General features: G+C 43.7%; 1 protein-coding gene across 2 annotated transcripts; it reads right to left on the bottom strand.

Moving 5' to 3' along the window:
- Window positions 1-16,944: 16,944 nt before the first annotated feature.
- On the bottom strand, window positions 16,945-64,860 carry epha4l (eph receptor A4, like). Of its 2 annotated transcripts, none has more exons than XM_069534343.1 (17): window positions 64,649-64,860; window positions 63,062-63,129; window positions 60,067-60,730; window positions 43,002-43,157; window positions 37,065-37,400; window positions 31,033-31,157; window positions 30,786-30,945; window positions 29,769-29,880; window positions 27,452-27,510; window positions 26,852-26,965; window positions 26,043-26,228; window positions 21,993-22,054; window positions 20,959-21,168; window positions 20,698-20,847; window positions 20,069-20,265; window positions 17,897-18,055; window positions 16,945-17,282 (listed from the first exon to the last, which is right to left on the bottom strand). In XM_069534343.1, exons 1-17 carry the CDS (start codon window positions 64,743-64,745, stop codon window positions 17,168-17,170), a joined length of 2,970 nt encoding a protein of 989 aa, XP_069390444.1. In that variant the 5' UTR covers window positions 64,746-64,860; the 3' UTR covers window positions 16,945-17,167. The 2 variants fall into 2 exon arrangements, with proteins under 2 accessions (XP_069390444.1, XP_069390445.1); XM_069534344.1 differs by having other exon boundaries at window positions 27,452-27,507; window positions 64,649-64,855.
- Between the last annotated feature and the right edge of the window lie 7,229 nt (window positions 64,861-72,089).

Genomic DNA, 72,089 nt, shown 5'->3' with positions numbered 1-72,089 from the left:
ACACTCTGAAAGGAACAAAGTGTTTCTCTGTCAATTTCCAAAATAAGAAAAAACCCTGTGTGTGGGTGTCAGCCCCAAACCTACTCACCCTTTAAAAACAGGTCACAACTCAGCTGTGGTTCGGGACACAGTGTGTTTTCAGCAGCAGGACGGTGAATCAGGGACCGATTCAAAATAATCTACAGTTGTTGTATAGATCATAGTGAAAGAACACACATGCAGTCACACTGACACTATCAGCTCATGTCCACAAAGATAAAGCTTCAGATCAGTGTGTTTAGCCTCTCATGGCATTTGTAATCAAGGAGATTATTATTATTACCAGTCTTATCTTTAAGGTTGTGTAGAACTCTGATATGGCTGTGGAACATTTCTTATATATACAAAGGTTTAAAATAAATAGAGGTTTATGTTGAGGTGAAATAGATAGATAGATAGATAGATAGATAGACATACTCTATTCAGTAATCATTAAAAAATGATTGATGAATTATTGGTTAAAGTCCCATAAAAGAAACGTTTAAATGAGGAAAGAAAAAAAGAGCACAGACACAAGTAGGGCAGCAGAAGTTTTAGATTTTATAAAAAACTTCCCGACCTCCAAGGTCTCTTTTCCTGCTGTTAAATTAAAGAAAGATGAGGCGTGTTAATATAGATATGTATAAAAAATACAAATAAATCAAAGCAATAATGAATAAAATCAATAACGAGAGATGTATATTTAGGATGAGTGTTATTTAAATCGATTAAGGACATCTGACATAAAGGGTGGGGGTCGGTCTCTGGACAACTGTTCATCCAAAATATTTCATAGTCGACGCTGCTGTCCCTCGGGTCGCCAGCAACACACAGACCAAGTCAACTGTGTGAATGTCTTCAGACAAACAGAAAGTCAGAAAGACGGAGAGAGAGATTTCTAGATTTACTCGTGGGATGCACTAGTTCAGTTGCTGAATAATAATTTGGGAATGTTCTGTGGTTTGGATTTAAATGGATATTGTTGGATTTCTTCACTGTGTTTGCAGCAAAGACTCATAATCCCACTGAAATTACAGACACATTTCTCTACATATTCTTTACATCATGCAGGCAACAGGAAATGTTCACTTAGCAAGTCTACTGTGTATTTCACTGGATCATTAGTGAATTTCATTCTGAAAGTTAATCCTGCTCATTTTTCTCCTCAATGCGTTTTCCTCCTGGAGCGTTCTCAGGTCAGTCGTTCTTCCTTCGAGATCGGTCATTGGAAACCTCTTTTCCAATCTGCTGCCATTAACCTCCTGTCCCAGTTTTTGAGACTGAAAAGAGCGTTTACATGTATCATTTGTTTCTAGCACACAAAGCGACTTCACGAGGGTTCGCTGACACACCTGTTATGGAGGTCAGAAAGGTTGTGACCTTCCTGTGAACAGGGCCGAGGAGATCTGTGAGTTTACTGCCTCAAACCAAAGCTCTTTCCGTGGCTTGGCTCGTGTTTAGTTCCATTAACTCAGTGAGTCACATTGTAGTTTGTCACAGTTTTATTTTCCGTGTTGTGCCGGTGGTTTGGCTTCTTTATTTTGCTTACTTTTGTTTAAGGCGGCCTTTTTATGCCTCTGCTTTTGTATTTCTGTTCTGTTTCACACACACACAGACACACATGCTTTCTAAAGGCGACTTTCAGCTTTCTCACACGGGCAAGTTGTCCTAATCCACCTGGCTTTGGCTCTCGACTTCCCAAATGCCGACATGAGAGCTGGTCATAACTCATCACACACACACACACACACATATTCAGAGTCACACAGCAGCCGCCGCTCTAGAGGCTTTTTCTTCGGAGAGCCATCGGCGCCGCATTACATTAAAGGTCACTTACTGAGTTTCCATTTTAGCTTTGCTTTCCGCCGGTAGCCTGCTGTGAGCCAAATAAATTGGAGGATTGTCTGTCAGGCCGCCTGTTTGATTTCCTTGGATAGCTGGGAGTGTTTGGCTCCGAGGTAACACCGTCGCCTCCCGTCCTATTATAAGTTTTTAATTCCTGGCATAGGGAACGTGACATCAGCAACGGCAGCTTCACTCATAAGTGTGACAGAGTCGATGAGCATGTGAGGAGTGAAATATAATCATGGTGATGTGGTCTTTTCCTTGTGTTTCTGGTTTCACTGTTATTTTAATACTCTCCAATGAGACAGTATTTGGTTTAAACGCTAATGGATATTATGAATATCATGAATGTGTTGAAAAGATTTGTAAGATTGTAAGATAATTCAAACCTTTGCTAAATAATCCCAACTGAAGGTCTACAAGCTCAGTAGCTATTGTGATTTATTTTGTAGAAATGTGATCTTATGGTTTGACGTCAACACATTTTCAGCTTTTCACATTTTAGTGAAGTCCGAGGTGAAGGTAATGGAAAAAAACAACTTGTTTCTTTAATTTATAAAAGTAATTTACTCACAAAAAGAACAACATGAGCAGCTGCAGACGAATTACACTTCATGCACTTAAAAATAAACTTAGAAAGTGAACAGTTTTTGTTTTGTTGCCCAGCATGCGTTGGCTCCAGCTTCTTTACCTGAAGGATTTGATGGTCCCAGACGTTTGTCAGAACAGGCCATTGAAGGATTTCACCTTTAGGTATTTTGAGACTGTTTCATTGAGAAAAACTGAATGTTCTATTCACATTATAAGAACAAATATTATTAGTTTACAGTTTCATTGTATGAATCCAGTTGTTCTTACGCTGCAGAGCTGTTCTGCCCCCAAACTGAATCTGCTGAGAGAAAAGCCAGGGGTCTATTTTTAAGTGAACTGAATTCAACCCAGCGAGTACACTTCTTCCATTTCTCCCTCTGCTCTCTGTTGTCCCCAGTGGACACGTTAATCTCCTCTGTTTCAGGGACTGAGTTACCCCTGCAGACACTTTATTTAGACTAGAGGAAGAGAGAGAATAAGCAGAGGCTGGAGAGAGGAGAGGATCGTGGGAGGAAAAAAGAATACATTTTAGCGTACAAGTCATCACACTGATGAATCAATGGATGTTTATGAAAACTGTTTACACATGAGCTTGTCACAACATGGACAACAAGCGTGTTTTGGTTGAGTGTATCCAACTTGGATCCTGAACGTGTTTCGTCAGCTTGAGGGTTACGGGCTGTTCTTGACCCACAGAGGAAACACGTACTGCGGAGCCTTAGTCACAAGGTTTTCATCTGACAACAGAAATACACAATGAGATCAGCTTTCCTCACCGTGCTGTAGTGGATCCATTCATCCAGCTATAATTGCTATGTAGCAATTACCCAGTTACAAAATAAACTCAATACTTTATCCAGTTTAATCTTTTACATGCTAACTTAGTTAGCACAGAAAATAGTGTAAAAGCCTTGTGTGGATAAAATGAAACAACTAGTTATGATTGCTTTCAGTCAACTGTTAATTAAGAGAAGAAAACTAATGGATAGTATGTTGTTATACTAGATGACATGTGTTGCATTTGTCCATGTAAACTTTTTTGACAATCACTTACTGCATTTGCTGAATTTTGATGTTATCTTACTAAAGCTTAGAATCAACCTGCAAAGACTGGACAGACTGCATGTGCAAATTGATTCGGTCAACCCTGTAACCCAGACCCAGACTTCATTTAAGAGTAAGAAAGGAGCATGAACTGCCTCATAAATACATAAGACTATGGTGGGGCAGTAATGACTGGAGCTAGATCAACACCAACTGATGGACAACATGGACGACAATCAGCAGCACTCGTCGCGTGTATAAACTTTGGTGAGATCCTGGATAGAGAGGTTTCTAACACACTATAAAACGGTCTGACCGGGACTGCTGCGCTGGGGTAAGGCACAGTGCACAGCGTTGACCTCTCTCCCTCAAGGATTTTAGTCAAATCCAAACCTCCTCTTCACATTTCTTCACAGATCCGCAGCTGATTCTCTTGTGCTCTTAGTAATGACACCACACTCCCATGAAGCCGAGCTGGGCAGATTGACGAGGAGCGGTTTTCAGTTATTGGACCTCCGCAATTCATTAAGAAAGGTTTCTTGACCCAGTTCAACTGCCAATTAATAAGATTCAGGGCTTTGGTTTCCATGGTGATCATCTAGCTATAAGCTCCACTGACCTGCAGTAATGATGGCAAAGATACGGCAATAATAGTTATTAATAGGTACGTAGCCTCAGGAATAACAAGGACTGAATACAAAGCTGAGCGAGAAATAAAGGTTACCCTCATCATAACTGAATTTGAAATCTTCAGGGAGTGATAGTGTTCCTCGTTTCTGATATCAATGTTCCTCAGGATTCTTTAGTTTGTATTTTTTATTATTTCCAGGTAAAACTCTTTTCTTCATAACTTGTAACCCACCCTACATTTGCTACTGACCTGTTAGACCTGCTTAATGGACTGTGCAACTGGTGTCACAGGTTCAGAAAAGTGCTAGCAGGCTAACTGGTGAACCAAAGCATGAAGCTCTTCATTCAATTAGCCTGCACCGTAACCTTATTACGACCGTTCCTTGTCTCCATCAGTACTCGCTGTGTGGTCTCGTTGAACTTAAGTCAACCAGTCAAATTTGTAGGCACACGCACGTATTCCCTCACCACAGAGCTCGTGTAATGTATATGTGCTTTTGGGACATGAGGGCAAAAATGAAACTGAGAAAGCAACGCTGTGCTAAGCTTTACACAAACACAAGTTCACAAGCTATACACACACACACACACACACACACAATATGTTCACCTAAACTACTCAAAAAGCTTGCTATGCTAAACTTTTATACCTGCAAGCAAATTTTCTCACAAACATACACAAACACACTTTACCTCATTGCCGCACACTATTTTTACTGGGTCTCCTGGGCTGATTATACATGCACACACACACACACACACACACACACACACACACACACACACACACTCACGCTGCAGCAGACATGGACAGTCAGCCTTAGTTGTTTTTAGACTCAGGAGTCTAGTTAGCAAAGGCCAGTATCAATCATTTAGCCGGTGGAGAGCAGCTGAGTCGATGGGGTCGTGTATGGGTGAAGAACCTGGCCCAGCCCCAGAATCCCTCACTCCGAGGGGGTTGGAGGAGCTGGGACGGTGGGGGGGCCGGACTTCAGAGTTTGAATGATGCCTCAAATAGGATGTAAGGAGGCAAGCTGAGCGAAGCTAAATGAAAAAACTGGCAAATAAATACGCAGGCAAATACCAGCCGGCTATTCGTCCTGCTTATTACACAGCTTTATTGAGTACTCTATTTCCAGTGTCCAAAGAGAGCACACTGAGCTTTGTTATTTCTGAAAAACACATTCCTGCTTCACAGCGGACTATATCACACTGTGTGATCTCTAGGCCAGTAGTTTTTTTTTGCTGATTTCTAATTAGCAGGAAAGAAGAAGAACACGAAGAACAGGAAATGCCATTTTATTAAGTCATTAATTTTCAAAACTTTCCGATGCTAATTTATAATTATTTCGGAGGTGATAAGGAGCTGGAGTCAATCCCAGCATTAATCAGGCAGCAGCAGTGGAAACACCCTTGATAGGTCAAACTGTTCCTCTGGGCTATTCAGCGTCTGCAGATAATCTGGCCTGCATTATTTTTTGGATTTGGGAAACCCAGAGAGAATCCAAACTACAGCGAAATGGAGACGTTCCCACACGTTGGAGTCAGAGTTCTATTTAAAGATCCGCTTTATTGGTAATGATTCAACCAAGACATCTCCATCAGACAAAATGATTAATGCCAAGCTGTGCCTTATACTCAGATCTAAATATGGAATCAGTGTCTGCAGGTTTTAACAGGTACTGAAGAGTTTCCTGACGTTTATGCCCCGCGCACACTAATGATGATATTTTGTAAAACAAACTTTTCCTAAGCACTTTGGCCTCACCCCCACACAGTCACTAAAACAGAGATTTTCACAAACACCTTCTTAAAGTGCAGATTTTCTACACATGTACATGTGTGTAACTGTAAGTATGTAAAAGTATTTGTTGTGTAGAACACACATCAAGAGTCACAGCAGCGTCACACCACTCTTTTCACACAGTAGCACTTCTTGTGGCACGTGAACTGCGTCCGTAAATTCCGTGTTGTATATTAACGAAATGCTGCATCATCATGTTTAGATGTGACTCCATGGAAACGGTTATCAGGCTGCTGAGGCTGAACTCATACAGAATCATCGAGACGCACAAACGCAGACAAAGACGAGTGTTTTATGGTGTTTTACGACGCACAGGGAGGCAGAGAGCAGAGATTGCTGTGGTGCTATCTCTTCATCAATTTTATTATGACCCTGGCATCAGTCATAAGAATGGACATCTCTCAGTTCTGTGATTCTTGTGATGTTTTTATGATAATTGGAGTTAATGTCTGATGAGATTTACAGTTACTTAGCGTCTCGGGGGAGAAATGCTTCTCACTGGTTTGTTACGTTATTAAATGTATGACAGTTTTATGTCATTTCTACTGTCAGTGTGGGGACAGGGAACTTCATCTGGACTTTTATTTATATTCATTTATTGAAGCTTTTATATTTAAAAGGTATTATTATGTATATATTCAATGAACAGTTAATTCTCTTTGGATATTCAAGGACAATCCTGTAGCTTTCTTTACAGCTTCTAATATTATTAATGATTTTCACCATTAATTTGTAGAAATTATTAAATCTACTATTGATAACAAATTGGTAGTGTTAATATAATATAACTTTTATTTTATAGTTGGTGGTTTTATTACGCAATGCTTGAATGTTTATGCATCATATTTTATTTGGTTTGGTTAATGCTGTGTTATTATTACTCAGTTTTATTTATTTATTAAAGTTTCCATTCATCCATGTACCATGCGTTATTAGATCAGTTTTTCTTCTTTGGCTTATTTGTGTATTTTTTTTTATCCTGTTTTTTTTTTTGTCCTGCATGATAAATATTTTACAAAGCGTGTTTTGTGTATATTGTTTTATGATACAATAAAACCAAATCAGTAGAAATATCATAGTTAGTATTAGTATTGGCGTTACATTTGCTGGGGCTGTAATACATATTTAATGTGCAATACAAAACCGTATTATCTTTTATCACTCAAACACACATATCCCTTGTTAACAAAGCACTGCCAGGCTCGAAAGAAAGGTGAGCTCATACTGTATTTCTCTCTGCATGATCTTATCGCAGAATGTTGTACCACAGTCGCTCGGCCTGGCTGCTATTTTCATTCCATCCTCCAACCTGCTGAAAACTGAGGATTAAGTCTGCGTGGAGTGTGTGCGCCTGTACGTATATACACGTCCACATGTTTAGCTTTGTGTGGACGTCTGTGCTGGCTTCCATGTGTTGTAGTGCACATGTGAGCGCTGATAGGAATCTTATTGCTGTCAGCGGTCCAAAGGCCAAAGCTGCGCTGAACAGAGAAAATCCCCGAGTCGGACTCTCTCAGCAGCGTTACAGAGCTCGCTGTCTCCTTTAATCTGCACTCCTTTTTCTCACCGAGGGGCTCAGAGTAGCAGATGATGGATGGCTGTGGTGTCACGAGGTGCCTTTTCTTTCTTTCTTTCTTTTTTTTTTCTTTCTTTCCCTTCTATAACTTCTTTTCTCCCACCTTCTTAAGTTAAATTCTGCTTTAAAAAAAATGCAGGCAGATGCAAAGACTTTAAATTGAATCACCTTCCCTCAACTTCTCCTTTCATCTGCAGCCTCTCTTTTCATTTCTCTTTTCCAATTTTCTCCCTCTGTCTTTTTATATATATATATATATATACGTCGCTGTCCATCCCTCTCAGTCTATCAGGCACTTATCAAGAGGTTTGAACAATGCTTTCACTGAGATAACCAGGTTTCTGCTTGAGCTGATAGCCTGCTGGACTTTCATCAGCAAAGAGGTAGGCGGAAGGAGGGGCGGGCATCGGCAGACACAGACGCCCAAAAGTCCACATCGCCCACTTGCATGTGCACGTTCCCTCCTTAACCTTCCATGTTGTGGACACAAGAGTCCCAGTCAAGAGACCTGGTGGCTGGAGAAAGTGGTTTGCTCTAGAGATTAGCATTTCTGTGTGTGTGTGTGTGTGGATTTTTCTGTCTGCGTATGTGTGTTTGTTAAGGTCAAAGGTCAGGATGTCAGGTGGGGCCACCAGTGTAGCCACTGGATCGAGATAAAGAGAAATTGAATGGTCAAGCAGGTGACCTGCCTTCGCCTTCGGTTGGGAACAGTCAACCCGGCGGCGCCCTTTGGCCCGGAGGTGAGATTAGTCTGGTGGGGTTGATAAAGCTCCTCGTTCTCCCAACAGACCAACAATCACGGAGGATTATGCTCCTGGAGAGCGATGGTTTCCCACACAAAGCAGGTGGAGAGAGATGCAAGGCCACTCACTTAAAGGCTCTCCTGTTGTTGCTTTAGCGTCTGTAGCCTTGAGTGAAAACAAACCAGTTTACTTTTGCTGCAGTCGACACTGTCAAACAATGGATTTTGTTTTCCCAGAGAAGCAGCTGCAGGAGCCTCTGACTGGTTTGTGTGATCAACCACTTCATAGTTTGGCTTTGCCACAAATGTGTCTTTCAGATTTTTCCTCCTAACCTTCAGACAGATGTTCAGAGCCGTGACGTATTTGAAAACAGTCTTGTTTTATGAGCTGCTGAATAGTGAATTCATAAACAGAGGAAACCTCTTGGATTCTTTATCCAGATCCCCCTCGCATTCCTTTTATCATCCACCCCCATCCTGCAGCACTAAACTCCCTCTCAAGATATGCAGTCCAAACTCAGAGATGTCTGCAATTATTACAGTAGATAGATGGATAATAATTATAGGTAGATGATGGACAGACAGACCAACTGACTGATTGTGTCTACAGCAACATGAACTGCAAAGTTTATAACCCTTTAGCATTTTATTTTTTATTCTTAATAAAAAGCACAAATCCTTTTGGACAACCCACAGCTCCTCTCTCTCAGTGTCTCTCTCAGTGTCTGCTGTGTTCAGTGAACGGAGAGGTGGAGCAGCAGTTAGTTGTCCACACTGAGGCCGCACACTTATACACTGCCAGCCTGATATCTTCTCAACACAACCTGGAGGAGCTGCGAGTACAAAGTCCATGAGCTGTCTGATCGAGCCGACGTGAAAACAGACAAAAGATAAAAATATCATCCAAGTTTTTAACATGTGATTAGACAAAGTCCGCATATTTTACTAGTTACTAGTTTTTACACAGACATACAGCTTACTTATATAATGTACGTCATAAAATTATACAGGTAACTGTTTCTCTTGCAACACTGTCAGGAGCTGAAGATACATGACCAATACTGAAGGCGTAATGGTATTGCTCATTCAGACAGTGGTTTATGCAGCACACATATTTTGTTTGTGTTGTCATTTTAAGGCACATTTAAAGTTTTTTATGTCAGTCGATCCACATTCAATGCAGAATTATAGTTCCAGTTTCAGTTTTTAATCAAGAAAATAGTTTGGAGTGTTTCCATGTTTAGCAGTCGATTCTGAAAGTGCAGACTATGCGTTTGAGTTGAAATCTGAAAATATACCATTACGGATGCAAACCTGCTTGGATCCTTGCTTCCTTGTGTTTTTTTATGAGGGGGTAAGGCCCCACATTAGCTCTTGAAAGGCCCCCCCATGTGCTTAGGCCTGGCTCTGCTTCTCCTGTAAGTGCTTTTTCATGTTAGCCAGCGACAGAGGTTTCTGGCTCCGGTGTTTGCTGAACCAAAGCAACATTTGACGGTTACACAGACAGCGTTTTACTACTGAGAAATTTCAAACACGGCTAAATTAAGACTTTGCTTCTGTTCTGTTCACACTTAAATGTTTTCAGGCCTTCTGTGGGTATTGCTGCGTATGCATTGCCTGTGAAAAGTCCTCAGAAGTATTACCCAGACCCAGACACAAGGTCAACTCCATGCTGGAAGCCTCTCGATCAATATGCTCAGACATTTGAAAGAACCTACCCAACTATTTTCCCACTGAGCTTTCAGCCCTTGTTATTTTTCTTCCCCGAGCTTTTCTCTTCTTTTCCCTCTTCTCATGTTTCCTGGCTCGTCATAACAGCACCCGCTTTTCCTCTTAAATCCTCCTTCACGACAACAGAAATGCCAAACAGTCACCTGGAGAGTTGAGAAAACTCTTGACTCAGAATCGCTTGAAGCAGCTGGGGATTAACATTGAAGCGTTTGGATTATGGATTATGCTATTGTGTGGACGTAAGGACGCACTTAAGAATGGCAACACAAAGGACAGAGTAATCATAATGTCAGTGTGAAGGATGACCCATTGTGATTGGCTTAGAGGACAGGCCAGGAGGGGCTTTATCTTTTTGAATCAGGAAATTGAATTATGAAACAAAGTGACCTGATGAAAAGGGCTGAAGTGACAGTATGGAGCTGTGGGTTAAGCCAGTTTGAAGGGCTGGCACTTCACCTAAAGGTTTCTTAATTAGATTGACTGACAAGTATGTGTGTGTGCGTGTGTGTGTGAGTCAAAGAGGATCTGAAGTGGTGTGATTAATATCTTTCACTCTGTCTTCATTTTATCCCCCTTGTTTGGGAATAAAAGTGAGCGGGTTCACACAATTGACACTTGATTGAGTCGTCACAGCTTCAAGTTTCAAGTAAACTTTTTTTTATATTTCTTTAAATAATGTAACTCTATTGCCAGGCAAGAGCATCAATACTGAATGACTCTGGATTATATTTAGTGCCAGTGCTTTTCAGTTGTATGCTCTCTACAATAGCTGCACAACTGCAGAATGATTAATGTGGTTATGGAAAATGAACTAGGTTTGAGGTGTGGTGAATACTGATCTCCAGATGAAGTTTATTTTTATTGGCCTTTTGTCCAATCAGAGTCATTAATGTGAGGTATCTGGTGATAACAAGACCCAATGCAGTGTCATTGCTCTGTCAAGCCACAGACTTCTTTTCCGTTCTAGACCTGGCTGTGTGGAATGGAGTTTTGCTTTGCTTTCTCTCTGACACTGTAAAGCGGACCTGCATTCATTGAAGCTGGATTCTGGACTCAGTCTACTAAACCTTGAAGCCACAGCTGCTGCACAAAGAGCTGTTCACCTGTTCAAAGTTCAGTGAAGCTCGACTCAGTACGCAAACCCCCGCTCTGCAGAATCAGTTTGTGTTGCCCTTGACAACGTTGCATCATGAACACACCTGTTGTCATGATTGACGACATCACTACATTGATGAGTCCCTGCTGCAGCTGCTTTAGAGCACTGGTCATCTTTTTATTCGAACTGTATTAATATTGAATGGATTGCGTCTCCAAATTTGTCAGTGCATTTCCCTTGGCCCTTAAAATACACATGTTAAGTGTGAAGACCATTATAACAGCTCTCAAGATATGCAATCCAAACTCAGAGATATCTGCACATATATATCAGTACAGTCGATAGATGGATAATAATTATAGGTAGATGATGGACAGACAGACCAACTGACTGATTGTGTCTACAGCAACAGGAACTGCAAAGTTCAAACTCCGACATTTCCCGGGAGGTTACTCACGGCTAGAATACCAGGCTAACACAAGCCACATTAAAATCTATTCATGGGGAGTTCATTGTAGATCTGAAGTTTGAAGTCAGTGAAAGTTACATTTAACAATCATCCACACACTTGTAGTCACCATGACAGAGATCTCACGGGGCTGGAATACCTGGAGGACCATTTTCTTGAGCCGTCTCCCTGAGTGACTGAGGTAAAAAGATATTCTTCACTGACAGAGGGGTCACTCCACTCACTATGGTTAGACCAGTGTAGCAGACAGAAGCAGTTTTCTTTCCATGAGACCTGCTCTGACAGTCTGGAATTTTTCTGCCCTCTTTTTTTTTTTCACGGCTGTATCCAGCACTTCTCTTTGTCTTTCTTTGAACAAAACACTCTCTTCTTCTCTTCTCTGGTCATTTGTGAAGTGTGGCTCTAAGGATGGCGACGTTGGTGATTCCACTGCTGTTAGATTTGATTGAAACTGTTCTATTCAGACATGGTCAGTGTTGGAGTTAGGATGAACCCTCTGGGTCACGTTGGTGATCCTGAGAGAAATATCTCTACAGTGGATTGCTTTAACAATCTGGCTCCATGGTAAGAGTTAGCTTACATGATCAAAATAGCATGTAAATACATGCAGGATTTATACATCTACCATTTTTCCAATTTATAATTCAAGGTTAAGTTGTCCAAGTTGTCCAAAAAAAAAATCAGTTTGGGGCAAATCTGCGCCTCACTAATCTTCTTCCCTCTTCCTCTCTAAACCTGCCAACAATCTCCAAGGAGGCACACTTTCCCTCCGAGGCCGATAAACATCTCCCACTGCAAACTTCAGAGCTTCTAATGTATGCATGCCTTGTGCTGGTAATTTCTCAGGACATGTGTAAAACGGCAATTGGCCCAACGTTCGCCTGAGCTCCGTTTCTAAAACTGTCCTCTGACTCTCCCAGGCCCTTATCAAAGACTCGGGACAATCAGCGGTTTATCGCTGCTGGAAATGAGTGCAGGAAGCAGATGTTGTTCTGATTAAACACACACACATGATACCCACACACACACACACATGCACTGTGCCAAGTGAGCAACGCTGCTGCCTCAAGGCCCGAGAGGAGCTGAGGGCCAAGTCGTGAAATTCAGAGTCATGATATCTGCCGAACATGTGGTGCGGAGGCAACAAACTGTGTGTGTGTGTGTGTGTGTGTGTGTGTGTGTGTGTGTGTGTGTGTGTGTGTGTGTGTGTGTGTGTGTGTGTGTGTGTGTGTGTGTGTGTGTGTGTGTGTGTGTGTGTGTGTGTGTTGTTAAAGGGAGTGACATTAGAAATAAAAGCAAAAACGAGGCCAGGAAACTGCTTGATGTGATCTACCTTGGCCTCCTTCTTCTGTTATGTAACACCTTCATTATATGCAATCATACAATGCAGTAATCAATGAATAATAGTGAGGTAATCAGCTCTTCTCTATGGACATAATAACTGCTAAAACTAATGATGACCTTTGTATCAGATGTGTGTGTGTGTGTGTGTGTGTGTGTGTGTGTGTGTGTGTGTGAATGACAGGCAGGCACAGTGTCATATGGTTTCTACTTTAATAAGAATGCACTTTGGCACCCCTTTTATTTTCTTCACTTTAGGCTATTATTTTACAAACTAGATATAAAAGGACATAAATAAATGACATAAGTTACATGTACCTAGAGCTCCTTGACAGAAACAAAATAAAACAAACAAGAACAAAGCCAAAAAAAATGATGATCATGTCAAAATAAAAGTACAAAAACGATTGAGAGAATGTTAGATCTACATGGCTGAATCATATGGCGTCGGAAGGCGTACAATGACAAACAATAACTGGCATTTGTTTTGTTTTTTTTCTCATTTGTTTTTTCAGATCTTCCGACATTTAAGTAGAGGAACAAAGTATTTTACAGTACATTCTGGTACATTCCTTCTCCTTCCCAACATGTCTTGCATATTTCCAAACAGGTCCTTTTTACGATAGATAAAACCCAAAAGAAAAAAAAAACATGTTGCCAAAACAGGAAAGAGCAGTTGAGCTTTATTAAGGGCGGAGGTGTTTTCTGAATTAAATGAATTGTCACTTACGAGTTCAGAAACATTCACATAAGTATACTTTGACGAGATAAAGGGAAAAAAATGAATATACCGGTAGTCCATTGGGTTAAACCTGTAGCGTTATGATGTGTGGAAAAATAAAAAAAACAGTTTTCCCTTCTTAAACACTTTTTCCTCACTTCTCTGATCCATTGTTGTGTACAACTGCTCCCACTTCAACAGAGAAGCTCCTACTTGTCCGCTTTGACTTATCTCGGAGTCCAAACTCCAGTCTACGTTTGTTGAGTGTCTGCTCCGAGCCACCTTCACTGCCAAAAGCAGAAATTGGTTGCATTCCAGAAAGCTGTTTAATAAAACGCTGTCGAGTAGAGTTTTGCACGTCGGGAGCAAAAAAAAAGTTTTTTTAGACGCAAAAAAGTTGTTTTATATGAAAACAATACAACTCGTTATCTCTTCCTTCTCCACAGTGGCATGAAAACACAGTTACTGATACTTCAAAGATGTTTTCAATCATGAACACACACACACACACACACACACACACTCACTCATACACACATCCATGCACACACGCCATCACAGCCGCACACTCAAATGAAGCACTTGTTACTTTACATGCAAACTGAACTAAGCAATAAAAAAACAAACAAAATTTCACAAAATAAAATGAGACCTTCAAAATAAAAGCACATTATCCGCTGGAGCAGGGCTTCTCTATTATATTACATTCTTCGTATTGTCTCTTTTTATGCTGTTAAATCATTCATAGTAATTCCAGTACATCGCTGGATGGCCACAAGCAGACGGTGGCTAGTTTGTCAAGTTGACGTGTTGTGACGGAGGACGTCCCTCACGCTCGGGGATGGATTTGTCATCTCTGTGTTGGAGGGGGCTCCGAGGAGAGGAGGAGGGGAGGTTAGCAGGAGGAGGAAGACAAAGAGGAAGAGGAGGAAGAATTCTGGTTGTGGCGAGCGAGGCCGGGATCCTGTTTAAGATGGACGGCAGCAGCTGGGGAGAAAGAAAAGGAGGGGGGAGGGAAAGAGAGGCTGCATCAGTCATGGTGGTTTTGAATATAAACAATTTAAGCTTGGCATCCAGTCCTGAACAACAATATTGTACTCTCCAGCTCTAACTCGATGGAACATTCGACTCATTCGCTAAACAAAATCGAGTGCCAACGCCGGATCGTCCAGAGAGTGCGAGCGGCCGCCCTACAGGGCTACAATATGGATTTTGATGTATTAAGTCATGTGCACCACATGCTGTTGTGTGCACATGATATATGAAACATGCCCTTGACTTACTGGCACACATCAAGAGCACGACAATGCATTTAAACAGCGTGTGTATTAAATGATTTATCCATGTATAGATTCAACAGTAAGTGCAACCGCTCTGTACTTTGTTCTAATGCCAACTGAAATAAATCCTTTGCAAAAAACATTGCTCAAGCGGAAATATTGATAATAAAAACACCTCCCCATGCAAGAGGACGATAAGGATTTCTATTCTATTCTTTTCCATTCTATTCAAATTATAAATATAACATGTATTATAATCCAACCTCAGCATAATGAAACAAAATTCAACAGATTGCTAAAACGATTTGCCAATTAATCAGTTAGTCATTTGACAGAAATTATTTCCATGATAATATGATCTATTGCAGATGTGTCAAACATTTGCTTCTTCCATGTGAGGATTAGATGTGATGCATATATAATTACATATGTAAATACGGTTTATAATTACCTTGGGCTCTGGGAAACTTTTTAGACCAAATGATTACTTGGGAAAATAGTAAATAGGGCAGATTAATCTGAGTTATTGTTAACTGCTCAACAGTCTACTGACTCCGGAAATGACCATAAGATTACATTTGAAAGTCTCTAAACAACGGAAAATTACAACATTTACCAAAAAAAGCATTTTTTGCAGAGGTGCTAAATTAGTTCAGCTCCACAGAATTGAACAAAAAAATCAAGGATTAAAAACCAGAGAGAGAACGATCTATTACCTAATATACTAACATTAATCAAAACCCCTCCGGTTACCATGGCAACATATTGGTGCGTTCACACCATGTGCACTTTCCTGAAAAGTGTTGCCCAGCTCTGGTGGTCTGTGTTTGTCTGACTGGGAGTCGGCAGCTGATTAATTCTTTTCATTAAGATACTAAGAGCAGCAGCATTGCAGACTGATCTCAGACCAGTGGCTATTGATCAGCTCTGGCTGTGTGCGGTGGCTCGATCTGCTTGTTAATTAACACAGTTTCTGGAGGGGCCAGTGATTGGGGGGGGGCGGCGGGGTCTAATGATTCTTATAGTCTCTTGGTGGTGAGACATACATAATAGAAGCATGCTGCACTAATTAAGGGAGCTACACTCCAATAACTTCATTTGTTTTGTTTTAATAGGTCTTCTGTGTGCTGCGTCCACATAAGGCTAAGAAGTACAACAACCGTTGATCCTCACCTTGATGATGGATGGATTAAAGGTGAGTGCCTTTTTCCTGGCGATGATAATGCTGATGACTCTGATCGACTCTGTATCCATATTGCCTCTGTTGTATCCTTTTGTCCGAGTAAATTCCGCCAATAAATCCTTCACTCTCGCGTTCCAATTCACAACGGCAATTCAACTGGTCCAGACGGCCGTCTATCAAAAGTAGCGAGGAAGCGATGGGTCCCGGTGGCAGCGCTGGGGCGGGTGCTCTGATCCAGATGCGGAGAGGGATGGAAGAATCCAAATTGAATGTTTACGTGAGGTGTGGGAGAGCAGTTTTGGGAAGACAGGGGAGTGGGAAGGTTCCTCTGGAAGATCAAACACATTCTCAGCAACGTCCTGAGGGCAACAAAACACGGTGTTCTGGGAGAAAAACAAGACCAGAACAGAGCAAAAAAGCAACGAGAAGCCCTCCCTGCAAAGCCGTCTCCCCTCGGAATCCAACCCTCAACCTCTCAGAGATTTTCTGTTTATATCTGACGGGTTAGGATCCTCCATTTTGTCTGTGAGATACCAAACAGATCCAGCTGAGAGAGAGAACAATGGTGGCTGGGGCAGCCGGCGAGTCCCACAGAATCTATTCATGTACAATAAACACAGTCACAGGAAATCAAAAAAATCTGCTCTGCGGATTATTCCAGAAAGAAAGTTCCAGAAACAACACTCTGCCCGAGACGAGGAAGAAAGGTATGGTTCCCCGTCTTCCTTTCCTTCCAGACCATTAAAGGCACTCCAGATTGGCCTCTCGGAAGCACTTTTCCAGCCGCCATCCCTTCATCTATCCATAAATGCTGCAGACAGAAGTGCCCGTTCTCCAAAAAAACAAAAAAATGGGCATGGTAAAGGTCTGATTAAAAAAAAAAAAGTGCCATTTTCACCACTTTTTTCCATCTTCATCAATGTCTTCTTTTCTTTTAGATCCAATTTAAAGTGCATGGATGAGGTAAACTATTTCTTCATAGTTTATTTGTCTCTTTTTTTATATTTCTTCTTTTTTGTTATTTATTTATATATTTTTTTCATAAGAAACGAAGTCGCTTTGCTTCCTTTTCCCTTTTTTTCTCAGCTTGAATCTGTCAGACAGGAACCATTCTGCCTTGCATCTGTTGCATTTGGGACAGCATTCCCTGGACACTGGTCAGGATCTTATTCTGGTGAGCTGCCAAGGAGATACCAATGCGAGCCATGTCCCTAAAAAAGAAAAAGGTAGAGGGGCCTTTTAGGAGCGCGGACAACAATAACAAACACGTGAAGGCCTGATACACATGATGAATTTTGCGGCCCTCCACAGGAAACAGGTCTGACACTTTAACTGCTGTATAAGGAATTTTAGTTGCCAATGCAGCAATTCTGATCTTAATCATAATAAGTGAAATATAAAAATCTAAAGACTGAGAAACATTTAACACATGTTAACTATATTTTTTTCATAAATTTCTTAAATTCTTATTTAAAGACTAAATTTCTTGTTTTGTAATAATTTTTTTCCAATGTTGTAGTCATTAATCATGTGCTACTACAAATAATTAAAAATTTTATTCAAGGGATTAACCAGAGCTTGTTCTTCCTTTACCAGTAAAGTTTCATACCATAAATTGAAACACACAGCATACGTTCAGCCCGGCAATGACACTTCTATATATATATATGTGTGTCAGTTGAAAATGATAAAATCTTGTTATCCTACTTGATATAAAAAATAATTTTGTCATGTTTTCGTAGCTTGCACCTTCTACTTTTCCCGTCATTTCTCGTTTTCTTCTATTTATTTTTTCCCTCTCTCGTTGCCTCCCCTTCCCACTCACTCTTCTGTCATGTGGACCACAGCCTCTGGAGTGGTGTAGCCGGCAGCAGTGAAGTTGTCGATGTATCGCTCCATGCCGATGGCCTGCAGCCAGTCCTCCACTGTTCCCACGGCCGAGGACGCCTCTGGGCTCCCGGGCTCCAACAGGGTGGTTTTGGGCCTGTTGTGAGTGGAGGAGAGAAAAGAATAGAGGAAAAAATTGTCGATTACTTTCATTGACTCGAGTTTGATGGTTGTCAACTCTCAGTTTGGTTCTGTGTTTGAAGCTCCTAAATCTAAGATGTGTGCAAGTGTCTGTGCAAGCAGACAATAAAAGTTATATTCTGTTTAAGTGCATTTGACTTGAAAGGTAATGATCTGCTTTCTCACACAATCTGGAACACCACTGACTCATGAAAACTACAGAAGCGGCAGCATTATGGGAATTAGTTTCCTCGCATGACACATACGAGTACGGAGAGCGACCCACAAGCTGTAAAATGCACCATGCTACATTTCTCTGTGCCTTTCCCCCTCCTCGATGGGATCCAGCTCTGTTTTGTGTCGCTGTTTTGTGAGTCCTGCCAGAGACGGAGCCAAGTCAAACACGGTTCCTCCTGGGTGTGACCCGCACAGTTAGTCAGACTATATTTTACAGAAACCACAACCTGGTCTCACTTTGGTCTAGTTTTTAGCCCTTGGCTGAGTTCCTCCTCATATTCAGATATTCATCAGCAGATTCACCTCGCTCTTTCTTTTGCACGTCTTCTGTCGAGCGTTGCGGCAGCGCCGTCGACCATGAAACATTTACACAGGGAGTGAGTTTGAGTCGGTGGCGGCCTCGTCCTGCTCTGGTGACTCTCTCACACACTATCTCTCTCTTTAGTGTGCGCTCTTGTTTTTAGAAGAGGATGTTGACTTGAACTGTGAGAACAGGGTGTCAGACTCTTTGAGAAGTCGTCCCTACTCAGTTGGTGAAAAGGCTTGTGCACAGCAAGACCTCTTCACACACACATTCTCCTTCCCTCTTTTGACGTAAAAACAGCATTTACGGGATTTGGTTCCTGTAATTACACTATAAGGGCCCCCCCCCCCCCCTCTCTCACTGAGTCCCATTGGGTGAGTGTGTGAGCGTGTGCGTTCACATTTTCGCTCGCTCACACACTTGTTAAACTCAAACTGACTCCCGCTGGCCTGCTTCTAGTCTGTAAACATACGTAGGTCATTCTTAACACGTTTAGCCACTCGAGAGTAATGATGGTGGAGATGTTGGGTCATGTTTGTTTTTTTACTCTGCGTTACGTCGTAACTCTCCCCCCGCTGTTAGAGCAGCTACATTCCTCAGTGTACAGCACCATTAAAGCCAGTTTGCAGAGAAATCCATTACAGGAGGCTGTTTGTGCTGAAAAGAGCCACACGTCTCTGGTAGATAATGTTTAATGGTGAATGTAAATACCAGCGAGAGAATAGGCAAGTGTGTATGAGTGTGTGCGAGGGTGTGTGTGTGAGAGTGTGTGCGTTTAATCATTTAAAAGTTATTAGGCTGCATTTATCAACGTTGGATTTGTGAGTTTATGCAAATTACAACATGCATAAACACACACTGACATTGATTATATGAATATAATATATTATATGAATATATTTGTTGGTTGTCAGGTGGAAATTCCAAGACTTTTTAATAATTTTGTACACAGCTGAACCATCTGTTGATGGATGCCACCGTGCTACAAAACTTCTTTTAGTCTCATTATTAGTTGTGTTTCAAAAAAGATGCTGAGAATATATGATTTAAAGTTATATAATAGTTTTTGATATATATGTATCACAAATGTGAAAAAAATTTTGAAATGTGTCAAACTTACAAACTTCTCCTTAAGTAACCTTTTATTTTTCTTTATATTTAATATCTGCCATGTACAGGCCTGAGGAGCTAAACAGGAATCTAGTCATTCACTAGAAAAATGGCAGAGATTAGATGTCTTGAAAGTCTCGCAAAATAAATTGTTTTTGAGGAGGAGAAAATAGTTTTTTTTTCCAGCTAATCTTCTGGAAATTATTTTGAGATCCCTCATATTTATCATTGCTTGAGGATAGCTCAACCCCCCTAAGCCCAGAACCACCGGGATAGACAGTGCTTCTACAACCTAGCATAGCCTCTGTTGTGTGACTGTTTGCACGGATCCCCTCTCACCTGACTGCGGTCTCTCCCCCGGTCCTCTTCAGAGTGTTGGGGTTACGGATCAGCTTGTCCAGCATGTTGACGATCTGTCCAAACTTTGGCCGGTCGGCTCTCTCCCTCTGCCAGCAGTCCAACATGAGCTGGTGGAGTGCCACAGGGCAGTCCATGGGCGGGGGCAGCCGATAGCCCTCATCGATAGCCTTGATGACCTGAACAGTAGAGCAGTGCTGTCAGTCACTTTGTTTGTCGGGCGAGAGTCAAACTGTAATTAAACACTGCTGGCAGACTGATCACAGCTATGTTGGTTTTTTTCCCTATAATTTTATACCTTGTTCTTATTTTTTATCATCGTACTTTGGCCTCCAACACGAGACATTTGGTTATGCATAAATTACATTCTTCATCATCATTAGTGGCATTAGCTTCGTGCATTCAAAGTGTAATGAGAAAAAAGAATACACTGCTGGTGTTTTATCACCCCTGCAGGTAATTTGAATATATAACCAAGTTAAAATGATGAAGCATCTTTAAAATGTTTGACAGTAACTGGTTATTATTGTCTGAGCTCTAATATCACACACTAATTCAAGCTGTATAATGCTCATGATGGTCTGCACGCGATTACATTTCTGCAAACTTACGTCTTGGTTACTCATGTCCCAGTATGGTCGCTCGCCGTATGACATCACCTCCCACATGACGATGCCGTAGCTCCACACGTCGCTGGCCGAGGTGAACTTCCTGTAAGCGATAGCCTCTGGGGCCGTCCAACGGATGGGGATCTTCCCTCCCTGTAATTAATAGATGGGCTGATTAATGAAATCTGACAAAGTCGACAAGTAAGGTGACACAAAGACAATCCCCTGACATGTGCTTAGTTGTACACACACACACACACTCACCCTCGTGGTGTATGCAGCCTCAGGGTCGTCCTCCAGCACTCGGGACATGCCAAAATCGGACACCTTGCACACCAGGTTGCTGTTGACCAGGATGTTGCGAGCCGCGAGGTCACGGTGAACGTAGCTCATGTCTGACAGGTACTTCATGCCCGACGCGATGCCACGCAGAATACCGACCAGCTGGATGACTGTGAAGCGGCCGTCGTTCTTCTGTAGAAAGGAAGACAGAGTTTAATCCTGGAATCTTATCTGCATCTTAAACACTTTGAATTGTCTTTAACATTTAAGTGCAGTAACTTCACTGATTCAGTGAAAGTCCCAAACATAATTATTAATTTATTATAATTTGACATTTTTGGTATACGTGAACATAAGTCCATTTTATTACAATACTTTACAACATTTATTAGCTGTTTATACAAATCACCAATAACTCAGAACAACAGAGAAAAATGAAATTTACTGTTATGAAGCTTGTGATAAATTCATTAACAGGTTTATTATTGTGCATTAAGCTAATTTAAACGTACACAACAACTATAGCACATAAACCAATTCACTTGTATTTCTATTGTGCAGAATCACAATGTGCATTATCTCAAGGGACTTCACAGTCAAGGTTGAGACCTAACAATATCATAGAGAAACTGTTTACACAAGTGTTGAATGCATCATAAGAAGGATTTTAGACATTTAAACACTTGTAAATGTTTAAAAGTACGACTGTGAATGATATCAAGACAACACAACTTGTGTCTTCCCTTTTCCTTATTCTTTCTTAGTTGCGTGTTTATTAAGTAAACCATTTAGTATGTATATTTCCTGAACCAAGTATCTAAGCACGGAAATGAAACCTCTGCCAGCCTCCTTGTCAGAAAAACAGCAAGTTGATCAAGATTTGGGCGAATGTTTGCGAACAAACGCTTGTAATTTTGGAGGATGACATTACAGAGATAAGAGGAGATCAGGCAGCTACAGTCGTATCACACGCTCACAAACATGCACACGTACACAGACAGAAACGCATGACTGACCCTCAGGAATGCATCCAGCGATCCGTTTTCCATGTACTCTGTGATTATCATCACTGGCTTACCTAGAGAGAGAGGGGGAGGCAAAGAGTGAGAGAATGAAAGGCAGATGATTATGGAGGTAAACGATGCACATCACAGCCCGACACAGCAGGGGGGTTCTCGAGGGAACATGAGCAATGGTGTGTGTCTGTGTGTGTCTGTACGTGTGTGTGTGTGTGTCTGTATGTGTGTGTGTGTGTGTGTTAGGCCATCCATCTCTGTCCCGTAGTGATTTAATTAGCTCAGAGTTGCCCCTCTTCTTTTCCTTGCACATGCAAAGGCATCTTCACTGAAACAAATTACAAGTACACACACACACAGACACACACATACGCACACCATCTTGAGTTTATGCAAATATGAACTGATGTTGGACGCATTATCCAAAGTCCCATCAGAGGCACCCACCCAGAATCCCTCTGACTCGCTGTTTATGTCAGTCACTGTCCCTTTGCCCTCTTTCTCCTCTGCCAACTTTGGATGCATCTGTCACTCTCCTGCTAGTTCCTCTTTACTGCTCTCTTTTCCCTCCCTGGCTCTTACTCTCTCTCTCTCTCTTTTCTCCCTAATCCCCGCCCCTCCTCTCTGGCCTTTTTCACCCCATCCCTCTGTCTTCCCCTCTCCGTCTCTCTTGAGGGACCGTCTGTGTCTTTATCTGAGCCGGGGCAAGCGACGGGGAGGATGGACATTCCCTGGTGGGTCTCTGTCTGTCTTTGTCTCTCAGGATGAGGATGAGGAGGGGATAGCGGGCATGAGGAGAGGAGGAGAGAGAAAAAAAAAAGAGAAAGGGAAAGGAAGGGCGGGTGAATTGTTTTTGTCCCAAAATGGCAGCAAGCTGGTGCCTAACCAGCCGTGGCAACAGCACATGCTGAAAAGTGCCGCCACCGATTCCTCCCAGGACTGCGAGGTTCTTGGCGTTCCATTTTAAGTGGCACAGTTAAGGTGGACTTAAAAGCTTATTGTGCTGATGAGAAGTGCTGACGTAAGCCTAATGCCTTGAGGGAAAGTCATGTAAAATCTCTTGGGTGCTCCAGCAAAATGCCTAAAGCAGCAGAGAGCCAGCCGGGCGGTTGGCAGCTGTGGTCCTGAAGGTGAAGTTCCTCCACTCCGCAGCAGGCCTCTCGCCGAGCCAAGAGGCCGTCAGTCACCGCGTTACCCACCACATGATTGGCACTCCATTAATTATTGGGCGCCCCGGCGATGCCCCAAAAGGAGGAAGTAGAGTTAAAGTTGGGGGAGAGAGGGGACCCTCTTTGTCGGCCATCTTTGTTCCCTTTGTTAAACGCCTCTGCCCCAGGGCTGCGGGTGATTGACAGCTCCCCAATCAAGTCTGAGGAGCGTCTGACCTGCGACCTTAAACTCTCGCCTTCCCAGCCTTGCCCTCTTCCTCCCATGCCATTTGCATGCTAATTTCTTGTTTACTGAATACACCCTGCCGCCTTTGGCAATGAACTCTGGGCAAGGGCCCCACCAGTGGGACGATTATCACCTGCCAACAAAACAGGGGAAGGGGAGAAACGCAACAGGGGCACAATATTGAGGGAACATTGGGCAAACGCTCTCTTTAGTCCTTGACGTTTGCAGCAAACAAAGATCTGGTTTTTAAAAGCAGATCTTTTCTTGATTAGCACGCTCTTACTTTATGTAAATCAGATGTTTAACATATTATGTCTTCTTTTGAGCTCTAGTAGTGGTTAGGTTTTAATTATGCACCAGCATGACAGACACATTAAGTATATACAGACTTCAAGATGGTGGACTACAGCCAGCAATCCTCAGTGAGAGATTTTTGCACATTTATGTATTTTAGTGCCTATTTGGAGTTCCTCCATAATTAATAAGGCTTAATTGGCTCTGTTGGACATGCCAGCAAACTGAGGCCAGATTGAGAATTCCCTTTAACTTGATTGTAATGGAGAGGGGAGTGCAATTCAAATAATGGACTTTTAATAGATTCCACTGACACACTCAAGTGTGAAGGACTAATTTGCCCAAAACCTTGTGTCAAGCTCTCAAAAGTAAGAGTGGAGGGAGGTGGAGCGGGAGTTATCGGATGCCCTTATTGCTTTGGCTCACCATCCTTTCATGTCAGCTCCCATCATCGTTGTGTTGCTAGTCTGCTTCTCCTTCATCTCCCTCGCTCTGCCTCTTTCTTTTTCCAGTGTCCGGTCCAGCAGTTCTACCACCCTCCGCGTTCTCTCTCTGTCGTTGCCGCTGGTGTTCTCTGTCTCTCCTCTAATCCATCAGCGCCTAACCGCCTCCCTGTCTCTTTCTCGCAGCGTCTCTATTTGCACCTTCCCTGGCTGCAGCCTGTGTCCAATTTCTTTTCCTTCCTGCTGTCCATCTGTCGGCCTTTTCTCTGTCTTTCTCACTCCGTCTCTGCGAGGTCTGAGAGGTCATTCCTCACAGTGAGAGGTGTGATAGGTGATAAGCAATTCTGCCTCTGCTGCTGTTCACTTTCAGCTCCAGCTGGGCTTAGTGTGTGCAGTGTGTGTGCATCTATCTGTGTGCTTGTGTGTGTGTGTGTACAGCGTCTACAAGAGAAGAGTCAGAGAGACAGCGGTATCTACCACAGATAGGGCCAGGCTGTTGTGTCACGACACATTAAAGCACGTCATCCATCTAACCTGAGCCGAAGCTGGCCATCAGCTATGGTGATACTCAGGCACACACGTGAATACAATTACAGACACACAGACGCCAACATGTGCCGTCAAGACTTTCGCGCATGCACACACACGTACACCTCTAGCCTAACGAAAAGCAACAGGGGAAGGTGTAAAAGGTTGGGAGAAACAGAGAGAGACGGGGAGGAGAGCTTTCCAAGGGTAGAGGAAAGATTTGGCCAGTGTGTTGTGGCCGTGCAGCAGCAGATAGAGGAGGGATAGGGTATCACTCCCTAACCCCAAACACATTTACGGCTGACACCATGATTAATGAGCCTGGTGCTGCACTACAGGGCCTGGTCCTGGACCCATTAAACCCCCCCTCCAACTGCCCAACTAACTCTTAATTCCACTTCCCCCCACCCCCACCAATGCTGGACCCCTTCCATCTGGACAAAGCCCACCTGGGGATACCCTGGACGGGACATAGAGACATGTACACAAGTGCACAAATCCAAGAATACATGTGTGAATACAGGTATCCTGGAACAAGTGCAACAAGGCTACATCCATACTACTATGTTTTAGTTTTCAAACTAATTTAATCTCTCTCCCAAAGATATAAGCAGTTGTATCATTTGAAAATGCAGAATTTAACTGCACAAAAGCTGAAAGCAAAGACAAGTGAGTCAGCAACCTCTGTAATGTGTTATCTGTTGAACACTGGTGAGAGAGGACCGGGGAGAGTGTCATGTGATAGGACCCTGATGAATCAGCGAACCCTACGTCGTGACCGAAAAAGACCCAGTCAGCAAGCGCTTGTGAGTTTCTACACAATCTATCCAAACATCTCCATTTCTGCCCGTCCAGACAAAAAAACGCTGCTCTGGAGTTTTGAAACTTAAACTGGGCGAGAAGTGTCTAAACTGAGCTTTAGCAGCTGTAAAACTCCTGGGTAGTGTGGACGGCAGGCACATCCGTAGCAGACTGGATGCATTTTCTAATGAAAACGTTGAAGTGTGGATGTAGCCCAAAAGTGGCCATGTAGCTCTACATACAGAAGGCAAGCATTAAAACACACAACAGACACACAGCTGTGATGGGTAAAGAATTGGTTTGTCCCTACACTCACCCTTTCCCAAAGTCACCCACAACCACAGACGCAGATTTATTGTTACAACAAAGGGAGAAAGGGGACGGCAGAAATGAATGTCCTCTCTGTGTTAGTATATCAGTCTGTGTAAGTGTGTGTGTGTGTGTGTGTGTAAATGTAAATGACTGGGTGAGTTGAGCATTATTGCAATTTGCTCTCCAAGATAAGATTCCAAGATATTAAATTATGCACCCAACCATGTCCCCATTTCTGAATTATTGAAAAAGGAAACAAAACTCATGTTTGACATACATTTGGTGACCACGCCCTCCAGGTGGATGATGTTCGGGTGGTCGAACTGGCCCATGATGCTGGCCTCGGACAGGAAGTCCCTCCTCTGCTTGTCGGTGTAGCCGGCCTTCAGCGTCTTGATGGCCACGCAGATCTCTCTCTTGCCCGGCATCTTGAGGCGGCCGCTGCAGACCTCGCCAAACTCCCCTAAAAACACAACATTCAAGCACTTCTGTAAGAGCAGCGGCTATAAATCACATCCAGAAGGGTGTAGGTGAGGGTTTGTGTGCGCGTGCGTGTATGTGCACAGGTTAGAAGGGTTCCACTTTAAACATTGATCAGGGTCTCTAATCCCTCTCTCCCCCTCCTCTCCTCACCCACTGATGCAGAGAGAGGGGAAATTGATATTGATTCTTTCTCTTTATTATTTTGTCATTGGGTGACTTTTCTCTGGCCACAGGAATAGCACAGACAACATATTTAGCCCCCCCCCCCCCCCCCCCCTCCATGATTTTTTTTTTTTTAAATCGCTGACCTGTCTAGAGACCAAATGTTGCTGTCTGGGGAAAAGCTGTTTATTTTTTTGTTTTCAGAGGGTGACACATGAGAGCACACGCAGCCACACACAAACGTATCACTGTCACAGAAATGCTTTTAGTGGAAGATTTGCATGAAACAAATAACAAATATTTATTTCTTTAGGCGGATGCCTTTATCCAAAGTATAATACTCTGTGCCTTACTGCAGAACACACGCATTCATAACGATTGATGAAAAGTGGTGGAAGTCAAGTGGAGTCGCTGGATTTAAAACAAACTGTGGCTCCTCACCGATGCCGATGACTTTCTCGATCTTAATGCAGGAGGCGTCAATCTCCTTGGCAAACTCACGGACAGCTTGGTTCGGGTCCTCGTAGGTAAAGGGATCGACGTATATCCTCACTCCTGAGGAAAGAAGTTTGCAAGACAGGAAGGAAAGAAGTTTAAAAAAAAGGGAGAGAAGGGGGTGAAAAATGAAGGTTAATTCATTCCAACTAAACCCCATCTGTTCTTTATTTCCAACAGGGTACACTGCCTTCCTCTGTGGAGCCTCCTCCCTCCCTCCTCCTCCCTCCCTCCTCCTTTCTTCTCTCCAAACCTCACTTCACACTGACTCCGTTGCTTTTCATGTCACTGTGGCTGACTTCAATAAAGATGGGGCTCATTAACTAGAAATTTTTGTGGGATGCAAATACCAACACTGATGACTTGATAATGAGGTGTTTGGAGCATGTTGGGATGCGAGTACATTCACTTTAAAATAGTTTGTTTTCCCCCCCTGTTTTATGGGCTTCATTTGTGGTTTAAAGTGCACGCACATAAACGCACCTGACAGCGCTAATGTTTGTAAATTATACAGAGTGTGTGTGCGGTGTGTTAACGTAGAGTTACCTTGATGTAAGTGCTTTTCTTCATCTGAGTCCTGCTTGGCCTTGCTGTACTTACTCCTTCTGGGGGCAAAAACAGCAGGACGGTCAGTCAGGGCAATGAGTCAGAACAAGAACTACAGCAACTGCATCTTCATATGAAAACAAAATATATATATATATATATATATATAATGATGGAACACAAGTCTCATTTCATTACTTTTGGATTAAACTAATAACCAAGTCTCCTAAACCCACTTACACATCATATAAATCCTGTGAAGAGCCAACCCAATCAGTGATTACTGATGAAGCACTGATATTCTTGTTTGATATAATTATCAACCCCAGAGAGCTCATTACAAAGACAGGAAAAGGGAAACTGTAATGAGATTTTTCTTGATATTGTGCAGGTAAAATATTTTAAGAAATTGGGAGAAAACACTTTCTTGAAAGGTTTTACAGGAGATGACAGCTTATAAAGACAGGAGACCGGCATCGAACCAGCGAGCCTAGTTCTGTCCAAGAGTAAAAAATATTAAAATCTAAAATTTACTATTTAAATGTTTGACCCTGCTCTTGTTTGTGTGAAAAGTATTTTAAGTGTATTCCCCAGGAAGTCAAGCAACTCATTTATGTTAAATTTATACTCGCTGTATAATGACGTATCACCAAAGTTCTCATATCTAAGATTGTTGATGTTTTTTTTTAAGTACATTAATTATCTCCAAAAGGTAAAAAAAATTTAAAATATGCTAAAAAATACATGCAGAACAGAGGCAAAAAAAATTTTTTTTCCATGTCTCAAAATTAACTAGGGACATTTATATTATTTAATTTGTTACAAGACTTTGCTGATTAAGGTTTTACATTCAAAATATATGTGCTTTAAACCAATAATATACACTGTATGGCAGGATTCATCAGTATGAGAAAAGGGCAAATGACTTACTTACTAAATACTTAAGTTACTTTGCCGCTCATACTTTATATATTATATATATATATTTTTTAAAGCTTTGTATTTGCTTTTTTATTTGTCTTGACTATTTCTATTTTAAATCAAATATGAAATCAATCAGCACTGTTGGTTTCTGAAGGGCACAGAAAAAACAGAGTCAAGAAGCCGGCGGGTATAAAAGCCATAAATAAATCCAAGAGAAGATGCACTTAAATCCCTCTGAATCCCTCAGGCAGCCTGACACCTGTGCTGATATTGATGTGTCGGGTCAGTGGTGGCAATGACCAGATGTGCGAGACATTGTCTTCCTCTATGCTTGTGTAATGATGGTAAACGAGGACGTGATTACAGTCCCTCCCCACAATCACAGGATGGCTGCAGCCGCACAATGACAGTGGCCGTCACATGCATATAAAAAAGGCAGAGACAACCACCTGCTTGGCTGGGGGAGAGAGGCAATCACATGGAAACGAGAGGACACGTACACACACACACACAAGCAGCAGCCCCATTCACTTCCCATCATCCTCAGCAGCAATACACACATGCAAACAGTGATTTGGTTTCCATATGAAGAAGCACACTCACACGCATAAAGGGATCAACGGATGCTCAAAGACAAAGCACACACACACACAGACACACTCAGGAAGCAACACACAAGCCATTAACACTCCCCTCCCCCCAGTGCCACCATACACGTGAATCTACACTTTCCTTTTAAGGATGCGTGCACACACACACCCAAGGGGGGGAGTGTGGATAACACCCAGAGGTGAGGCAGCCCCATCTGCATGTAATCCCATTTCTGTGACGGTGCTTTGTCCCGCTCGCTGGTTAACACACTGAGATTGGGTCACTTGCAAATCCACCTGATGCCTCTGTGCTGCTCTCTCTGTATTCTATTTCTCGCTTTTCCTCGCCCGCTTATCTCATTGCCCACCCTCCTCTCCCTCGTTCTCTTTTTTTCCCTCGCTCATTCTCTTCACGGCAGCGGGTAAGGCGCAGCGGGAGAAAATAACTAGCGGCCCAGATTACAGCCACTCGCTGAGATAGAGGCAGAAGGATGTGGTGATGTGCGGAGCGGGGATTGATGCAGAGGACAAGGAGCGAGGGGTCACTGATTGCATCTCTTCAGCTGTCTGAGCTGTCAATCACGTCGCCGGTGTGGCGAGTCATCACTCGTCCGACGTGAGCGAGTTGGACTAGCTGTCTGGCTGAGTGTGTGTTGGTGTGTGACTGTGTTTTTGAGTGACGTCCATCTCCTGACAGCTACTTTTCCCGTCGCTAAGCAAGACATCCTTCACCTCCAGCGGGGGAAAGTGGGAGAGACAGGAAGCAGAAGGGACAGAGGGATAGAGGGAGGGATGAAGCTCACCTTCGGCTGATGACGAAAGCACTGATGAGGATGATGAGGAGGACCACGCTGCCCACCACTGACACCAGTAACACTGTGGAGTTGGCCCCATCGCCAATAATGGGAGCTGGGACTGAGGACAAAGGAAATAACAGAGAGGAGAGAAAAGAGAAAGAGAGAACAGTTGGACAAAGTTAAAATCATTGTGCTTCATCGAGCCACAAACAATGTTTGTCCTTGTTTGTTCTTCCTCCATTTAACAATTCCCCCATTGTAAATTCTATAGTGCTGCCAGGTTCCTTGATAAACAGTGACGGCCCTTCAGGATGTGAGCTTGAACGTGTCATTATCATTGCTATTGTCTCTATTTACATTACAAAGGGGACACCAGGGTTTACAGTGCCTCTGTGTGGCCCTCTACAACAATATCTGTCAGTATAGTCAACACTATGTGGAATAACATTTAATTAGGGAAATCAGAGATGTCAATAAAAAGTAAGCAGGTCTTCAATTTTATGTTTTCTTAATAACTAATATTCCAGAGGCAGGGCCAGGGGCTGTTGGCCCCAGCTGAAATCTGATCACTCATGAAGTGCCCCTGTCAGTAGTCTTTTTAAAAAACTTGTCAATTAACAAGTTTGGTGGGAGCATTCAAAGTTTTTGGCTTTGAAACACTCACAAAGAAGGCCACTGATTGGAAGCAAAAAGTAGTTTTCAGCAGCTTCTAACTAAAAATGTCAGAAAAGGTATCATTCTTCAAAAACCCATAAGTTGACGCATCCAACTCATCGCAAGTTGTATAACGGAAGCTATCAGTTGCCAGTAAAATGCTGGAGCACAATATCATTTATCTTTTATAGATGACAGCAGCATTGATTAATGACTCTACAATGAAAGAGACGGACTTGTAAAAGATGCTATCATTGCAGGGTTTAGGAGAAACGGACGTGAGAGAGCTGGCACTGAGCCGCTCCCTGGCTCTGCACTGTTCTGAAGTCATTAAGTTAAGTAGAGCAGAGGCGACGTGTCTGAACTCACCGGAGTTGGTCATGAACTCAAAGGGCCCGCTGAAATCCCCGTAGCCCGCTGCGGTGCGAGCTCGCACATGGAACACGTAGGAAGTGAGGGGGGTGAGGCCCTTGATGTCAGCGTTCCTGGATGATGTTTTTATGATTCGGTAGCTTCTCTCATTCTGGTCCTGAGGAAGGCAGATGATGGTGAGACAGACAATCAGGGGTGGTGTTTTTGCAATGTGTTGAAATGCATTTCATCAGCAGAGACTCACCTTCTCGTAGTACTTGACTTCATATTCCAAGATGACCCCATTGGCTCTATCCGGTGGCTGCCAGGACAGTGAGATGGTGTGTCTTGTGATATCCTTCCCTTGGATGGACGTCACTGGAGATGGAGCTGGTGAGATGATCAGAGAAGAAGATGTAAAAAATGTTTAAGTCTGCTGCTAACTCCACGTCCTCCATGTTTCTTTCAACCTTGGAGACACTGAGTCTGTTTTGTGTTGCTCTCCTGATTCCCCCACTCTTTGCTCCTGCTAAGGCACAAGGCAATCACTTCCATTTGTCTACACATGGCTTCCCTTCAAAAGATGTGTTGTCACAGAGTTGTGTACACGCAGCTGAAGTATGTAGAGCAATACTGATGTTCTTATGTACTAATATTTCTGAACTGATGGTTTGTGTCCATAAACGGATCAAATTTCCTCTAGGCTGATGCTAGCATCTCGACAAGGTGGCAAAATGATGTCCAAGTTCGTTTTCTGCAGATTCTCAGGTCACCCTGATCGCCACAGTCCGCCTCAAAACGCTCGGAATGAGCTCACCGCCTTTGCTTTTTTCCTTTTCAACAGAGCAAATCAATTGGTTCTCATTAAAGCTCCAGTGGGCGATCTTATCTCGAGCCCTTTCTGCTGCAGCTGATAATGAGGCCATATTTCAAGCAGCGTTGCTATCTGCATTCAGACGCTTTTAACATGTGAAGGTTAAAGCACAGATAATGGCTTACACCCTTCCCCTCCCCTCCAGTGTGTCACTGCTGCACAAATCAAGCCTCTATCTTCAGGGATTGTGACAACAACAAAATTGGATCATACACACTCAATGCTACAAAGAGAAATCCATAGACGTAGGAGAGATAGAGTTGTAAACAGAGAAACACTCATGTACAGATTGAGTTTTCGACAGTCAGGAAGATGAATGGGGACAGGTGGAATTATAGACCATCAACAAAAGGCCACATAATTGAGCACACAACCCAGGTTCAAGAGGACAGGACACAAAGACACTGTGTACATCGCCAGCATTTTGGTGTTTCTACCATCCATGATATCCCAGAGGGAGTTTAGATTCCCCAGTCACGTTCCTACAAGTCCACAATTTAAAAAAACCAAACCAACAAAGCACCAGACCCGTAGAAAGAAATTAAAAAAATTCCATTGATGACCAGGTAGCATTTCATTGTGGCATCTGCTCTTACAAGTTCACAAGGAGAGGATCTTTGACCCCTGATACTCAGTGGTACTGTAAACTCACTCACTTTAGGCCATCTGCCTTTTAAAAAATTACAGTGGGATGATTAATGAGGGGTTCGCGGTCCACCGATTATGATTGGATTATCTATGACATTATATACATTCTCATCACTTTGACCAAGGGCTCCAGGGAGCCTAGCCTTCAAGCTAACGCTAAGAAAACCCTGCTTTTAGCTGCGGATTGAGTTCAAACGGGTCTGGAATTCAAGCACCAGCCATGGATAGAATTTCAGAGGGGGTGAAGAGGGGGCAGGAGGGGCGGAGGGGTTGTGACTGGGTAGGTTGAGATGGAGATAGAGGGATGGGATTGCAGACGTCTCTTGGTAAATAGATTAACCCAAGGTTGTGTCATCCTGTTGGCCTAATGTGTTGCGTCTCCGTTAAACAATTAGATGGCAGCCATTTGTATCCCTCCGATCAATCTTACCCAGCAGCGAGAGCCAATTTGAAGGCCCTCCTGGGGCTGACCGAGAGCGCTCCGGCTCAGAAAGAAAACCCCTGAGGGGTCTAGGCCTTCGTTTCCCCAAGGTAATCCACACATCCATCTTTCCTCCCAAAGATGACAGATATGGCGTTTTAATCGCATTCCCCTCCTCTTGTTGCGTTTTTATTTTCCCCTCGTCTAATGTGAGGATAAAGATGAGTGATTTTCTGAGTGGTCCTGTCTGTGGTTCACTATGTGAGAGGGCAACCCAGACACAAAACAAGTAATCCGTCAACTTTTATGGTTCGTCATAGACAAATTAGTCTATGCCTAAAAGACAAGTTTAAAATACTGTCAAACTGAGGAAAAAACTGATGCAAGAGTAAATGTTTATTCCAAAGAGAGAAAAGTTTCACCTGAGGCTGTGATTTAGGCAGACCATGAGTTTGGTATATCTGTATATGAATTTAAAAATGTGGAGCATATCTGTAATTACTTTCTGTCTCCTGAACGTGTGGCCTTAAAATACTGGTGGAATAACGAGTGTTGAGGGCAATTAATATTCAAATCTCATTTCAGAATTGTGCACTCCAAAAAAATCTCTTCACAGCCACTTGAACAAACACACATGCGATACACACGGACACACATACCCAGCAACAAAGTGACCTCATTACACATACAGAAAGATAGAAATTCACACAGACAAAAATTCACCCAGTGCCATTATCTCACAAAGACAGCAAACACTGCAGTCATACCACCTATGCATACATTACAATGAGTAAACCCAGGCAGAGGGACATGAGGTTCAGGGTTTGGTTTGATTTGATTTGAAAAATCGCCCTCCCAAGAGAATAGTGGAGGCTGTCAGGAATTATTTTGTTCTGCAGGGAACACAGATTGTTGAGTGAGCAAGTTTGTCTTTGCGAATGTGTTCGTCACAAATTATTTGTGCTGCAAGGAGCGGCTGTGGTTGGTGCGAGCAGTTGTGCAGAATATGCAGTCGATTACAATCTGACATTAAAAGAGACAGGGGCCGCGGTGCACACATGTGGTTGCCAGATTGGAGCCTGGTTGCCAGATTGGAGTAACTCAATTTTGCTGCCGCCAAGGAAAAATAGCCAAAGAGGGAGCCGTTTTTCAGTGTGTCGAGAAAATGGCTCCTGCGTACAAGATGCCCCCCCCCCCCCTCCCACACACACACACACACACCACCACAAAGAAAGCCTGCTTCCATCTCTCCGAACACATTTCCACATGCACGTCTGTCCGGTACAGAGACATGGAAACTCACACACACGTGTGCTGACAGACGCGCCCACACACACACTCTCTCATGCACTAATTCACTTTTAGTCACCTAAGCCTGCCAAGTATTTTGTATGGAGACATAAACACCTTTCACTCTGCCTCTCTCATTCCCTCTCTCTCTCTCACACTCACACACACACACACACACACACACACACATAGAGTGCTTGATCCCATAAAAGGGGAAAAACATCCATTTACAACCAGGGGTCAGTTCAAAGCTTGGCCATCCCGCCTCTCTCCCCTCCCTTTCTAGATGTAGTCCGGGTGAAGGGGTTACACCCCGGCTTATTTACGACAGTGAAGTTGTTCATGGCGAGATGTAGAGTCTGACCTCCTTGTTCACAAATACATCCCTATATCACACGTGCATACACATGCAATCAGCAAAACTCTAGTTTTGATTTTTTCTAATCGCATTTATTTGTTTCAACTAAATCCATTCTCCTCTCACGCAAAGCTGATGATCTTCCCTTCCAACCTGCCAACCTACTGTAGCTGAAATTTGAACTTTTATGGAAAGGCAGTGGCGGGGGCGTCTTTCCACAGCATTTAAAAATCCTAATAAATCTATCATAATAAATGTGTAATCCACAGTGTCTGGATGAGGGGAGGCGATACAGAGAGAGGGACAGCCGCAGATGACTGGCTGGATTACCAGCGGCTGCAACCAGAGCCTCCAAAGCCCCTACCGAGCATTAGCAGTAAGAAATCCAATCAGTCTGGAGTTATTCTCTTTAACACACATACACCGACACACATTCACAAATTAGAAGACACACACACACACACTCATGGAAGACGTTGTTTCAGGGGGGAAATGCATCCCATCTATGAACACACATTTTAAGTAAGTTCTGCAGATGTGCACACAGTGTAATGCACTCTCTAATACTCCAGCTGCAAGCTTCACGTGACTAATCCTGGGGAAGTGTTTTGAAACATGCAACAGTGACGAGCCAAAAGGCAACATCATCTATATCTTACAACCTGAAGTCAGCAGATCTGCCTCAAGCAACCTCCAGGGCACATCTGTGTGTGTGTGTATGTGCATGTGTGTGTGAGGGAGTATGCACTTTGGATTTTTTGCACAACTGCATCAGTGTGACGCTTTTCACAAAGCCTGTTGAAGGCACGAATGTGAATTTTAAATCTTTGTATCTTTATATTTAAGATTTAAATTATATTCTGTGTAAAAGATATGAACAGCGAGGTAATTACTGTTCTGCCATCACACCCGTCTCAGTGGGACAGACTCCAGTTTTGTTGTTTTGTTGAACGTCACACCTCTAATTCTGGAGTGCCATCATGCTAGCTTGTTATGTAAAGCCACACACACGGTTGGCAGTATGCCGGCTTGTTTGGGTTTAATTTAAACAAGCAATGACAGCACAACAAGGAGTTTTCTTCACGGCAAAATAGCAGGAACTCTATATAAAAAGAGCAACTGACATGCTATTAGGAGCTCTCGGCCCGGACTCAAGGGTGTGCTCCATTACAGCTCTCGCACATGTCTGTCTGGCAGGACTCTGCGCTCTCCCACAGGCAGCACATCCATTCATCTCTATCTTGCTGACCCCAGTTGATAAATCAAGCCACTGTGTCCTTAAATTGCCAGTCCAAGCCCTATTCAAGATATTCACTCTTCCCAGGGATGGAAATTAGTGATAAAAAAAAGTGACACAAAGGAGCACTTAGCTTACCACCCAAGAGCGGAGCAATAAAGAAGACCAAGGTAATGATCGGCTATAAGCAGAGGAGAGAAGGGAGGGATGAAGAGAAAGGGCCAGGGTCATAAAATCCATTTGCACAACAACCAGTTACAAAATGGCTAAATGACAAAACAACAGGAGGCTTTGAACGCAACCCCGGGCTTGATGGCTCCTCTCCAGCTCCGGAGGAGAGGCTGTATTCATGGGCGTATTCTACCAGAATAATTACACGCACATACACACAAACGCACACGATCCAGCAGCATTTGTAATGAAGCCTCCACAGATCAATACAACTCATCTAATTCATTAGCTCGAGAGCTAAATATAGCGCGTTACCCCTATCTTCAGTCTAAGCTTCTCACGCCTAATTATGCAAAACTCAAGTGAAATATTGCAGAAAATCATTTCCCACTGCAGAGAATCTATCATCCTCTTCAGTAATCACCCAGCCTTCGCCCAAATTATTCACAGCTTTAATAAACATGTTTTGACATGGAGATTGCCCCCAAAAAAAGTACTTCAAGCGCTCAGTGTAACGAACCTGTGCTCTGCATCAAACATCAGCGTGCACACACAACTACAAAGCTTCTCCAGCATCCACTCTGTCTCTCACATGCATGGGTGAGTCAAGAAACTAACTTGGATTGGAAGCAAACCACGGGAGACGTCCTAAATTTAGCCGACTAAGTGATAGAATCTGAGGATGTGTCCGGATATATGAAAATAATTGATGAGGTCCAGGGGAAGAAGGCCATGTAGCAGAGGCGAGTTCATTCTTTTTCTTTGTCAGGAGACTGGAGAATGCATTAACGCAGAGAAAACACACAGAAACATCTCTTTGGTGTAAAGGGGCTGTTGTATTCAGTGTCTCCTATTTGTTTAAAACTCTTGGAATGATGATAGTCAAATCCATATATCTTATCTAACAACATATAATTTGCAGCCTCTCTTGGAGATCCAACATGACATAATTGATTTGGATGAGAAATATGTTGCTATATTAATATATGAGTCCAAACAGTACTGTCTAATTCAAGTCAGATCAACATAACACTTGTTTATTATTGGGAATCAATCAATGAGAAGCCTTTAACCACCACTTTGACAGTGTTTCCCATTAATTATCTAGACTGTGGCGCCCAACCATATTCAAACTTGTCCCGCCACAGTTTCACAATTCACACATTGTTTTCTCGTCTCACAATGACATGACAGATCTTTAAACTTGGTGATTGCAGCGCTATTTGCCGCCTGCTAGCTCCTGCTGTCGCTCTACCATATGCTGGCACTACTGCAAGCTACCATTCTTATTGACTTACCGGCCTGGTTGGTGGTGACGGTCACCGACACAGCCTGCTCTGGCCCTGGGCTCTGAGGCGAGACTCCGTTCACTGCCCACACCTCGAAGGTGTAGTTTGTGTGGGCCTGCAGCTCGTTGATGGACACCCTGGTCCCCTTCAGGCTCAGCTGCTGGGGGCTGAAGTGGATGCCATTACCGCAGGGCTGACAGCGACGGCCATCGGGCCCGCAGCGCTTGCACACCACATTGTATGACAAGTCCTGGCGCCCTCCTGAGCTCCGGGGCGGGCTCCACTCCAGGTTTACGGAGGTCTCGTTCACATTGGAGATGAGGTGGACAGGCGCAGACGGAGGACCTAGAGGAAAGAGTTGATGTTATTACCATTAGTGGTAAGTGGCAAGATGCTACGCAGGTACAGACTAACATTATTAAATATCAAGGTTATTATGAAAACTGGAGAGTGAAACATCTATATCTGATAACTGTTGCTGACCAGAATATTAATAATACTTCTGGTAGAGTCTATTTCCATATATATATATATATATATATATAATTGACTGGGTTGTCCCTTAGTCGAGACCTGAGGCTTCTCAAATTGCCTTTTAATGTCCTGTCCGTTACAGTGAGGGAGGGTCTGGTTTCACTTCAGTTAATCCAGCACGTTAACTGAAATCCAATAGGGCAGCAGATTTCTTTCCCATTCATATGTGGAATCAGCTGGAGGTGGCAGAGAGCCTGAGCCCGCTGCTAACAGCAGGGCCTTTATGGCACCCACTCAATAACTTTAGACAAAGTTTGCTTTGGACCCTGTTATTACGATTCTGCTTTGATGTAAAACCTACGCTGCAGATCTATGTGGGAGCCGCTCCGCAGATATGTGACGCAAACTCCCCTGCTCATCAATCCCACTTTACATGTCAGCTCTATTGTAATTAATGTGTTTTTTGCAATGCTTTCAAACATAAGCAGCGATAATTGACTTAACTCTCCATCCCTCCCTCTCTCTCTTTCTCCCTCTTCTCTCCCCGTCTCGCTCTCTCTCTCTCACTGACTAATGAAGCGCATGCGAGCGGGCTGGGGGGGATCGATGCAGGGTGAAATATGAAAGCTAGTCAGTCCACACACGATTCATTTCACAACGGAAATTAATTATCAGTGTTATTTTTGGAGGAGCAGAGAGGCAATGAGTGATTTCACAGAGACACAGAGAGCAGCGGAGGGGACGGGGTGTAGCAGTGCGTGCACACGGTCACCCGAGGAGGAGTAAGTGCACTTTTATGCACGGGCGTTGCCGCATTAATGGAGATGTGGAAGTTTAGTCACATCCATCTTTATAAGACTCTCGTAGTACATGTGCATGGACTGAATGAGCGAATGTTGAGGCGGAGAGAAGAGAATCACTGTCGGTACATCCAGAAAGAGTATGAATGGATGGATGGATGGACGGATGGATGGATAATGGCAGGTGAGGAGTCTCTAACTGGAAATGACCTAAAAGTTCACTAACAGCACAACAACCCAGGCCTGGTAATGAAAGGCTGCAGAGCACTCAGTGTTAAAACAGTGTTAATATTTGCACCACTCAGATTTCCCTCCCAACTGCAGCCTTCAATGAAAACCTATTAATAAATTCTCATTAAATCCTTCTTCCTGCTTTTCCCCCCTCCTCCCCCACTTTTACTCCCTCTCTCTTCCACCTCTTTCCCTCTCTCCACTTCTCAGACGGTGGGAACACGTTACAGATGGGGTTTCTAAAATAAGGTGCCGACACTCACTCATCATTATAATAGTGTCTTTGTCAGTGTGCTAGGTTCAACCAGCCTAAAGTACCTTTTAATACTCAACCTCGTGCCACATGAAATACTTTAAAAAGCTATAATTTAGTTAGTTAGCTGACTTAGTGAACTACAAACCAGGCCTCTCATCTAACTCTTCAGAAAACAGATATTTCTTTCAACAGATATTTTTCTAAAGCGGTAGTGTGCCTTAAATGTCAGAGTGATGTCTTCACTCATGAGTGTGTGTGGGTGTGTCGGCCTACAATCACCTCACAAGATAATTTTGTTTGATTGTTGCTATGACAAGAGTTGCAACAGTGCTTTATTACTTTATGACCATATAGAGTCTTTAACACATTCCACCAAGTCAGTTCGTTTCACTACATTACACAGAGAGAGAGAGAGAGAGAGAGAGAGACTACCTTTGTATGTACCTGTCGCTCTCCCAGAATGAACCAGTGGGAGCAAGGGAGCGTGGGAGAGCCGTCAGTTGTGACTGACACCCCATAATTAATCCTGAGAGAGAGAGAGGCAGGGGAAGGAGGGAGCACAACGCTCAGATAACCTTCATACAACGTTACCTCAAACGTGGCCTTAAAAATTCAAAAAGCCCTTATGGGTGGAATCCAGAGGGAGACTGTGGAAGTTTCTCCAGAAAAAAAGTTCTCCTTTTCCCCTCCACTCCTTTTCCGTTCCTTTATGTCCGTGCAATTTGCTCAGAGCCCCATTTCTTCCCTTCCTGCCACGCCTTCTTTAATTGGTCTTTCTCAATTTACTTCACTACCATTCTCCATTTTCCCCTCCCTCTCCTTCTCTCAGCTGTTTCTCCTCCTTTCATCCCTCTCTCTTTCTTTCTCCTGTCTCTTTCCATCAGCTGAGTGTTGCGCAGGGCTGAGGTAGTGAGCAGGCAAAGTTGGCCTGAGCGTCGACCCCGCCATTACCATCCGGCTGGGATTCATTCAGTGCACCCCCTCGAGCCCTCCCCGCTCTGCGTTCATTCCTCGCTCCGTCCCTCCCTCTTCCTCTACCAAACCGCCGCTAAGAAAACTGGGGAAAATCTGACAAACACATCAAGAGGCAAGCGAAACCCCAAAATGGAGAACACCCCCTCCCTATAACCTGAGTGCAGCTGAGCAACCGACTCCCATGGGTGTCTGTCCCTGGTCCTCATTACCGTCTGTTACTGTGAGTTATTCATGTGTACTGCTGATTTTGCCCTAATAATTCTGTACTAAACTGTATGTTTATTGCATTTACCAGATGTCCCATACCTGTTATAATCTGTAATATCTGCCTGTGGTACACGATAACTAGATGCTCAAAGGTTAATTCTTTTACAGTTGTTTATGGCTCTTTGGATGAAAATGAAGTAAACGCACAGGTTAAAAAAAGGTTTCGTAAAGAGGTATAAAAGTAACAACAACACAAGTAAGATAAACTAGGCAGCAGGAACAGTGGAGGCAAGCCAGGAAACATAAAAACAAGATGGAAACATAAAAAATAAACCATAAAAATCTGTCAAAAGGTTGTTACAGCGACGACCATCCACCAAAAATCTTTTTTTAAAGTGATATAACTCATCCACCCTGCCAGGATCCTTGGGCAGATTGATCCAAGGTGTGGGAGGGAAACGACTGGTTGTCTCTTGTTTCTAATTTAGAAAGCGTTTAGCCTTTGGATCAAACATATAGGGCTCATTAATCGAAGATCAAAAGAGCAATTGCTGCAAACCAGCAAAAGGCAAAGATGCAAGAAAGGTACCGACAGATAGAAGAGGACGTGGAATAACGGGGCCTGCACACAAACAGTCGCACAATGACAGAATTACACAACATCGAGGTTTAATCATCTCCTTGCCTCACTATACCCCAAGCTACGGGAGGAAAAGCGTTTTCAATTACCTGCGCATATGCACACACACACACACACATGTTCCCCAATTACCAGACACTGGCTCTTTCCCAGCCTAATATTGAGCAAGTCAAACTGGCAAATGACTTAAAGAGGTATTTTTTTTCTTCATCTGTTCTGTTCGTGACTGTGAGTGGGTTTTGAGAGACTGAAAACAAAATGTGAACGAGTGACAGCTGTAATTACAGAGCTGTAACATGAAGGTGAGAACTTTTTTCACCCTGTCGTCTGCAAGGACAATTGCAGACGACAGGGTGAAAGTTCAGAGATCAAATGATGACCAGCTGACGGGGCGAGGGTCGGTGAGAGTCGGGCTAATGTTCGCTGCCGTGCAGTCAGGAGCGCATGCAGTGGAAAAGGCAAAGAAGGCTCCTATAAAACCAGCCAAGTAATGAGCTTTGACAGCTGTTGCTTGCAGCAGCCATGCTCAGATGCCTCAGTGACTAACAGGACAATGGGGATGAGCTCCAATCCCTTCCATTAAATTAGGGGTTGTAACTCAATACATTAGTGATGTGACAAAACAGTCAGGGGATGAGAGGGGGACTTAGTCATTGGTCTCATGTTTTTATTTTTAATTATCAGAGGATTTATCAAATTTAATTAAAAAGTACAACCGGGGTGAAGCTTGTATTGAAGAATAAATAAAATAAATAGAGAAATTGCTTTTTTTCCAGTCAGGAGAGAAAGACAGATTTAATTCTTCAAATTGTTGCAGGAGTATAAAGCTAAGAAAATATGTTTGTAAGTCAAATTAATTTTCACTTTTATTTCACTGTCACTTTTATACAGGTCTGATCCCTTTAAAAAAATAATCACATAACATGTGCAGAAAAATCAGGTTAATAATGAAATGATGAGACTACTGTATTTAATAAGACCAAGAAGTCCTGCACTTGCTCTAGACCAAGACCAATGTAAATAATATTTATTTTAATTATTGAAAAATCTGAGTTATTTTCTTGATGAAACATTTAATGCTTGTCTATAAAACATCAGATGTTTTTCACAGTTTTCTAGAGCCCAAGATAACTTCATCAAATTTTCTTCACTAACAGTCCAAATCTTAAAATATTTTAATATATAAATAAAATAATATAATATTATACATTATAGTTAAATATAAAAAAGAGCTGTAAATTCTTACATTCTAAAAACGTTTGTATGTCACAAAACTTTTCACAGATTTTCTCTGTTACATTTAAATAAATGTAACGTAAAATTGCACCAAGATAAAGAATGATTGAAAAATATTAGTAATTTTAATTGTAAAGAAATGTGTAATTGTAAATAAATTGCATAATTTGTTGACTTAAAAAAGTGGATTTAGGGTTGACTAAATATCTTGGATTATTTTTGATTCATCAAGTATTTGTATTAACTGAGTATTTGATTAATCAAATCATTGTTGGGTCTGAGTTCATTCAGAGTCAACTATGAGCTAAGAAACTTAACCAGATGTTTTAGTCGTTAAGACTGAGTCATGACAGATACTCATACACAAACGTCTGTCATATACATTTTCCAGTGAAATCAGGGACTTTTTGTCAGTTTTTCTTTTTTATTCTCCGTTTGCCTATCTTTCTATTGGAACGAATTCCATGAAGAACTGAGAAAAAAAGACGATGTGTAACTATGCAGCAAGATTGTGAAGAGTGTTTGTTGTCATTGTCATGGTGAGTCAGGACTTGATGATAGGATGAACCAGATAAACCAGAGGTTGACTCAGGCAGGCGGACAGAAGAAAGTCGAGACACACAGAGATACTGTGTACAACTCTGAACATCTTCCTTAAGCTCCATTCACTCGTGCATTTGGTTCATTTTACTTTCCCCTTCACTCCCTGCATACGTCCCCTGCTTTCCATTTGCCCTTATTTTTCCACCTTTTTCTTCACCTCCCAGTGTCTCTGTATTTTGTCTCTATTTGTCTCCCTCCATTGTTCTCGCCCTCCTCTGTTGTTTTGCAGTCTCGACTGAATCTGGGATGCAGCGGTTTAATACCCTTATTAGTTCTCTGTCACCATGACTCACTAAGTACCAGCTGGAATTAAAGACACCTATTAAACCCGCAGCCGCCTGCTTTGTGTGCGTGTGAGAGGATAATTCAGGTTGCATGAGAGAGAGAGAGGGACATTCAGTGTGTGTGTGTGAGAGAGAGAGAGGGTTAACCCAAGATAGATTAAGCTGTTTACAAATCACTGTAAACCATTGCTAACACAGCTGTATGCCATGTATTCCTGTGCCACATGTGGGTGTACTTACGGGTGCAGGGCATGGATGCCGGGTCTGTTTCTGAGCGAAAGTATCCCTTGTCGCAGACACAGGAGGTGGATACCTCCCTGACCGAGTAACTGTGAAGTGGACACTTTGAACAGAGTCCATCGGTGGCCAGGGCCCGGTAGTAACCGATCTTACAGGCTGAAAGAGAACACAGAGAAAGGGAGGTGTGGTTAGACGTGATATCAACATATGCAACAGCATATAATTAGCTGGGAATTGCTTTGATCACACAAACAATGCTGATGTTTAGCACATGTATCTTTGCTCAAAGAGATAGCGTGCTGCCAATAGCTGCTAATTACAGCTGAGACTGATGGGAATTTGAATGGTTTTGTTGGAATACTGTCATCAACAAAAACTTCCAAAACATCACATACACACAGGATCTAAATCTGTGATGGCCATTGTTCATGGTTTATAAAGTTATAAAGTTCTCTCCATTGCTTGTAAACACAACTCAGAAAAAGTTTGTCAAGCCATTTTCAGACATGAACTCTTTACAGCATATAATCACCGGTGTCGGCCTGTATCACCAAAAGCTCTTGAATCTCCAAGTTAACGTATTTATCTGCGTTTTCTTTTTGTTTGTTTTATTTCAGTTTCGTTTGCGTCGCATGTTAGAAACTTCATCAACACACCCACTCACTCATGGTGAGTCCCCTAGATAATCCCCTGCTGTATTCCCACATGGGCTCACTACATTATCCAAAGTTTTTGCTGAGGGGGTGGCAGGAAAAACTCAGCAGAAAGTAGAGAGCCTCTGATTCTGTGATTAGCGTTCTCAAACAAAGCGCCTCTGAATAATCTTTGGAGTTCAGTGTATGTCTGAAAACAGCTTCCAAAGTCTGCACTGTCTCAAAAAACTAAACTAAAACCGAGTGAAAGCTACTTACACCCACGAGAGAAATGACAAATCAAGTTGATATACGGTTTAGGTAATAAGGGGATGATGCCATAGCATTACACTTGTTTCACAATTGAGGAAAATAAAAGAACTCTGTCATTTTGCCCATTTTCCTCCAATTAGCAAGGAGAAAACAATATGTTGCCCTGAGGCATCTCCTCCCTTTGTCTTCATTTTCCATCTTCAAGGCTTTCACCCCTCTCTCCTCTCTCACAAACCTGTGTTCTATTATCAGAAATAACAGAACAAGAGTAAGGGCCGCTATTTCCCCTGACAAAAACAGACGATCAAATAACTACCGCTTGTCTTCCTCACAAGTTCATCCTGTGCTCTCATTGGCCACAGGGAAACCAGAGCCGTTGGCATTTCGGACCATTTAACAAACAAATGCCACCACACTTGGCTGTTCTTACTCTGCAGGGCCTCACGCACACTCACACCTCAGTCTGAAATGGCAACCTAAGTGAAACTTTTCCTACTTTTGGTGACAGTGTTCGCCTTTCTTTTGAGTGACAGTTTGATTGGAGGGCTCGTCTTTCAAGGAGTTTCTCTCTAGTCTATCCATTTCTATAATTGCTATAGAGAGGCCTAACGGGTTTATATTTCACCCCCTGAGCGCTGAACCAGAAGAGGGGGACAAAAGAACAATTCTCCGAGAGGTGCGGCACACACATTCGCAACACCGATTGGACCAAATAACTTGTCAATCAGTGAAGATGCCGTATGCTAGGCAGTGGGCGGCAAATGGCATCGAGGCTGGAGGTTTGGTGGTTTAGGTTTTGTGTAGCGTGGGCTGTGTGTGTGTGTGCGTGTGCGTGTGTTTGTGCATGTCTGTCTGTCTTGTTATGATGTAAAAAGACCCATTGGAGACAGATGGGTAGATTCATACGCAGTATAAATCAGATAATTACACACTTAACGTCTGCAGGGGTAAAGCGATCCCCACTGACTGGCACACTCATACACACACATAGGGGCTGGCCGTCCTCACAAGCACAATCCTGATCGTATTGAAATGTTGGATTTCAATGCTACAGCCATAAATACATCAGGGGATCCAATATACAAAAGAACCTTCACATAAACAATCTCCCACATGTGTTCACCACACTAGAAATCAAATCAGTGCTTATCCACATACACCGCAGTGAGGAGGAAGTCCATCCTCCAACAAAAACATACATTCCAGCAACCATGCGACATGCTCACACGTACAAACAGCAGAGGAAATCCACAAACCCCCTAAAATACTGGGAAATCCCTCTCACAGAGGCGTAATAAAGTCGGGCTCTTTGCCCCGCAGCCACTCCTCTGGAGCAGCTGGATTATCGTAGCGCGGCGTTAACCGGGCCAGGCTAGCTGCTACCTGCTGAGCCATTCTTTGCCTTTTCCCACTTAGTCAATCAGGGCTAAATCCCTGCCGCTTCACTTGCTAACGCTAAGCTAAGGGCCTCTTTGATTGTAGCCTGCAGGGGTGCGTGAAGCCTCCGTTTTTCTTTTCTTCACAGTTGCAAAAGAAAAGAGGAGAGATTAGAGGAGGTGCTTTGTGTTATCTCTCTATATTTAAGACAATCTCTCAATGCCCAATCTCATCACTGGAGACAGAAGGACACCAGGATTTGTGGGTATTGTTTAAGAGGTTGTGACCGCTTCAGGTGACAAAACACGAAGTTGCTGTGAGGGTTTGTACATGTGCGCTGACCAGGAAAGTGTCCAGAGTTGAGAGTGGGGTCAAACTGTTGTTTGAGATGATGCCCCCATGCTAAAAGCTGGAGGGAGAGTTAATTGAGTCCCATGCTTCACAGCCTTTGGTCCTGAGCCTCTTTAAAGAGACGCAGTTTAAGCGCAGACTACCTCAAACTGTGCACGCTTGATGAGTTTTTTGCTTGTCAATTATTAAGCTCTCCCAGGCTGACCTCAGAATCCCCACCAGCTGTCCCATATTTTTTTTGCACAACTTCACATCCCTGTTTGTCATCGACAGGCTTTGGCATCTTGATCTGTGGTGTTTTGAACTCTGCCTTTCAGAAATTGTGTTTGAAAATGTGATGTCAACATATGAGGGCTTGTTTATTGCAGCGACTGCCCTGCAGAGAGGAACAGTTGAGGGAAGAGAGAGGTCGATATCCAAGTAAAGCTGTAGAATTTGCTTCCTATTAGCAGCATGAGTGTGTGTGTGTGTGTGTGTGTGTGTAAGGGAAGAGACCGCAGTAGTGGGTGGTCCAAGAGACCGTGGTTTCACAGAGGAATCTCCCTTAAGACGTTCTGGATTTATCACTGTCCGAGTCAGCCGTGGCAAACCCACATGCATACACAAACACATACACACACAAACGAACACACAAGTATTTAGTTTTTATGGGATTTGAGCTGAGAAGCCCTCATCCTATCCTCTCATACAGCTCTCAAATACTAACCTTATTTTTCCACACCATCTTTTTTAAACCGCCTCCTTTTTCACCCCATCACTCTCCAGTGCTCCTATATTATTTTTACTCAGTCTCCTTCGCCCTCTATCTCTGTCTCCCACTCTCCTAGGCTTCCTCTCGGCAGGCCTCCTTTCAGACAGAGAGGGGTTTGTCAGGTGCCAAATCCCTGAGCCGAGAGATCAAAGGCAAACAAAGAGACTGGTGACTTACTGTTCTATTCTGGAAAGGCAAAAAAATGGAATCCCTCATAGACTGGGACATCGCATTCTTCCCCCTTTTCTCCCCTGGCAGCTCTTTCACTTATTCAATACTCTTCTCTGGCTTTAGTCCTTTTTCCCTTTGTCAGCCTTTCCCCCCGCCCCATCCACATCCCGGTTGTCTCTAAGCTAAAGCACGTTTTGGAGGAAAGAGGGCAACAAGGGTGGAGGGAGAGGATAGGGGGGAGTTAATGATTAGTTTTGTCCATGTGGGGGGGGGGGGGGCTCACTGAATTGAATGCTCCGCGTGAGCAGAGGGGAAAATCGGGAACTTCTGTTCAAGACAAAACCGTCGATGCAGCTTCTGCAAAAGAAAAAAAATAGGAGTGCACCAAAGCTAATGATACAATGATAGCTACCCACACGCCAGCCAGCAATAACCCAGCTAAGTTTTCCTCTGAGTGGTAACAACCTACACACCAGGCTTTGAACAGCTATGGATGCTCCCCACAACGCCGCCAAATAAATCCACATCTACCCACACACACATCCCCTACAGCCCACCTTGAGTGACCCGCTTCAGAAGCCTGATAGGCGAGCTATTCTGCAACCTACAAAACAAAGTATCCAATACACTGGGGATTTAAAGCATGAGAGCAAACTTGCGCTACAATAGCCATCCAAAAACCCCAGGAATATAACACCCAGCACACGGCACACAATAACTAGGCCGGCCCAGGCAGAACAATCACCTCTCTTGTAATCAAAAAAAGAGAATTAACTTCAAACTGTAGCATTTTCTCTCCTTTCAGGACCGTGCTTTATCTTCTTTGGGTGATGAAAACTCGGTCACTCTTTTTTAGTCATAACAGACAGTGAGCGCTCTTCAGAAGAGCAGTCAGAGGGATCTTCACAAAGCCGCTCTTTCAAAAAAACGAAGCGATCGGCTTTCAAGACCCGAGGGCAAGGAGAGTCTCTCCCACTCCTGCACCTTGAGGAGCCAGCACTCTCTATTCAACTCGCCTCTTTGCCATATCCCTCTGCCTTTGTGTCCATTCTCTCTTTTTTCCCCTGTGGAAAAGTTTGTTGCTCAGGTAAGACTCCTGCTGGAAAGGATTGCCATTCCATTGGTGCTGTGTTTACCTCTGGCTACCGTCCCCTGCTGGATTAAAAAGAGCTCTATACCGTCCATCCCCATGCAGACATACATGATAGAGACATTCAGATAATAAAAGACCCGACACATCAATACACCTGAGTCACTGGCACATTAACTGGGATAACTAGCGGCTGACCGTTAACATCTGTCACTAGAACAGCAGGAGAGTGGAGCAGGTTAGCTCATTAATTCCGTCACTGGGGATTATTAATTACCTCCGGTCCTGACGGCGACGCACAGCCACACGGCCAGCGAAGCCCATCAGCGTGATGGATGAGAGACACACGGCCACCGAAACTGATCACCATGATTGATGACATACACTCTACACACATCATGACCTTGACCTGGCAAGGGGAAAAGGTCTCATACTAGTGGGACCATCCTTTAAAATGCAAAACCAAAAAAGAGTGGGTCGTGAAATCTGGGTTGACATCTCTACCAGTGTTAATGAAGGCTAAGAACAAAAGCCAGCGAGGCTAACAGTGTTAATAACACACAAGCTAACCTTGCTGACAATCACTGCTAATGGTGGCCAGCAATGGGGCGTGCAAGAGTTGCCAGCAGACTGTCAGTCAAATGCCAGATGATTAATAACTGTATTTTCAACAGCACCAATCCATCACACCAGAGCCACCCAGGACGCTGCCCTAATTAAAATGTCTGTACCCACACCAGCCAAAGAGCCAGATGAGCAAAACATGTTGTGAACATGAACAACCATGGTAACAATAAAACTGTCAAATACAGTTTGACAAATAACTCTTCCTTTATGCTTCTTTTTTTGCCATTTTGGCAAACAACTGCAACCAAAAATCTGCAAATGTGCCATTTCCGCATGTTTGTTAACTGATTTCTTGTGTATATATACACAACAAATATATATATATATATGTAAAGCATGAGAGGGTATAAAACCTTTCAGTTTTTTAAGCATAAGGGTTTTATTGACAGGCCAAACAAACTATTTCCTCTTCAAATATGGAGACATTCTTTGTTACAACTACTCTGGTGCCACCTGTATTGTTGTGGTATAGTTACATAACTGGACAAATTGAAATATTGTTCTGAGGACTTCCTGCGGACCAAGGTCTCCACGTTTCTCTTGACACGTAGGCCTCAACTTCCTCCATTATTCCTCTAGCCTGGCCTTAAGACGTAAGAGTATAAGCACAATGGTTCTATCACAAACATTCCACCCAGCCAGAATGGTCAAAGACCACTCCTTTAGAAACCAAGACAAGAGACAAAAAGAAAGCTAAGGACAGAGTTGGTTCTGAGGGAAAAGTGCACAGAGGAGAAATAACTACTATAATGGACAGAGAAGACCAGAGAGATGGACAGAACAGGAAGAAGCCCACAACTGATCCTTGTTTGTTGTGTGAAACACTGTTTGACTTGGCTACGTTGGGTGGCCACTCAGATTCCACTTTTGCACCCATGCCAGATCCACAAGGGTGGCACCTCCCAACGCCGGGCCCAGCGCCAACTCACTCAGGACCTTTTGTGACCTAAGATCCACACAGCAGGTGGGTAATGGACGATAATTCAAGGCAAACAAGACAGAGATTTATGTACACAAACAGAGGTTTACAAACCTGTGCACACCTGCACACACTCAGGCATTCACACAAAGTCCTTCAAAGGCCCTCTGGACTACACAGACGCAGACTGCAATACCACGATCACATGCAAACTCACACACACACATCTACCGAGGAGGCTTTGTATAAATATGAGGACAGGAGCACAGCAGGGAGGATAGGAGGTAAACAAACTCAGGTATTGTCTTGGTCCATTTTTCTTTTAAAGTCTCCCAGGGTTTGAGTCTCGTGTGTGTGTGTGTGTGTGTGTGTGTATGTGTGTATGTGTGTGTGTGTGTGCATCCACAAGTGTATGTATGTTAGCAGGCAGAGTATCTAATATACTTTCCTGACATTGTTTACAATGAAAAGAGCCACGTTGCAATTCAATTATGGAAAAAAAGAGGCAGAGGGGTGTGGGGAGTATGCTAATGTTGTTGTGCGAGGGGACACTCACATGGGCACACACCCCTAAACAATCGAGAAAACTGAGCAGCAGTGAGTCGAAGAGAATGGGGCAGGAAAAGGGAGGATGTTTGAGGGGAGCACAGACTAAGAATAGTAGACGAGGAAGAGGAAGCGATAGGGAGGCAGTCTCAGTGGGGCCTCATGCAATTCTGTCAACAAGTGTAAACCGTGTGCCGTGCACAACTACAAAACTAAACGCAGCAGATCACCACAACGCTCATTTCTGTTAACTTATTTTGAGGTAATTGCATAAATAAAAAAAATTAAATTAATCATTTATCACATTATGTTGTAATTATGATCTGCTTTCGTTTTCTGTTTTTTCCAAGAACTGTCTATTGGGGGGGGTCAAACAAATAATCAAGTCAAGGTGTAAAATGTATAAAACAAAGCAAGAGTGACGAATAGTTTTAGAAATAGATAAATTATAATATAAATATAAATGAGAAAATAAAGCAAATAAATATCAAATATATTGTTGTCATTTAATCAATGTTGCAAGTGGCGATAGATTACTAGATGACTTAAAGTCGATTCAGCATTTGAGTTGCACCAACCTTATTTTATTTTTCTTCAGTTAATCTAATAATATCAGGAAATAGTGAAAAATTCAAGGGGATGTCATCAAATTGCTTTTTCACAGAATTAATGGCAAAATCTAAAATTGGTCAGTTCACTAACAAAGATGAAGATAAGAAAAAGAAACAGATTCTGGCGACTGAGATCATTCCACTTAAATACAGTGTGACCAGGATGAGAAACTGGGTCTGTATGATCTGATTATCAGTTTGAATATTTCCATCACTGCTGATCTGCATTCTACAGGTATCTACAATTGTACTGGAAAAATGGTGAGAGCCTGACATCATTAGCACAGAACCAAATCACACACCACTTAAAGCTAAAACAGACTTTTGCATTATCTCATTGTCTGGGATCCAGATAAAATGGAAACAAGATGACAAAACCAACCCCATGAAGTTCTGAGGTTTGATGAGAAACAACACAAATATCTAAATATGAACATCTATCATGTGGCCACCCTGTAATTGAATATGTCATAATTATTCATTCACCATAAATGTTTTGACTTAATCTGAAGAGTGAGTCTCTACAACACACCAGATTAAAAGACACATGTGACATAGGGTGTGTTGAATCAGTGTGAACACTCATCTGTCAACGCTCTAGTGTGCAGAAACACACAAAACTTTAATTACCCCTAGTTGTCTGTGGTCTCGGGCGAGTTGAACATCAACCCTGTTGGTTTTTCACAAGTGGTGTGGTGGGTTATGAGGAAGGGCTGGAGAGCGCCGACTTACGGGTGAAAAGAAAGGTATTCTTAGGTTGTTTGTTTAGGTAATCTGCTCGTAGCTCCCAGACGACAGCCTGTCTGGGGCCTCAGAACACCTTCTATTGTGCATGTGTGTGTGCGTGACGGTTTGTGTTCCTGAGAAAAACTGTGCATGGCATTGTGTCACTGCATTTGTGTGTGTGTGTGTGTGTGTGTGATGTGCGTGCGTGCGGTCTGGCAGGGTACATAAAAACTTTCCTGGGTCACTAGCTCTTCAACAGCTCATGTCAGCCCAATGACGGTCGGCTGGTCTCCACTGTGGCTGTCACTGCTTTAACCTTTGACCTCTGCTGGTGTCACCCGGGCCTCACTAGCTCCACACCACTTTCCCCTTCTCTGTCCCTCTCTCAAAACGGCAAAGAGGTCACTGTTGCTGTGGAAGTGATACCCCCACCATTTTGAAACTGCGTCAGCTCCTTCTCGCATGGTATGGCTTAGCATGATGTGTGTGTGTTTGCGTTCCAAAGTTAGCAGCTCTTACGTGTGTCTGCACAGACTTTGGGTTCATGCGTCGCCCTCCGTAACCCCAGGCTAGTTGAACCTTGCCTTGCAGAGAGGGGGGGTACATGGGGTGTGTAAAAGGACCCCGGGGTTAATGGCTGCTGCTTAGACTGGGTTACTCCACTAATGTGTAACGCTGTAGCCTTTAGCTTTGATGTGAGGACAGACACACAGGCACGGTGATGATGGGAAGAGGCAAACAAACGGACCAAGAGATTCAATTGCACAGCGAGCCGGTGTGTGGGCACCGCTGGAAGACAGCCAGACTTATGTTTTCTATTTTTTTTGGCCTCCCCATCCTCTTTCACTCAGATTATGAACACCACTCTCACCCTGCCGCCTCTCTTATCTCTCCTTATCTTTATGGTTTCTTTCGCCACTTGGCAGCTTTGTCGGCGACTTGAGCGGCTCTGCAGAGCTCCCAGAAATCTTTGCACACCAAACATGCATGATCTCTATCAATATCTATTTAAATAGTTTAGAATGGAGATTATTTTACACAATGTGATATCAACAGAAGAGACTGATTCGTCAACAGAGGTATGAGTTGTGACGAAGCATTTCAAAGTGAGGTGACCCCGCTCAATGAAAAAGATATTGACAGTTATATCTGCTGCAACTGCCGCAGGTCGTGACACAGCCACACTAGGCTTGTTCAAAGAGCGATCACTGTCTGTGCCCGCAACCCCCCACTCCACCTTTTACACCCCCTGCCGTTTATCAGGGATACAAAACAGGAGTCAGTTCATCTCTCTCTCCTTTACTCCGCACACACATCCTCTGTTACACACATCCACGACTCCATTTCATTTCAGTCACTTCTTTTTTCTCTCTATCTCTATCCTATCTTCCTTTGTCTGTTTTCTCTCTCCTCCTCCTCTTTCTTCTTCCCTTCACATTCCTCCGCTCCGTGCAGTGAACCTTCAAGGGAACGCGTGGTGTTTTTTTTCCTTCCTCCTCTTCCAGCAGTATTTGACAGCTCACTGCGGATCAGGAAGGATCAAGGTTTCTAATCCCTAAGACGTGCCCTAGCATGGACACACCTCTGCCTTTGGCTGGAGATCAGCAGCTTTCAGATTCCCCCCGGTGCTGCGAGACCTCCACATCCCCAAATTACATTCCAGCTCTCCTGCAGAGAGGTTGCACCTCGCAGGCAACCCCACTGTGTGTTTGATACACGTGTAGTTTGCTCATCTGTGCACATACACATGTCGTCACAGCAAGAGATCAGCCACCTGATCTCAAAGTCATGCAACCAAGAATAGGAACGAGAGGTGTCACTTTTAGTCAGAGCAGAATGATTCCTTGTTTCATTTACAGTAGTTAAAACTGGGCTGTACTTGCAGAATTCCTTCAAAATGAAACCAGAAAGTAAAAGTGAACAGGTTTAATCTGCTGCATATTTTTCTCAGATTTCAGAACCTTCAACTTCTAACACATCAGCTATATTCTAATGCAGTTGTTGCATTTTTTTCTGCTCATAAATTATCCTGATGAGTTGTAAAACCTTGGAAGTGTCCCAAACTCACCTGCACTTTACTTCTAGAACCCCAGGCTCACTAAATGCCCCCTCCCACTCGCACTGACTGAGGTTTTACAGATCATTGTAATAACCTCCATGTATTCCTCTTCAAAACAGTTCACATTAGGAGTGTGTGTGTGTTTTCCCAAAGTGAACGAGTGTGAAATTTCCTCCACCTCTGTGATTACAGAGGGATCTCAGCTCATTAAAATGGACACTGCGTCCAGTCTCCGGGCCAATCAGATTACAGAGCAGCCCTTTATTGCGAGGCTTTTTGTCATAACCCCTAACTGATTGCAACAGAGCAACCTATGATTTGGCCACCGAGCGCTGCAGCCTTAGGAGAAAACAGATGATGACAAAAGAGAAGAAAAGACCACCTACTCATCAGCCCGGCAGGACGGAGGGAGCTTAGGTTGGAAATCGGCACAGAGGGAGACAGAGAGGGAGAGATAAAGCTCCTCCAAGGTGTTTGCAATCAACCTCCCATTGTCAGATAGTGCGGGAGAGTTGGCCGTCCATCTGCAGGGTTGCTGGGATGCTTTGTCTACAGGCTCAGATCGCGCAACGCGATTGGAACGTTAATAGAAGTTTATGATACAACATGCGATATGCCTGCCGCAACAGATCCACAGAATAAATATAGATAATGGTTCTGACGTGCAAACACACACACACACACACACACGTTCCTTGCGATCAGTAACACATTGCACCAGATCAGAAGGATTTCCGTGCAATGGTGAACCGATGGATGAAGTGTAGAAAAAAGCACGGTTGCCAGACTGGAACTAAATCTCTTTCCACTTCACTTCCCCCCATGTTTTTTGTCTGCTTTTCTCTCCCTCTTCCTCCCTCCTTCCTCCTCATCTCCATCTCCTGCGCTCGTCTTGGCGAGAGAGGTCTCTTCTTCATCTCAAAGCACAAAGAAGGTGGCAGAGGCCCTCGTCCTCTTTCATAACCTCTCTCGCTCTCTCTCTCTCTCTGAAACAGTCCACCCATGCCCACTTGATCGCTATCCACTTCTCTCCCCCTATCCGTCTTTCTCTGCCTATACATCCGTCCATCTCTCTTTACAAACCCTGTCTCTTCTCTCTGTCTGTCAGCTGAGGGAGAAAGCAGGGGTTTTGAGGGTAAGAGAACAATTTTAAGCGAGTGAAAGCAAAGGAGAGGGGCAAGCGAGAGAGTGTGCGGGAGAAAATGGAGGGAGAAGAAGGGAAACAGCCGGACGAATGGGGGAACGGCAGGGACGGATAGAGGGAGAGGGAAGAGGGGGTGAAAGGACTGCAGGGTTGTGTTGGTAGAGAGCTGGGGTATTGATTCAGGGCCTTTTGACATGCTAATTTGCATGCTGACTGCTTTAATCGCTCCCTCTTCCCATCGCAGGCTTCAAAGAGGGGATGCTTTTCTAAAAGACGGAGAGGAGAGGAGAGGAGAGGAGAGGAGAGAGGAGAGGAGAGGAGAGCTTGTTGCTGATTCCAGCTGACAACCATGTTACACTGCTCTGTAAGAACATCCATCTTAATGCAAACTGCTTCTAGCAGACACTGACTTTATCAGTATGTGCATAGTATAGCTCACCATCGCTGTCCAATGAAAAGTTACATCTCAAGCTTTTCTGAATTGGGTTGAAATACTAGCAGGTCAACGGTTAGCTTCGCAAACGTTTTTTTGTTTTTGTAGGACAGTATCCATTTTCATAAGCAGTTTGCAACTGGGAAAAAACGGAACATGAAATCTCAGATCTAATATTTGCCTTCTTTCCCTTCAAGATGTTCCTGGAGCTGTCTCGTCACTCAACATATTTTTCCAGTTGTGCATTGAACAGAAAAGTGTCCATCAACAACAAACTCAAACTAATTTAGTCAGCCTACTGGCATCTTTGCGTATGCTTTATTGTGTCATGTTTTCCACTGTGGATAACTTAAAAAAAGATCTGCTTAATTTTTTTTACTCTCATTTTGAAAAGCTGAAGCCAGCTTTCTGTCTGCCAGTTCAGTTTGAGGTAATTCACAATGTAAATCAGCCAGTTTCAGGTTTTTAAATGACACCTGTTGCTATTTACCTCCACATGAACTTAGTGAAATGATCTAACTCCGACAGCTCCTCACTGTTAAAAAATATATAATATATAAAATAATAAGAGATCAAGAAAATATGGTGAAGCCAATTCATTAACACAGAATATTCTAGCATTTTAGTCAGCCAGTTCTCAAACCTTTGCAGCTCAACATACTATTTGGTTTCATATCCAGCACTGAGAGCATATTTTCCACCAAGCATTTGAGGCTGTAATAATTCTACTCATTTCAAATGTAGCTTGACATGCTTCTGGCACTGTCTTGAAAACCAGTGTCAGTTTCTTGAAACCAGGCAACATAAAGCATGTCGCTCCAGTGAAAAAAAGGAACTTGATTTTCATAGGAAAAAACGAGCTTTAAAGCCCAAATAGGAAATAAATGACTTAAAGATGGATGCTCGTAGCAGCGTACCGGTACACACTGTGGTGTATAGCTGGCACTGGGGGAGCACTATGGCCATCCGCCCGGGTCAAGCTCGATCACCGGTGGCTTCCTGCTCTAAATAGGGCACCACAAGGAGAAAGACACAGAGGTGATGAGTGTCGAGAACTGAAAAGGGAACAAACACTGCGGCAGGACGACAGCCCGAGCAGGAAAAGCATTTCAGCACCTCCGCTAATGACCGGCTGAATTACCACTAGAAGCCCCCCGACGCACCCTCCCGCCTCCGTCCAGTCAGGGGAAGTGTTGAGAGGACTTTTTTTTCATCATTTGTGGAGCTTAACAAGAACAGAATATTAAAACAATGCTTTTAGCAAATATTTCAGCGGGAAGGAGAGGGTATAATGAGGATTGCTCATGAGACATTTTGTCCTTTCTCTCCGTGTCTGTTGTTCTTTCCTTCTCTCTGTTGGTAATAGATTCTTCGTCTCTATTCAGGAGCACAAAATGAGCCTCTCTGGTGGCAGCGAGAGTGATGAGTACATTCACCTCTATTCTGCTCCGCTCAGGGTGTGTGAAGCTTGTGTGTGGGTGCATCTGCTGTACATATTTATGAAAGTGCCTGTGTACTTAACATGTCCTTTCTTACATGTGTGTGTTTGGACTTGTGTTGTTGTGCATAGCTGTACATGGGTGAGTGTACATGCACAAACTGGTCCCTCTCACTTAAAACATACTTCTCTGCATTCGTATCTGTGTGCACACTCACACGCGCCTGCACGTTCGTTTGTGTGAAAGGCAGCGGGTGACAGCGTTCCGTGCGCTGCTCATAGCTTACTCCCTCCCAGCAGTGAAGGTAATCTCATTATTCAGCCCACTTCCTGCTGCTGCCACCAGAGACAGGCTGACAAACACTAACCACCTCATCGGCCGGAGCAGAGACGAGGAGGGGGAGAATAAGACAGAGGAGGATAAAAGAGAGGGATTGTGAAAGGGTGAAAATTGTTAACAGAAACTCAGCGACAAAAATGGCTCAAGATAAAAAGGAAAAGAGAAGAAGAAAGCTCATAGGGAGCAACAGGTTATTTGAAGAGACAGGGGGACATGGAAAAAAAAACAACAAGCCACCGAGCCAACCAAGAAGAAGACACACACAAATATTTTACTTGTGTGTATGCAGGAGGGGGGAGGTAAACGAGGAAGAGAAAGTGACTGAAGCTGTTTATTTGAAGCCACTGGGGACCGACGGGCTAAATAGAATTACTTGGTGAATTTAGAATGATGCTCCCAAGCGCATATTTAACACTGTCACAAGAGAGAGAGCGAGAGAGAGAGAGAGAGAGTATTGGAGACCTAAATACACACACTTACACATACACAACAACACAACGGGTGGAGTGCAGGAGAGAAACTTCTCAGCTAATCTATGACCTGCCATTTTGCAGTCTCATCAAACATGCACACTCAGCGTCCTTTTTAAATATCCCACTGCTGTTACGCAGACTCCTCATCTGCTTGTTTACATTGAAACAAACATCCCATATATTGCGATGACGGCAATCTGGAATAAAGGTTTCCTGAAAACAAACATCAAAGTAAAACTGCTGTCTGAACACACATCTTTTTAGATTTAGTCTCACATCCGCAAAAAAAAAACTTCTCATCGTCATTTTCCCCTAAAGGCACGCTTAGTTATCTCTCCCTTCCACCACCTAATCAACACCCCTCCAACAGAAGGAACCCCCCCACCAGATGAGGAGCGAGGGGACACCCTGACCCCCACCCTTTCCCTGCTGAGCTTGTGGGGGGATGTGGTTAACAGGGAACGGGATCCCAAATGCAAACAGACACAGTACCCTCGCCTTAGATCAGGGGCCCCCTTGGCCCTAAGTGCCCTGGTTGCCCCTCTTGCCGTGGCCCAGAGTGAACACCCTCACCACCCTTGGCCTATCTTGAGCACACACACGCACACAGCCCAGCCGCAGCTGTCAAAACTCTGACATCTTAATCAATCCTGGATCCACGACCCTGTCAGACACAGCAGTAAGATGGATGCAGAAGGCGGTGACCCCTGACCTCTGCCAGGGGTGGAGAATACAACTCCTACGTGCACCACCAGCCGCCCCTCCTACCACCACCCCCAACCCACCAAACATCACCAGCCTCAGTCGGCTCCGCTGCTGCCCCAAACAATGATGGAGGAGAGCCCATTCATCCTGCGCTGGGAAACAGGGGCCAAGGTGCCCTTGTAACCCCACACGAACACAAGACAAGGAAAGACACACAAGTATGTGAATACACACACATACACACACACTCACACACAAACAAAACAGGGCTCATGTTCAAACCCTTCAAAACAATAGTTTTAAACAACATCAAAGTGAGGATGGGATGACACAATCTCATACACTTTTTAATAAATCATAAACCCCCCTCCCTCCCTGCAAACCTGGCTCCTATCTAAACTCTTGGTCAACATGGTAACATGCCTCCCATAGAGCTTGTCTCACTGAGGAATATTAACCAGCTCTTCAGTGCACTTGAAGACTGACAGTGGCCACCATCCTTGAACCCTTGAGTCACTGGAGCTGACCCACACAAACGCAACGGGCTGCCATGCACCATCACATCCAGTGCATGTTACACTATGTACAACTGAAAGCGAAATGTTTAACATTTTTTAAACAGTCTAATTGGAGCTCAAAGTGAATGGAGTGCATGTACTGGCACTGCAAAGTTAAACAAAGCAAAGCAGATGCAGTGATATGTGAACTAAATGGATGTATTGGCTCGAAAAGCAATACTGCCAGCTCAGAGGCTGGCAGGCACTACGAGACTGCATTAGTCATATAAAATCAAGGGTTCCAAATCCTTTATTGCTTTCTTTGCAGGGTAACAGCTATTTATCTTCACTGGAATTAAAGGAGAGATAAGGAGTCCATTTCGATGTGGCAGGCAAATTAAAGTTGTGATATACAGTATGAGATCAGGGTTGAAATGGGAGGTTATTATAGTAAACAGCATGACAGATAGCCAAACCTGGGGAGATTTACCTATGGTCTGTAACTAACTACCTTCTGGTCTCCTTCAATCATCCCTTCATTTCTCTCTGCTTCTTTGAAGCCGCCCCTGAGGACAGAAACCTGGCCGCAGCCATCTGAGCCAAGCGACAGCGAAGATGGACAACAAGAATTTATAAAGCTTAAATAACACTCTTTTTCTTTTGGAACAAATATACACGTGCACACAAACCCATCTGTGACCACTTGTACCCCTTTACCAACCCCACCCCCAAGCAGCCAGTAGTGCCCTTAAATCACCAGACCTGTTTGTCATGCAATTAGTCCTCCAAGATAAAGGCTCCCTTGTAAATTAGGGGAAGTGTAGTGGTCCATCCCACTGTTAATCACCCGTGCCCAGCCTCTGACCCCTCACTGCTGTGGCCCACTGCTTTTTTTTGTGTGTGTAAAGGTGGCGGGTGGAGGTTGCTGTAAACCAATCGTGGCAGAATTAGCATCCACTCGTCTGGCCAGCTGACAACCGAGCCCTGGCTTGGCAAAATGCTGCATGTGATCCACAAAACAGCTGCTGGATACTACTGGATGCTGTCCACAATACAGTGCTGCATAGCATAAACTAATACTGTGAGCTATGAAACAAGCCAGTTAAATTAGCTAAGAGTCTATCAAAAGTGCCAATCATAATAACAGCCTGAGCTTGAAACCTCTAAAAGCAGAAGTTTTGAAAGATGTCTTGGCAGGTTTGTAGACATTTCTAGGCTATGATTTGAGCTCACCAATATACTGAGGCCTCTGTCAGAGGCACTGTACACTGACCTTAAAACCTCATCAAGCAGCCCTGCGTAGGATCACAGCGAGCTGAGACTAGAATAATCGTCCACGAAGGCCATTCCCCCCCACCAAATAACACCATTCCAACTCCATCTCACAGCTGTGTATTTTCACTCTTCTCATACCTGCTTGGAATGATAAACTCTTTCTCTCCTTCCCTTCCTATAAAGCTGTCTATCTCATTTTCCCAGCTTCAGGCTCCATTGGGAATAAGAGAAAGAGCAGGTGGGGGTGAAAGACAAGGCGGTAGTGTGAACCAGTTGGAGCTCGAGTCTCCCCTCCCGGTGTCACCGATTCTCCTGGGATGCACCCCACTGCACAACACCTCCCAGTGGGCCCACTAATTACTCCATTTACAATCATCATTGCTCCTATCATCCAACCAGACACTGGTTGTAGAAAATGGGAGAGCGAAAAGGAAAATTATCCAACGGCGCAAGAGGTAGCTGAGTCGAAGGAGGGTGGAGAGGACAAAGAGAATGAATCAGGCATTAAGAGGGAGACAGCGCAAGAGGAGGGGTAGAAGCGAAGAAGAGGTAGGATACAGTACAGATAGGCAGTGTCAAAAACAGCCAGTCAGCCCAAAAAAATCAAGACAAATGTCATTTCCTTACCTTGGCATTCTGCATTGCGCTCCTCATATCCAGGGTTGCACAGGCAGTTCCCAATGGGGACCAACCACTCTCCGTCAGCCCCGCAGTACATCTTAGGAACCTCCTTCTCCTCTGAGTTATCCACGCATGAGCCACGAACTTCCACAAGTGAGGAGGTATCGGCTCCAGTGATGGTATCAGGAAACTGGGCCAAGTTGCGCACTGCTAAAGGACATTTCTTGTAGAAGACCCTGACAGACACGAGAGCGATGCACGCTCCAACATCCTGGAAGGCCAAATAGAAGCCCTTCCGGGTCAAGGCGCCAACATCTCGCACCTCTGTGTTCAGCTTCATGATGCGATCACCAATGTCCACCTGAGTGAAGCTCTCGTCCGCTGCAATGGTGTCGATCTTTCCAAACTGGTTCTCACGGATGTAGCGCTCTTTGTCATTGTTGGACTCATAGTAGTAAAGATTGAAGGTTTCCTTGCAGGTTCCCATGACCCCCGGGAGGCTGTTGCAGTCTCGGAGGGTGAACTTGATCTCAATGTAGACTCGTTGAGCGCCACCGCGGGGGATCCAGTCAGTGCGGAGCCAGTTGTTCTGGTTTGGTTCCATGACGTTACACACCTGGTACGTCCGAATGGGAATGTTCTTCTCATCCATAATACTCACTTCCTCCCACTGGGGAAAGGCCAGAACATTAAAATGTTACAAGGACATTCATAAACATCTGAATTCATACTTAAATTACAAAAGCAAAATTGTGGGAGAAAGTGTTGTTAAAGGATAAAAACATCAGAAAAGTATCAGAACTAAAGGCTCTCCTAATCAAAATAGACTGTGTGAGTATTACACATGACTGAGAGGCAGATTATACAAAGAATGAGTGATACTGTGTAAAACAACATGAAGATTAGTCAATATTTGAGTCTCACCAGAGCGATAAATTGATGGCTAAACTTTATGCATATTTTATCAATGGCACCTAATAGACTTGTTAGACCCTAAAATAGAATCATAAAGATGTTAATATTCATGGTTTTTCCCTAAGTGAGAGAAAGGACATTTGTAATTAGTTCTATGCATAGGAGCTGCCTAAAGTTAAGTATGCAAAATGTTGTATACCCACACACACACACACACCTGGATGGCTCAGGGTATCAGGAGGATAGAATGAAAAGAGGGGGTTGTGTGTGCATGTAAAAAGTAAAGGTCTCTCTGAACCAATGCTAATGATCTAATATGTGCCTGTTTTACATCTGCATACATGATGGGGGCTGGGAGACAGCGCAAACGTTCACCGCTGTTGTTAGTTAGAACTCGTAGGGAGCGAGTGGGAGACGCTGACGTGGGGCACATGGATTACGTTATCCAGCGAGGCCTGTCTTATTTTTGCCAAGAGCCATGTTTGTTTTACTTGTGATAAAGTTCCCCTCTCAACAGAGCACTGTGGAGCGTGTATTAAGAGGCTCAAAGCGTTGTGTACCCTCAAGTTTTTCACCGTGTGTTTTAAATAGAGTCTTTGAGTGAGCTGGGCTGTAAACGGAGCAGACAGGCCTTTGGCTGCCGTAGCTTCAACCATCTAGACACTGAGCAAAAAAATAATAATAACGAGGCCGTGGAAGATATAGGTTATGCTGCCAGATTTGATTTGAGGCCTTATCGTAAACAATCTGGCTTAAAGCTTTATTTCCCCAGAGAAGGGTGGGATAATGCTAAACATAGCTGCAGCTGTATGATTTGAGAAAATGTCTATCATTCCCCGCTGCTCCATCTCACTCTGCCCTCCTCCTGTAGCCCCCCTTTTGTTGTGGAAATCAAGCGGTGCTGAGATAACGCCGCACCTTCCCCTGATAGCGGGGAAGAGGAAGAATAAGGCCAATTGGTCGTAATGAGAGGGTGAATGTGGGCTTGACGGGGGCAGCCGGGACCCTGTCAATCACTTGTTTGTGATAAAATGGCCAGGGGAGGACCTGAGCTCAGCACCAGCCAGGCTGATTATGGAAAGCTTTGTGAAGCAAAGGCTGCAACATGTGCATGAGGTGAAACTCTGTTCCCCAGGATTCATATTAATTAGTTGACATTACTGTTGCTAATTTGTAGTGACCTTCAGAAAAGGTTTGAGCTTGAGTCCATGGACAATTATAAATTTAAGTCACTTTTGGGCTCTTTGTATACACTCAGATTTAGACCTCACCTCTCTCAAACAAGCTACTGTCAGTGGCACATCAGGTTCACTGCAGCCTAACTGCAGACCCTATTCTTTCCCCACTAAGAGACACTGCGGATATCCCAATTAGACTGAGGGATCACACATTGGGTCAACCCGATTCCATGTTGCTTTACAGCCCGACCCAGTCGTCCTGCGGCAAGAGCTGGACCCCACTGCACTTTCCCCCTTATTCATCCATTCCAGAGGACCCTCTCTCAGCTGCCAAGTTCCTCTCTCCCCTCCTCCCCTCCTCTCCCCCTCTCTACGACTCAATGGTGGAAAGGGATATAAAGTTTCTCCACAAAGACCGATTCAATCCACCGTCTATTCAGGAAACCTGACGCCCGCTGCAGTATCGGCCCCAGCATCTGACCATTACAGAGTGGTTAGAGAGAAGGGGATCGAGGAGAAAAGGGGGAGAGACGGGTGCCTATAGACCTCGTGGCTCTCAAAGTGAATTCCGGGGACCCCAAGGGGCCCTGGAGTGATCCAGGAGGTCTACAAACAAAACAGCAAAGTCTGATTCATCCATACTTCAGAGTATGATACTGGAAATTTTGCCTGGTCCTCACCCTGAGTCTAATATCCCTACAGTGCAGACAGCTGCACAATAAATCATGGACAGAGATATTCCCGTAAAGGCCGTCCCGGGACAAACGTCTTATCAAAGTAGTTTGTGTATCTAACTGAAGGTCCACTCAAGAGCTCCTGCCAATGAAGCATATTATCTCTCCATTTTTGCTCAATAGGGGATCATGCATTCCTAACAAGGGGACACTTCTTTGCAGTAGCCTACTCACCCCTCCTTCTGTCGGGTTGGCGACCCATCCCAGCTCCCCCTGTACAGATCTGGAGTCCAATAACGTGACTGGAAAACAAGAATGGGAGATGTGAGCATGATGCAGTCTCAGTCCCTCCACACAGCAACATTTATAATCCACTATGGTCTCACAGGCTGAGGAAGGAAATGTGAAATGTGTTGCTATATATATATATATATATATTTAAATAATTCTTAAAGTGATATATCAGGTATAAAAACAAACTGTAGCAGCAGTGTTTCTACAAATGATTTACTTGTAAATGTTAAGTTGTGTGTACAGTAATCCTCTGCTCGGCTTGACATGTGTCGCTTCGATTGATTTTCGTTGAGAAAAAAGATTGGTTCTACAAATGAGAAATGCATTCCCCCAAGTGTGGGTAAAACAACGATTTTTTTCAGTTTGCTCAGAGGCAGCTTTAAGCCTGTCTGATGTGATCGCAGTCAGATGGAGGAGCCGTGTGCGTAAACTTGAACAAGACGCGTTTAAAATGGTGCTGACATCTGCGGACAATATACCTGAACACGACAAAAATTAAAACATGAAAACGGCAAAGCATTAATTTAAACATATAGAGACATGCATTGAGAACATGTATATTTATTTTAGGGTTGCTTTGAATTCTGTTTGGTTCCTCGACAGCTGAGCATAATCAATAAATCCCCTTTATGTAATTCTCCTGAATACAATAGACTGATCCATCTTTCATTTTAAACCCTTGCTTCATATTGAAATAACAGTGAGCGTGTGATGCTTCGTCGTGGACTTGTTGTGTTCAGCAGCTTTACCGAACAGGACCGACACAAGCGCAGAGGACACTTCGTGCGTCAAACCAAGTGTTTATAATAAAAATCAAATGTGTATTTTTTTAAATATTTGCAGTAAAAAATAAATAAATATATATATAGGTCTATGTAGTGTGTATTTGGTCTAACATTTTGAAACTGCGCTCCGGGATCCCGGATCGAGTCCTGCGAGTGTCTGAGCGTCTTGTTTTCAGTGAATCAGACAGAACATGTTCAATTTAAACATGTTCTGTGTCTGCTCGATTTTTAAATAATGCTATGAACAACCGAAGATCATTTAACAACCACCACTTAATATTCTTTACTGTGGATTCTCTCTATGTGGCACAATTGAACTTTCCTAATTTATTTCCCCTAATCCCCAAAATAATTTTCCATCTACACTCGACGTGACAACTGAGAATTATTCATTTGTTCTTCTCTAGGTCTGTTCATATTGATGCCACTTCTCTCCGGCCACACATCGGCTTGACCTTCTCTCCTATCAGAACATCGGGGCTACAAGTACGTCCCTGCTCCCAGCCTGTCCTCTCGGGCAGCTGGCACGATCCATGCCCGAGACACCTCTCGTCCCAGTCCCGTTCGCAGGACAGAGGAGACGCTGCGTAAAAGGTGACCGGTCGGTGTTTTTCCCATCGCGGCTCCGCGCAGCCACAGAGGACACCGAGCGAGGCTCCGCGGCGCAAAGACGCGCACACACACACGCGGGGCGAAGAGACAGAAGTCCGCGACAGTTGTTGTTTTCTCCCCGTGTCCTTACCTTCATTCGGGGGGTATATCCGAGCCGGCGAAACAAATGTAGATATCCCAAAAACAAGAAAGGTGGCCGTCAACAAAATCCCTGCCATGAGTGCCATTTGTGTCGCTGCTCCGTTTTTCTCTCCTCTTTTTGTTTCGTTGCTCTTCTCCCAGCTCCTACTCTCTCTCTCTCACTCACTCCCTCTCTCTCTCTTTCCCTGTGGAATATGGGTTTGAAGCGGACAAGGGGGAGAGAGAGAGACTCACCGAGCGCACCATAGCCAGGAGGCGGGTCTACTTTTTTAGTCTGTGCGCTCTGACGCGCAGCCCGTCAAACCATATAGGAAACGCGGCGGACAGAAGGGGGGGAAATAATCATTAACACCCCCCACCCCCCCTCACACACACACAGCCACCATCATGCACAAGTCACTGGTTGGTCATCTAGCCAGAGACAGGACGAGGATGGGTTCGTGTGGAGTGACACTTCTTTGGCTCGCAGGTCCAAAGGAGAAACTCACTCTGGGTCTGATTTGCCGACAGACATATTAATGATGAACAGCGAGTGCAAATGTCGTGTGTTATATTCTACAGTGACAACGTATGGCTCAATGAGTGGGTGTATGTGTGTGTGTATCTGTGCGCCTTTATTCCATACAGCCCCAGAGCGCACAAAACAACGCCTGCTTACTTAACTTTAAATGAGACACGGAACCTGCCCCTCAACTACATATTAATATGCATTAAAATGCAGTGCGTCAGTGCGCGTCCTCTGCGCTCCTCAGCAGTCACACTGTGCTGATCCTGCATGTAGGTCTGGCTCCGGTCGAGCGCAGCGCTGTCCAAGGTGAGCCGCATCAGACCAAGGTCGCCACCTAGCGGATATATTGACGCCTGTTCTGCCTCCAAAATTGGATCAGGGAACAAGCATGAGCACGACCTGCATAACACTACAAGGTATTGCACTTTGTGAAATTGACAATATCGTTTTTTTTATAGCTTGTGCTGGACTAGTCACTCGATGATAATGTAATGTCTGCACCTGCATCCGTGTGTAGGGTTCGGGTTAGTGCAGAGAAGATGCGGTGGTTTGGAGCTCCAGAGGTGAGCGATGCACAGGAATAGAGGTTACTAGATGTTACTTCTGGACTTTTCCTTCAAACAAAGGCCTCATTGTTAATGTTTGAGAAAGGCCAGCTGTGTCCAGGTTTGGGGTTTTGCCCACAGGGTGCTCTCACTCTTTTTATGTCCTCCCACACAGGTCCTCAAAAGCTCCCATGAGATGTGCCCATCGCAGTGGCCGGCAGCCCCCTTTGACTGATCTGCAGAAGAGATTGTCACTGAGTGGGCAGGTTAGGGTGTTCTGCATCGCCACGCACTGCAGCCATTGACTACAGATAGGTTTCCACATCCATAAAACAGCACCATCATAATATTGTGTCTCCTTTTGTGGCATTTTACAGATTACAGACAGTGATTCGACGGAAAAACATCCCCGGTGCTGAAGTGTCCTTGGGAAAGTCGCTGCATCCTTATCAGCTGTGGGACTTCTGACACATCCTGAAGGTATTGCATCACAAATAATTTTGAAATGTCTCAATATGATGATGTGAAATCATGTGACCTTCAAATGAAGCCACATGCATTTTGAATTGAGGCAACTTCATCTGGCTTAAAACCTGTTTGTGATGGTGAGATGCATATAAGACATTTCTTCACGCTTCACTCTGGTGTCTGAATGTATTTTTCAGCATCATACATGTTCGGCATGCATGTGCCTCTGTGTTGAAATATAGTATGTTGCCTCTAGCATCCACTTTTGGCAGTCTGGCAGCTCCCATACCTTTTTGTAGCTGTCACACCAACCTCAGGCTTCCAAGACTTGGCTACAATATATTTATTTCTGCCCATACAAGGAAACATCTCAGAGTTTTCTCATAGGATGATCTCACTGTGAATAGACCGGCCTTTGTCTCATATGCTTCAACACACATAGTGTGGCTCTATTTTCCCCTCACAGATGCCACTCAAAGAAAGAGAGAGTACAGTGTTTTTGTGTATAACTGGTCGTGGAGAGAAGCAGTGGATCTTGGATTGCTGAAGGAAATCAATGAATGATGCTGATTTGGAAGCGATGGAGGGGTGTGTTTATGAGTTTATGAGTGTCTCCTGGGACACAACACTGTTCCATTGTGGGGTTAAAGATGCAAAGCACCTCAACTGGCGTAATGAAGCAGACAAAGCATCTGGTGCTCCACTAAAAATTGGCCAATTTACCCCCAAACATTGATTGTCCAAAACTACAGCCGCAGATGAAAGGCACTTTTCCCCTGGCGACAAGCCTGGCAACCTTAAAAAGGCAGAGAGGGACCTGGAGGGACGCTTTTGATCGTCTTAGACCAATGGCGGCAAAGTATTCAGCGACCAACAAAGACAGGACCGTGCGTGATGGTGGTCGAGACGGAGTGCGAGTGGGCGTGTTGTGTTTCTTGTCGTCTTTATTTGTGTCACAGTGTTTTTGATTGATTACACTCCCATCATTTCTTTTATTTTCCTGTCAAACCAGGGGGGGTGTGGAGGGTTGGTGGGATGCCCCCCCCCCCCAATTCCCTCCCTCCACCAGCCCACTCCGCTTTCTCCAGATGGCATCTGCTGCCCACACATCTGCATTGTGTGCCAATCATGCACACCGACTCCAAACCCTTTGCTTGAGCAGACACACACACACACACACACACACACACACACACACAAACCTACCACAAACTTGTGTCGACTGATTTGCTCACGTGTTTAGCCACAATCTGTTTTGTTAAATATTGGGCTTTGATATCAAATTATTTTCCGTCTCATTTAAGAAAAAGTTGATGGCGAAAAAACTAAGAATTAAATGAAAATTTCCCCCTCATGTTTCCCTGGAGGAGTCTTTTAACCTTTTTGGTGAACTCGGGGAGTAGGAATCATGTCACGTCATGTTGGGCTGCATTGGGCAGAAGAAAAATGAAAAGCTTTTTCTATGATAGTCTCATAAGCACATCCACTTTTATTAGCAGTCATACTTCCACTATAGGACCAGTTCTCCTGCACAGCATCAGGACACTCACACAAAGATGCAATGGGATCAAAATGAAGTTGTGGTTTGTGGAGGCTTCACTGTCTTCACTAATGCTGACATCCAACTACTTTGCAACAACTGTACTTATAATGTATATGCTTTTTATAGTAACTCAGCAGCATGCATACATAACAGCATCAGGGCTCTGGCTGACTGAAACATCAAGCTACTGTAATCTGATTACACAACACTGTGAATAACTTCATGTTTTTAGTCTGATGTCTGCAGGAAGCAATCTGATCTTATGTAGATGTATGTTTCCAATCGGGGCAGAGACTTGTGACTTGTGTTTACACGCCTATCTTATGACCCAAAAGACCAAAGTTGCCAAAAAACAAATTATGGGCAACCAGTCGTCACAGTAACCTTGCTCAATCATTTACATCGCTTCAGGAAGTCCACCGCACATTTATTGTCAACAAAGCAGAAACCTCCAACCCCCCACTCACATTGTAATTTTCTCCCACCTCCGTGACTACAGTTTGGACCATTGTTTCAACTAAAGCCCCTAAACTCCCTCCTGCTGGCCTGTGACCCCCCCAGGCTAGGGCTCTGCCCACCGCCTTCGGATCCCCAGCCTCACACAGTGGTCACCGGGCCCGCAGTAAGGAAGACCGTCCCTGGAGGTCGGAGTGAGTGGGAGTCAGGGAAGACTAGAGCAGAATGGGAAGAGGAGATCAAAAGAGCAGCAGGAGAGTCGCTCTGAACCAGAATGTCAGAGATGAGATCAAATCCACTGGACTGGAAATATTGCTTACACAAGCACATAGAGACACACATGCACACTTAAATAAACTTAATTGTTTCGTGTTATTCCAACATGTTGAGGATTTGACAGTTATCATCTTTATCTCCTGAGGCAATTTTCACTCACATACATCTCCCATTAAATCTGACAGCTCAATAAAAGTCCATATATGATCACGTGAGTTTCTGATGATTTGAAACTTGTAAATCTCTCATCAGGACGACTGCACTGTCTCCGTTAGTATAGTGATTGTATGTCTTTCCACATCCTTTCCTCTCTCCTCTTTAGAACATACACTATATCTGTTTTCGACATTCATTTTCATGCTCTCTTGCTCTCTCTCTCTCTCTCCAGACTATTTCACAGTTACCACACTCATAATGCCCCTCCACTGTTTATTCTTTATCTCTTCACGACAGCCTTGTTCAGGAAATGTTTAGGAAACACGTCTGACTCGCATTATGTCTGTGTTTATCTTCCAAAGCACTGCTTGACCACTTACTTCTCCTTTTCTGTTTACATTTACATTTAAATGTAAGGCATTTTGCGGAGGCTGTCATCTGGAGTGATATAGTACAAACCTGTTCAATATTCATGATGAAGACATCACGACAACTGAAAGAGAACATTTCATGGCAGTTCCTGTTTTTTGTGTTTCCTGTTTGTCCTTAAGAGATAAAAAAAAAAAAAAAAGTTCCAGTTTTTCTTTTGCAATAATTCCAGTCCAATGTGTTTGTGACTTCTTAATCCACGAGCCAGAGTCTTTGCAATAGTATCAATCAATGAATCTGTGTTCAACCAATCAAGAGTCTCTATACTGTAGCATATAATTCATTAATGACATTCAATTAAATTAATTTTATTTGTACAGCACGGAATCACAACATACATTATCTCAAGGTACTTAAGATGGAGAGGTTGACACCAACAGTTTTCACAACAAGCAAAAACTTTTTGGCAATTGTACAGAGGAAATACTATTGCTAACTTTTGACAGATAAAAACTGTTTATCTTGCTCTTATTTTTATGTAAGGGTGAAGACAACAATTCAAGTTGCATTCAAAAAAGGCTTCTAGTCCTGCTGTTCCTAGTAATGGATGATGATGAGCTATTGTACAGTAACAGAATCACTCGAAAAATGCTCCTGTTTTCAGATGCAGAGGAACATGAACACAGGCACAGTGACATACAACAAAAAAAGGATCAACACCATTCAAAGATAAATGAATTATTTTGCGTTCTGTGTTCTCTGCAGCCTGCTATAAGCCGTCTACCACGCAGCATCCATGCCCAATGTCGCTGGCTGTTATCTGACCTATTCCTGCCCCTGCCACCCGGCTCTTTACCCCCTGACGGCAGCGCGTCAGTCGATAAGCATCACGGCAGGTCCAGCAGCCGAGCCCAGCAGGCACAAGCTTTCTCTGTGGTGGTGGAAAAGCAACCAAGCGACCAGAGACCCTTTGTGCCATTTTTGAATTACCTGAGGGTATTCAAAGCGAGTCTTGTTGAGTCTACCCTGTTGTTTACCGCCCTCCTTTTTCTAGTCCTGAGTTGTTGTTCTGGGAAATGCCACTGGTTTGAGACCTAACAGCAGGAGGCATGCGCTCACGCAGAGTCGCTCTAATGCCACACATGGCCTTTCTCTGCTAAGTCTGATAGAAAGAAACAGAAATGCACATTTTAAGAAACCGTTACCTCTTATGCTGTAACTGAGTTGTATGCACAACTTGCTGTGTCTTATTTTATGAAGCGCAGAGACGGCGAAGTTGTATCAACTTCCCATATTTCTATTTGTAACCCCATGAAACCCACTTATCCCACTGTTTTGTTTTAGATGTATCATTGTGGGTTGTTGGAGGGGTGGGTAACGATCCAGCAAACTCTCATCTGGCTGCCAGATTAAGCTGCTGTCGGTGGATGCATTTAGATGTCTATGGAGGCACAGTCACTCAACGCTTAAAGCATCAACACAAGCAACAAATCAGGCCCAACTCTAGGCAGCTTTAGAATTTTTATGTAGAAGATTACACGCAAAAGACATTTGGCAACCGCAAAAGGGAATAAGCACTCCAGGGTAGATGATTTAAGGTGTCTCTAACTTAATTTATGGTGCGGTGTCAGGCGTTCCGGAGCACCTCCTAATTATCATTCTGAGAGAAAGACAAGGAGGCGGAGCAGTGACAACAAGTGCATGTATATGTGGAATATATAGAGGGAACGTATGTCTCTATGAGGAACATCACCCTATAAACTCTGGTGTGTTAGTAACTGTATGCATAAACAAATACACGTGTGAATGTCTATGTATGCATATCTATTTATGCAGTTATACATGTATTTATGTACATTAACAAGCGTAACTTTGAGCCAAATTGCAGAGTAAAGGTCATCTACAGAACTCTGTCTGAGATATGGGGTGTAGTTTACGACTCAGGGGCTGATGCAGACACAAGCATCACAGTAACACACAGACACTCTGCTCTGCGATCCAACTTGTGATTTGATGATGGACTTTGCTTCCAACTGATGTCATCTCCTAAAGTAGTGAGAACCAAGAGAAGGGACAGACGGCAGTGGGAGTGTATAAACACACAATGAGCATTTGCTGTTACTCTCAGCTGTTACTCTCAGACAAACTGGTGCAAATGAAGGGTTCTGTGTGAAGAATTCAATATTATTACAGTAAACAAGTAAAACTGTGGTCAGCAAGCTGCCTTTATTTCTCTGCAGCATTCATGCTGGTGTTAAAAATGTGGTTTTGCTAAACTAACACCACATTTTCCAGTTGCTTCCAGTCACGGATTGTTGCTAACCAAAAAAGCCTCAGCTGTGTTTGCAATGGAAGAGCAGCCTCCTCTTCCTGTTTTCAACCATAAAACAATCAAGTTTTACAGCCAAGAAGAACCCAGAGTCACAGCAAGTCACACGGAATAACATTCTGATGGTTAATGGTGACAGCGTAATTCATAAATATGCATATTTATTACATAGAGTGATGCCAATGATGGAAAATATAAATAAATACAGATGATGGACACCTGAGGAATGGAAAGTTGATGTGACCCCATTCACTTCCTGAGACATGGATGAGACGAGTCGTTTTCAGATATGAATTCTGTAAAACATCCCAAAAATTGCATGTATGAAGGTCACAGCAGGAGATTGCTCCGAGCATATGGTACAGACCCTCATCACCAAAAGCTCTCGAATCTTGTTGTCTCATTTGCACCCTGAGATTCTTTTCTCGTTTATGTCCATCGTGATCACTTGCTCGCTGTTATTTTTCTGATCAGGGAGTCTGGCAAGAAATGTCTAGATCCACTGGCTTGGACTTTTGCCTTCTCACATATAGCCCCATCGGAAAATTTCATCATAATGCCCGGACGTAAGTGTATGTCAGAAAGTAGCTATAATGAAGATTATAGCTTAGCATTGATGTGGTTAGACTGTAAACTAATTCTTCTTAAGATTTTAGGTCTGAAAAGTTTATATTGCAAATATCAGCAGAGCCATAACTGTGAATGTTCTTTAAGGGCTTTGATCGGATGTAGTGTAGCACTTTGTCGCTGTCGCAGGAACAACAGTCTTTCAGACAAATG

This window comes from Paralichthys olivaceus, chromosome 11 (assembly GCF_024713975.1).
Source record: "Paralichthys olivaceus isolate ysfri-2021 chromosome 11, ASM2471397v2, whole genome shotgun sequence".
NCBI classification, from domain to species: domain Eukaryota; kingdom Metazoa; phylum Chordata; class Actinopteri; order Pleuronectiformes; family Paralichthyidae; genus Paralichthys; species Paralichthys olivaceus.
This window is presented reverse-complemented; position numbering and strand designations above follow the sequence as displayed.

What these genes read in the sequence shown, in the direction of transcription:
- epha4l (XM_069534343.1), bottom strand. Translation starts at nt 64,745, where the DNA reads ATGGCACTCATGGCAGGGATTTTGTTGACGGCCACCTTTCTTGTTTTT. An exon ending in CCAACCCGACAGAAGGAGGG is followed by an intron (nt 60,731 to 63,061) that starts GTGAGTAGGCTA and finishes GCCTTTCCCCAG; the next exon opens with TGGGAGGAAGTGAGTATTAT. An exon ending in AAGTCAAGTACTACGAGAAG is followed by an intron (nt 30,946 to 31,032) that starts GTGAGTCTCTGC and finishes TGCCTTCCTCAG; the next exon opens with GACCAGAATGAGAGAAGCTA.